The following is a 72,089-nucleotide window of genomic DNA, read 5'->3' as shown; positions in this document are numbered from 1 at the left end:
TTTAGACTCCTTAACCCACCGTGATTCTAGAAATTGAAATTTCACACGAATCTGACTAAGTATGGGTGACATATGACCTTTACAGTAAATAAATATTTGTCATACTTAAAAAGTTATTTAAAAAAAAAAAAAAAAAAAAAAAACTAGAAGGAGAATGGTTGACCTTTGGAAAAAGTCACAAACTAGGAAATAGTAGTACTACTTAAATTAGGAATTATGAGACAAAGAATGCCTAAAATAGAATCTGTATGAGAGGGCTATGATTTTTATAAAATGATAACTATAATAAAAACTTGTCGAAAAACAAAAGTCAAAACTAGCCAAAATGACTAAAAGGAAAGTATTATAGGACGAAGAGACCCACACGGATATATAATAGTCGTATAAAGTGGAGTTCATAAGCGAGAGTTACGCAATTTCAAATTTGGATTTTTACCATCATGCACGCTTGCATAGTGCGTCACGCACATTCTGAGAGTCAATCCATCTGGATATTAGATGATGTGGCACATAGAGATGATGAAACGTGGCAGCCGCTATGGCTCAGGTGCAAAATCGCAACACGCACTCCAAACTTATTATAAATAGCAAGCTTAGACATATCATTTTCCTCACCCCTCACACTCTTTCTCTCGATGTATCGATCCTCGTATCATTGCCTCAAGTGCCTCTCGAAGTGTTGACTTGCGGTTTATACCCTACATCAACATTTTTATAACTCACAGATGACCTCATAGCCCCATTTTCAAAACCTTTTCTGGGGGGGGGGGGGGGGGAGGAATGCATGTTAAAATACAATTATACGTAGTTATTATTAACTGTAGTGATAGTACACAAAAATTCCGGCCTGTGGTTGCTAGGTTCAACATGGCGGCAAGTCGAAGCAGGAATAACATTCTAAACACATTTGCGACATCTGATAAAGCGTATCAGTTTTTCAGGATCAACAATTATAGCTCGATTATAGGAACTCATCATAACTTTTTTAAACTAAAATTAACTATCTTATAATACTACTAGGAATCAACCTAAGAAAGTAGTGATAGTACACAAAAACTCAAGGAAATGAGTTTAGGATAAATAAGATAACTAAAATACCCTAACAACATTTCAAAATAATAAAACATGTATTCTCATGAGAATGAACTTGGATGAAAGATGAACATTATGTTGACCTTTCAAAACCATATGTATTCTCATGAGAATGAACTTGGATGAAAGATGAGGTAACCCCGGTGATGCAACTCAAAGTCTTTGTGATTTACTATTGTACTTTGCTTTCGGAACTTGTATGTACCTCGAACAAATGTGTAACATATTTTATTTAATGACTAAATAACAACGTTGTTTAATATATCAGTGTATTACTCAATGTATGTCTTTGGCCTAAAATCCAACATCCCAACGTCAAACAGTCTGACGTTTCCGCTGTCGACCAGGGGTGTGACAATTTCTATGGCTCGAGTTTGGATAATGAAATGGTTTGGTGTTTCTCATCAACAGTTTTCTGGGTTATACGATTTCCTTGATTGCAATGCATGATGGAGAAACTTCCCTAGGAAAGGGGAAATTTAATTCAGTATTTTACTCTTTAATATGGAGTATATGGGAGGCGAGTAATAACAAAGTCTTTAAAAAAATCATCTCCTCCCTTACTATGGTCGCCAACAATGTTATGTGATTATATTTCACTTGGTGTAAATATAGTGGTAGGGATGGGGTCATAAGTTAGGTGCAATAGTGTAGTAATCCCTTATCATCTAGCTTCTAGTATTTGTAAATATTGTACCTTGTTTTCCTATGTTGTAGTTTCTTGCTAAGCAGGATTCCTTTTATTTTATATATTCCGCCATTTCCCAAAAAAATTGAATAAAAAATTTGGTGGTCCAAAATTGTAGTTTTTAGTAGGGCTGTGCAAAAAACCGCACAAACCGTACAAACCGCCCGCACCGCACCAAACCGCACCACATAATGCGGTTTAGAATTTCGCGATGCGGTTCGCGGTTCATCATTTTATCAAACCGCACTATGCGGTGTGGTTTGCGGTTTGTATTTATAAAACTGCGGTTCAAACCGCACCGCACCGCACCGCATGTTATATATATACTCTTTTTTCTTTATTTTGTTATAACTTCAAATCACGATTTAGAAATGATGTATATAAATATATTTCTTACAATAACCAAATATCTATAACGTAACATTAAATCACTATTAGATAAAGATATCATGGTTTACAAGAATATATCAATTATACCGGCAATATAAAGCAATAACAATGATACTTACAAAACTATAGTAACATGAGTCACAATTTATTAAAAACGATTTAACTCGAAAATTTTATTTGTTTTTATAAAATGAAAGCAATCATTTTTTTTAACCCCGTCAGGTTTTTGGTTTTTTGATAGATTTAATGTTAAACAACTCATCAAACCGCACAAACCGCAACTAAATCGCATAAACCGCCCACATCAAACTGCACCGCATCATGCGGTTTTGAACATCTGTGGTGCGGTTTGCGGTTTCTAAAATATTCAAACCGCATATGTTGTGCGGTTTGCGGTTTTGACTCGAAACCGCACCAAACCGCACCGCGCACACCCCTAGTTTTTAGTGGATAAAACAATCAGAAACTACTATAATATTTTGTATGAAGCGTCAAAACTGCCACAAAAATTCACATGTCTACAAATTTAAGGTAAACTAGGAATCTATCTAATTTGATGAAGTTAACACCATCATCACTCAATCATGTGTGTTTTCGACTACCCACTAGAAATGTATGGAGATTAGATTCACAGATAAATTCATCGAAGATATTTGAGCTAGGCGAATTGAACATGTTATATGATTCACGCATCTCATTAAAGTCTACAATGAATATGCAAATACTGGTAAAGAACATTTCAATATGAGGAGATTATCTTGGAGTATTATTTTTTCATCTATGTAATAAGTTGTGTATATGTTTACCACTATGAAATCGTTATCAACCCCAACAACTAAGACTACTTTTATAACCTAAAAGCTTTTCCCTTTAATGCCTTTCATTTTTTGAAAATTTTGTTTTTCCACATGTTAATCAAACCACCAGATCTCCAATTAGTATCCATAAAATCGAAGTTATATGAACTTTGTGTTCTTAAGTCAATTTTTTAGGAAGGAAATAAATAGAAGTGGAAAATAAAGTGGAAACAGTCATGTTCCTTATTTCTAGCATCGATAAATTCGAAGTTGTATGAGTGTTGTGTTCTTAAGTCATTTTTTTAGGAAGGAAATTAATAGAAGTGGAAACAATCGTGTTCCTTATTTTTTAGAAAGAAGTGGAAACAAGAGAAATAAATATTTTTTTTAATAATATTCATTCCTATGTTTTCTCCCAGAATTGAGAATTTGAACAAAAAATAATTTGCTACAAATAGAAGATTTTGCCATTTACCTATTTTTAACCTTCAACCTAAATATAAAAAGATAACAAAGCATCCATAACCATGATTTTTTTCAACGCCTCTTATGTATGATGTGTTCTCCATCGTTAGACGACTCCAGCCTCTTTTGATTCCCTTTTTTTATCGAATGTGGGAACAAAATAATACAATATATATTTCTATTCCCATCCTTTCCTTTTCCCTCCTATTTTTCTTCGCCATCTTTTTCCTTTCATTGGTTAAACTAAGGAAAACAACAAACAAAAGACAAATGGAAGTGATTCGGACACAAAAAAACTTTCTATACTCAACAATTTTTTCCATACACAACAATTTATGCTTTAAATAATTCTATAATACAACATTTTAAAACATAAATTGTAGTGTATAAAAAAAATTGTCGTGTATTGATCAACTCCTAAAAACAAAAAAGTAGTCTCATACTTTTCAAAGATCGATTTTACTCAAGTCCGATAAAGGTTTGTCCTAAATACAAAAAAAAAGTTAATTTGGTGGAATCATTTAATTCTTTTTAGCTAATATGCATTTCTTTTCTCACCAACACCATTATGCCCCTGATATTAATACTAAAAAGAATCATTAATTATTCCTATGCATATCATCTTCAATCACTAATTTCTGAATCTTATTCGACCTATGTTAGTTGAAAACCAAGTCTTTCACCCATTTTTTATGTTTCATTAACTTCATTAGAAATTATGCCCCTTGAATCAAATTGTTCGGCGATTGAAATCTAAGTCTTTTCACCAAGGATCATTTGTTCCACGATTATTGATCAAATTGTTCAAATTGATTAAGTGTTAAGATGAATTAGAAATCAATGGTCCAGGAAAGAGAATTATATTGGGCAAATCCATTTTAAGGGCTGATGTAACCATTTAGAGGGTGTTTGGGAGTGTGTCTCAAATTAACTAATTAGCTTATTGTCTTTTGAAAAATCCAATAGGTTAAAAAAGTGTTTGGGTTGTTCAAAAGGCTTTTTCAAATGATTTTTTGGCTTGGAAAAAAAAAGGGAGTTTCAAAAAGTCATAAAATCTTGACTTTTTGGTGACTTATGGCTTTTTGAACATTTTACCACTAAAAAACTAAAACAAATATTTTTTAAAATTAACTTATTGGCTTTTTAGTTACTCTCTCTATAAAAACTAATCTACACACTTTTTAAAAACTCTTTTTCCAAGAAGCTAGATGTCCATAAGGATTTTTCTCTAGAGCACTATTGAGATTAAAAAACACTCCCTAACGCCCCATTAGTGGACCACCATCTTTACCCAATCCATTTTAATGTGAAAGACATGAGAAATTGGATGGAGAATGTGTGAAAAAAAATGAGAAAATGGAATTGTGTTTATAGGTTGCAAGATTGGGAGGCATGTTGCGTCCTTTCTTACGCGGTAAGGGTGGCTTGTGGTGCAGACACGTGTCACAAGATGGTTGGGTTAATTCGCAATTAGCAGGTAAAATTCGTAAACTTCGAAAAATCATAAATCTTGAATACGAGTTCCATTTTCAATATTCTTTATATGCTCAATTTCGTATCGACAAGTACTATAACTTTACTTTAGACCTCAACAACTAAATCAAATTTTATTTTCAATTTTACAATCCACAAAAATTACACTATAAAATAATTTGCAAAATTCATAACTTCTTCATATGACCTCCATTTTCGACCTTCTATGTACTAAAGGATTCATATTTACAAGTACTTCGATTCTTCTTTACATTGCTTTGCCTAAAAAGCGACCGATCATCATTTCACTTTTTATAACACACATTGATGTGTAGGGTATACACCAAACTTCAAGATATCATAACTAATAATAAGTAGGATTTAGGCGTTCATTATGTACACGGGTTCGTAATTATGATTACTACAACTTTTTTTTAGATTAGTTATCCTAATTACACTTATATTTTTAATTTTTTATTTAGGCCAATTTTGTTATGCTTTGGAATAAGCTTTTATACTCATACTACTCGAATCCCCGCGCGTTACGTGTGAATATAATTATTTAATTAAAATAATAAAATTTAACAAATCGTGACTTAATATTTATAAATGTAAAACCAATTCCAATAGTCAAATAAACTCTATAGTTATCATATTAGTTTTATTAATTTTAATAAATTTATATCATTAGCTATTTCCACTATTAATTCATTATTTTATAGAACTTTTTCTGTTGTGTAAATTATATATCAAATATATAATGATTTCTATGTATATCAAAAAACAAATTAGTATGAAAAAATAATATTAAAACTTTTGATGATTTTATAGAACGTTTTAAGTTGTAGAAATTATATATAAAACGTATGCCGATTAGTATATAAAACAAATAACAAATAGTACGAAAAACACTTTAGTTTTTAATAAAATAAAAACACTAAAGCATTATTAAACAATTATAAATCATTCAAAATGAATATTTAGAAATCAACATGCATTTGATATATAGAAAAATTGCTATAAATAAAATTGTGTCGAAATAACCACTGATGTGACAATATATATATATATATATATATATATATATATATATATATATATATATATATATATATATATATATATATATATATATATATATTTCAACTCTTTCATTTTGAATATTAAATCTTTTCAAATATATGTTTTTTAAATTAAAACTTACTTATATACTACTTATATAGCTACAATGTGTATAATAAATAAGTGGAGATAAAAAATAAAAATAAAAAAATAAAAAAATAATAATTAAAAAAAAAACATTACACTTTAATAACCATAAGTTAAAAAAAACTTTAAAATATAGTGGAAAATATAAAGGCGAATTACGTTAAATTTGAAATAGTAATTATATTTAAATAAAAAACTATTGAGTTGTAGTATGAGTTTTAAACTCTTGATTTGTGCCCAATAATATAATATGAATAGTAACATTTATATGTTACAAAAACAATATTATAAGTATTTATCATTGAAATAATCATTTTTATATTAAGTTGTAACTAATACTATAATACTTTGAAGTATACAATAAGAAATATATAAAAAATTATGTTTGAATCAAATTGAATGAAGTTCTTCATTTAAAATTATTTTAAACTATAGGTATTTTTAACTAATTTATAAATAATTAAATTGAATATTTTTTATTTATTTATTTATTTATATATTATTATTATTATTATTATTATTATTATTGTTTCAGATAACAATAATTTTTTAATATAATATAATATATTCTTTAGTTTTACATTGTTTTAAAAAACTATTATATTTTACTAATTAAAAACTACTTATTTGAAAATTTTCATTATTATATTTTATAAAAACTATCATACTTTTTTATTGTATTTTTTTTTCCTTAAAGGTATGAAGTATTGAAAGAGAATGAACATCCAAATAAAATGGTGATTTGAATTTCAAAACTATAATAATTGTTATGTACTGCGACCAATCTTTTATATATATATATATATATATATATATATATATATATATATATATATATATATATATATATATATATATATATATGTGTGTGTGTGTGTGTGTTAAGAGTGGGTTAGGGGAGGAGAAATATTACACTTGAGGTATATTTTTATCACTTATGTTTTCTTACAAAAATATTAGGGTGAGTTTAGTTGTAGAAAATTTTCCAGTTTTTTAGGAAAATTTTCTAATAAAAACGGAAATTTTGAAAACGCGTTTGGTTCATTTAGTTTTCCAAAATTTTCCAAGAAATTGAAAATTTTCAGTTTTCCAAATTGTATGTAAATTAGAAAAATGATTTTTACAGTTATCTAAATTTTTCCAAATTTCTAAGATGGAAAATGAAAACTCCTCCGGTTTCAACCAAACGCATTTTCTAAAATTTTCATTGAAAATTGAAATTGAAACTCAGCTCTATTTTCTGAAAACATTTTCTTAGACAATGAAAATAATTTTCCATAACCAAACGCACCCTTAATATTTTATTTATTTTACTTTTCCTTTACAATAAAGAACAAATCGAAAAAAAAGGAAATTGACAAATGTAATAAGATAATTTATTTTTATTACTATAAAAACATTTAAAATTGAGTACATCCATATAAGTTTTGGTAGAATATAAAAAAATCATTTTTATAATACACATAATTATTGTTTTCAACAATAAAGTCATATCATATTAAAAGTCATTTGTTCTGAGTCATTATCACAAACAAATTGGAATAATAATTGTAAACTCATTTCATCAAAATCAATTATAAAAAACTCCATCGATGTTATTTACAGCAAAATAAGCAATAGAAACCAACATAGTATATACATAGCATAAAATACATGTTAAATAATGTTATCTTGTATATAAAATATATTTTCTTAGCATAAAAAAGAGAGACATCATAAAGATACATACATGTTAACAAAGTTAATTGCTCTAGCTGATAAATAGTTTGATGATTGATTTATCAAAAGCTTGTGAGAAGTAATTATCAATCTCACTTCATCATTTTGCGATTATAGAAAGATGCATATATAACACATAAAATTAAAACATGAACTCAATGATACATTTACAAACATACCTAAATTTGAACATTGGTTAATATTTAAACCTTGCATACACCCAATTTGAGTTTACATGAATTTATATTTAGAAAAGTTGCAATTGCTTTCTAATATCCATGGAAACATTTACATAACTGTTCAAACCTTACAAATATAATCTATCATTTTGTGTTGACATACATGTAATATGTAATCTACAAATTTACTATATAGGCTAAGTATTTCATTTAACTCTTCAATTAAATAGCATGATTTGAAGAGTTTTAAGAGCCACAAATCATAATATTTCAATTAATCATAAAGTAATTTGTATAAGTTGAATAGTCTTGGGAGTTTCAAATGCATAAGGTTTAAGGAAAAATGCTAGCTTTATAAGATATATTGATTATATACACATAATATCTATCCAACTCGATACACATTATATATATATATATATATATATATATATATATATATATATATATATATATATATATATATATATATATATATATATATATAAACATGTATCATGTTTGAAAAATTCTTTATTCAGTTATTCATAAGAAAATTTACATTTGTCAATTGACGTAGATACATATTTTCTAAGAAGTGCCTAGAGAGAAATGCGAGTGTTATAATTATCTCCCATTTAAGATGATTTTGTCCTGGAATCATGCATTAACAAACACATTTTAATAATGACTCCTCATTTCACATTCTATTTCCTCAGTGAGGTTTGGCACTGCTGTATGTTTCCATCGTACAAATACTAATTCGACCATCTTACGTCGTAACTTTTTCATTTTAAAGTTAACAATTTCTTTAGGCTCCTCAATCCATCTATTGTTCTCATCGATTCTTAATTCCGAAAGTAGTATTATATTAGGAACTTTTCCCAAGAATTTTCTCAAGTAACAAACAAGAAAGTTGTTATGGATACCTTCTAGTTCAGCTTACAACTCCAACATGTAAGCTTGGTTCCTAATTCTATAAATCACTTTGAACAATCTAATAAACCTTGGACTCAGCTTTCTACGTTTTCCAAATCTTATAAGTCTCTTCTAATAAGAGACTTTGAACAATACCAAGTCTCTAACTTTATATCAGCATCGCTTGCACTTAGCCAATTGATTCCCAACTCTACGTCGAAACCATTTAACTGAATGGACAATAATTCCTCGTGGAACTTATTTATATTTAAGTCAATGACGATATTTCTCAGACAATCTTACCACAAGCAGTGGCGGATCCAGCCAGAAAGTTAACTGGGGTGCACACTCGACCCTTGACCGTTGACTGGTCAACCATTGACCGTAGAACTTCTAACCGATGGGATTAAACCCAAGAAACAACATCTAATATGCATACAACTTTGGAACAGGAAAGAACATAGAAGAAGATGATCTTTTGTGCACTAGTACAGTCTTCTATTAATGATACACACTGCACACAATATTAGATGTCTGTTACGTATATATACATAGTCCATTAATTTTCAATTACTCTTCCCAAACTTCACAACTATTAAGAAACACAAAGAAAAAAAGAAGAAGCTGAGAACGGAAGGATATGGATTTGAAATCTATAAGTGGGTACAACAAAACATTTATGTGGGGACCAACCATTACAAGTATAACAATAAAATTTTCTTTTGTAAATCTATTCTTGTCGTAACTCACATCCAAGTGGGGGCCATGCACCCCACTTCTTATGCATTGCCTCCGCCACTGACCATAAGTAAATTCTACTAACAAGGCATGTTCTAGTTTGCGTAAAGGCATTATAAGTTTTCTACCAAATTTATGAGAAATAAAGGAGTAGTTTTCTCCCGAGAGCAAATAAAATATTGGCCGACAAATCATTAATATACCAGAGCGACATATGCTTCGTCTTTTGCTGCCTTGAGAGTTATCTGGAAATGCTCATACCTTTAGTGTGTGTTGCATGTCTGGCTTTACAGCTCCTGTCTTCATTGGACAACCATTCTTAAAATGCCCTTCTCCTCAACACTCAAAACACACATTCTTATTGGATGTACCCTCGTTAGCATAGTGACCCGTTTTTCCACACATGAAGCAGGTCATCACCTCATCACATCTCCCAGAATGCTTCTTCTTGAACTTGTCACACCATTTCACCTCATTGTTACCCCCATACTTCTTATTGTAACAACGTGAAATTTCAAAACAATTTTTCATTTTTCAAACAACATAAACAATCATTTAATATTCTGAAATCACATGTATAACAAATGTCATCGTAACAAAATACATCCCAAGATCATAAAACAATTCTTCCGTCAGTGTGTACAGATCACGCCGGCGCTTTCCCACGTTCCTCGCTAGTAGCTGAAACACATAACACAACAAGTGTAAGCATAAATGCTTAGTGAGTTCCCCAAAATACTACGTACGCACATACGCCTTTCTAGGCCCTGACCTTCCGGTCCATGTGTCTCAGGGGACTTCCGTCTCGACTCGGTAAACCTTCCGGTCCTACCTGCGTCAACCTTATGGTCCACATCACAACGCCTTCCGACCCATAAAATATATGCCTTCCGGCCCATAACATAATGCCTTCTGTCCCATATCAAGAATAACATATATAGCACATACAACGGTAACTTATCATATACAATGCATACAACTCATAACATATCCGACCTTCCGGTCACACAATAAAACCCTTCCGGGTACAGTATAGTGAGAAAACTCACCTCGTGGAAAGTCTAGAATCTCAGGCTCACTATCTCCGAATCTCGAAACGAAGACCCAAACCCGCCTAATCATAACGAAATATCATTTTAATTAATATAGACTTCCACAACTAGGATTCACCCTTATTAATATTCCTCAGGTGGGTAAAAGACCATTTTACCCTTCCTTGACTCAAAGTCCACATGTTGACCAAAACCATAAAAGTCAACAAAAGACAACATCTCACAGTACGCGGGGCATACAGACTTGTGTACGCGAGGCGTACATCGCCAATCCACAAGCGGGGGTTTCCACCCAATACGCTGCGCGTACTGGGAGTTACGCCCATCGTAACACCCAGATCCAGCCACTCTTCATTTCTGGTCTTAAATGGTTAAGACACTTCCTCAACTTATAGATTCGACTTTCTTTAAGCCTCCTTACCCATAAAGTCGAAACCTTTAAGCCTTGGCATGGCTATAAAGGCTCCTACACTCCTTAATACATTTTCATTTCAACTCAAAAGATCTAGATCTCATGCTTGGCTAATCATTCACGTCCAAGACTATTTTTTTATGAACCTACAACTCAAATGGACCAGAAATATGATGGATCTAAGACAATGGAGGCTACTTGCTCATAAAGTCTCCATCTTTGGGACCAAAACCCTAGAAAATGGTCCATAAAGCATACCACAAGAACTACAAGGCAAGATCTGAACTTTTTACCTTAGGAAGAAGCTCCAACCTTTGCTATTCACGGATCTACACTCGAACACCAACTTCTAGCCTCCACAACAGACTTCTCTTCTCTTTTGCTACCTTGAAATGACACCACAAAGCTTAGAACACTCGCAAACAAGCTATGAACGAAGGAGCAACTCTCTTAGGGTTTCTTTCTGAAGGATGGTGGCTGAGGAACCAAGCCATCCAATTCCTTTTTTAGTCAACCAATAAATTAAGGTTTTTGGGTCTAGACCGGTTACGCCCGGTGTAACCTTGGGTACGCCCAACGTACCCGGGGGATGATGCATTTAAATGAGGCTCGCGAGTACGCGCAGCGTACTCCTTGTACGCCCAGCGTACTCGCCCAACATAAAATCCCAAATGGTAACGTAAAGAAAGATGAAGGGCTAATTAGAGGTACCTGAATTTCGGGCTATTACAATTCTCCCCCACTAGCACCAGACTTCGTCCCCGAAGTCTTATACCGAAAACAATTTCGGATATTGCTCCCGCATCTCAGACTCGGACTCCCATGTCAGCTCGGACCCCTTCCGATGCTACCACTGCACTTGCACCAAGGGTACTTCCTTGTTCCTCAGAACCTTAACCTTTTGATCCCTAATTGCCACTGGTCTCTCAACATAGTTCAGGCCTGCATCCACCTGAATATCCTCTAATGGCACCACTGCCGACTCGTCGGCAATACATTTCCTCAACTATAACACATGAAAGGTGTCGTGAATCTGACTCAACTCTGCAGGTAGATCCAACCGGTAGGCTACCCTGCCTACCCTAGCAATTACCCTGAAAGGTCCAATATATCGAGGTCCCAACTTTCTCCTCTTCCTGAATCGAATCACTCCTTTCCAAGGAGAGACCTTTAAGAGCACAAGGTCACCAACCTGAAACTCGAGCTCGGACCGACGCCTGTCCGCATAACTCTTCTGGCGACTCTGTGCGGTCAATAATCTCTGCCTGACCTACTGTATCTGCTCGGTCGTCTGAAGCACAATCTCCGTACTACCCATTACCCTCTACCCCACCTCTCCCCAGCAGATGGGGGTTCGACACCTCCTCCCATACAACAGCTTAAAGGGTGGCATACCAATGCTCGAATGATGGATGTTGTTGTACGAAAACTCTGCTAAGGGTAAATAGGTGTCCTAACTCCCTCCAAAATCCAAAACACACGCTCGAAGCATATCCTCGAGCGTTTGAATCGTCCGCTCGCTCTGTCCATCCGTCTGCAGGTGGTATACGGTACTGAAATGCAGCCTCGTACCGAACTCCTCGTGAAACTTCTTCCAAAACCTAGAAGTAAATCGTACATCCCGATCTGAAACGATCGACATCGGAACCCCGTTCCGCGATACCACCTCCCTCACATATAACTTTGCCAACCTCTCCGCAGAAGAGCTCTCACTGATAGCAAGAAAATGAGCGCTCTTCGTCAATCTATCTACAATCACCCAAATTGCATCGACCCCTCTCGTAGTCCTTGGCAATTTGGTGATAAAATCCATGGTAATTTTTTCCCACTTTCACTCGGGAATCTCCAGCGGCTGCAACTTACCATACGGATGCTGGTGCTCGGCCTTAACCTGACGACAAGTCAGGCACCTCTCGATGAACCATGCAACATCCCTCTTCATACAGGGCCACCAATACTCCTTCTTTAGGTCCAAATACATCTTAATAGCCCCGGGATGGATAGATAATTTCGATCGATGCGCTTCTTCCATCAAAATAGTACGCGTCCCGCCCACAAATGGTACCCAAATCCGACCCTGAAATGTCATAAGTCCCTGACCATCAGTAACGAATTCCGATACCTTCCCGACAACCCGCTCCCTCTTTCGGTTTTCTGGTCTCGCAGCCTCAACCTAGGCCCCTCGAATGGTGTCCAAAATCGGAGTCATCACCGTCAACCTCATACAAACGTTTCGGATCAGGGCGCTCTCCACCCTACAGCTCAACGCATCGGCTACGACATTAGCCTTGTCCGGGTGGTATAGGATCTCACAATGATAATCCTTCACCACATCCAACCATCTCCTCTGGCGCATATTCAGATTTAGATGATCCATCAAGTACTTCAGACTCTTGTTATCCGTGTATATGGTACACCGAACCCCATAAAGATAGTGTCGCCAGATCTTGAGGGCAAACACCACAACCCCCAGTTCCAGGTCGTGGGTGGGATATCTCGACTCATGAGGCTTCAGTTGCCTCGATGCATACGCTATAATGTGCCCCCTCTGCATAAGCACTGCCCCTAATCTAGATATGGATGCATCACAATATACCACAAAATCCTCCATCCCTTCCGGGAGTGCGAGCACCGAGGCCTCGCACAATTTCTGAAGAAGGGTCTCAAATGCGGACTACTGCTCGGACCCCATGAAAATGCAACACCCTTTCGGGTCATCTGTGTAAGTGGCACGGCGATCTTGGAGAAATCCTTGATAAACCTCCGATAATAGCCGGCCAATCCGAGAAAGCTCCTGATCTCAGTGGGCGATCTCGGCACTTCCCATCTCATCACTGCCTCGATCTTGGCCGGATCGACCAATATCCCCTTCAGTTTAACAAGGTGCCCTAGGAACTGGACATCTCGTAACCAGAAATCACACTTGGAGAATTTGGCATACAGCCTCTCCGATCTCAAAACTCCAAGAATCTCCCTCAAATGTTCCTCATGCTGCTCTCTAGACCTCGAATATACCAAAATATCATTAATGAATACGATCACCGACCGATCCAGCATCGGCCTGCACACCTTGTTCATAAGATCCATGAACGCAGCCGGGGCATTGGTGAGCCCAAAAGGCATCACCACAAACTCGTAATGTCCATAACGAGTTCTGAATGCAGTCTTCTGGATATCTTCATCCCGAACCCTCATTTGATGATAACCTGACCTCAAGTCTATCTTAGAGAACCAAGATGCCCCCTGCAACTGATCGAACAGATCATCGATCCTAGGTAACGGATACCAGTTCCTAACCGTCAACTTGTTCAACTCCCGGTAATCGATACACATCCGGTGTGAACCATCCTTTTTCTTGACAAAAAGAATCGGGGCTCCCCAAGGTGAGCTACTCGGTCGAATAAACCCCTTTCCCAACAGCTCCTGAAGCTGCAAGGATAACTCCTGCATTTCCGGTAGAGCGAGGCGATAAGGCGCCTTGGCGATGGGTGCCGTTCCCGGAACCAGATCGATACGAAACTCCACTTGCCTTTCCGGAGGCACGCCCGACAGTTCTTCAGGAAACACATCCGAAAACTCGCACACTACTGGAACCTCGTCAACCGAAATTGGCCTCCCCACGGCCACTCGTGTGTCCATCACATAGGCTATGAATCCACTGCAGCCCTGCTGCAAACTCTATCTCGCCCTGGCAGCCGAACAAAACGCTGACCTACACCGGGTCCCCTCACCATACACAGTAAGCACTCCCCCACTAGGGTCTCGTATGGCCACCACCTGTCTCTCGCAGTCAATGACTGCTACAAACTTACTCAACCAGTCCATGCCCACGATGACACAAACATCTCCCATCGCTATAGGAACCAGATCTATAGGGAACTTGACACCAAAAATCTTGAGCACACATCCTCGAATCACGTCGGTGGCGTATACCGCTTTCTCATCAGCTATGAAAACCCTCAGAAGTCGACTCATCACCTCCCGATCAATACCGATGTGCTGACTAAAAGCCAAAGATACAAAAGACCGACTCGCACCCGAGTCAAATAATACCAAGGCAGGTACATAATTCACAAGAAAAGTACATACGCATATCATAATATAAGCACAATATCTCAGCATAAAAGTAAATACATGAAAGAATACATACCAGCCACGACATCGGGCGTCGCGCGGACCTCCTCCACAGTCAACTGAAAAGCTCTCCCACGAGCCTTCGGAGCCTCGACCTTCGCCGGCCGAGTCTCGATAACCCTAGCAGTAGGCGCAGATCCGTGTGCTGATCCCTGGCGAAGCTGAGGACACTCGGCCTTCTGATGGCCGGTCTGGTTGCAATGGAAGCAAACCATAAATCCCTTAGGGCAATCCCTAGCGATGTGCCCCTCCTTGCCACATTTGTAGCAAGCACCTGATCGACAGGCCCCCTCATGACCCTTGCCGCTCTTTCCGTAAGTGCAGCCCTTCTGACCTCCCGTCCTCGAATCGGCGGACTTGGTCCACTTGGCTGCCATCTGGGACTGATCCGGCCGCCGATCCACCCACTGAGACTCGGCCTCCTCCCTGGCCTGAGTCTCCAACTCGATCTCCCTCTTCCGAGCATTTACTTGGAGCTCAGCAAATGTCCGGTATGTCGAGTTCGATACGAACTCTCGAATGTCCCTCCTCAGTATACCAAAGTATCGGCTCATCCGTGCCTGCTCAGTGGACACCTGCTCAGGGCAGAACATCTCCCTCTCATGAAACTTCCGGGTGACCATAGCAACCGAATTGTTACCCTGCTTGAGGGTCAAGAACTCCTGAATCAACCGTTCCCTCTCCACCGGGGGAACATACTCATATCTGAACATAGTAGTAAATCTCTCCCAAGTCACGACCAAAATCTCTGCAAGAGTGAAGTTTGCCGTCACGAACTTCCACCAATCCTTTGCTCCCAGGCGGAGCTGGTTCAAAGCGAACCGTACCCTCAGATGCTCCGGACATGAACATGTGTAGAAGCATCCCTCAATGTCAGCAATCCAACTCATCGCAGCGATCAGATCCTGCATCCCGTCAAACTCGGGTGGCTTTGTGTTGTTGAACTCCCGGAATAGCAACGAGTCACCTCCCTGAGGTCTGGCAGCAGCCACAACTGCGGTAGCTGCAGCGGCTACGGCCTCAGTCACCGCAGCATACCGCTCATCAAAAGTCTCCATCAGTGTGGTCTTGATAGACCCAAACATCTCCGGAATCTCGACCCGGATCGCCGCAGCCACCTCATCGTGGATCATCTGATGAAGCTCCTTGTCACTCACACCACTCGTCCCAGGTCTGTGGCATGGCCCAACCATAATGCCTCTGAAATACAACATAAAAATATCAGAGACTCAATCGAGCATACTTGCACTCGATAACGCAACCCTACTCGGACTCCGATACCCAAAGGATTCTTACTTGGGTTGCCCACTGATCTGGTGTCTTCAGTAGTACGGGCCCTATACTACTGACTACACCGCATCAGTATTCACCCCAAGTCCTCCGCCCTGGACCCCGGATCACGAGTACTCGATTCTTGCTATGCATTGGCTACCTACTCACTCTCAAAGCATCTCATAGCAGCAGGTTCCCCTATACTAAGGCATCACAAATCAGGCCACTCTAGTCCTAATATGAATACCTAGTCTACTCTAGCATGCATAACATATCTCATAACACATATTGTAAGGGTATTTGGGGGATTTTACCATTCGGGCACTGGCTGACCGTACACACTGCTTCTCCTTTGGTTATTACAAAATCTCTTATAAAATTTTTATGCCTTTATTAATTGAAATTTTTTCTCAAATCCTGGGTTTAAGTTCAGTTACACCCGAAGGTGCATCCGAATCCCTCAAACAAAGGCTCTGATACCAACTTGTAACAACGTGAAATTTCAAAACAATTTTTCATTTTTCAAACAACATAAACAATCATTTAATATTCTGAAATCACATGTATAACAAATGTCATCGTAACAAAATACATCCCAAGATCATAAAACAATTCTTCCGTCAGTGTGTACAGATCACACCGGCGCCTTCCCACGGTCCTCGTTAGTACCTGAAACACATAACACAACAACTATAAGCATAAATGCTTAGTGAGTTCCCCAAAATAATACTTACGCACATACGCCTTTCCAGGCCCTAACCTTCCGGTCCATGTGTCTCAGGGGACTTCCGTCCCGACTCGGTAAACCTTCCGGTCCTACCCGCATCAACCTTACGGTCCACATCACAATGCCTTCTGGCCCACAACATATATGTCTTCCGGCCCATAACATAATGCCTTCCGGCCCATATCAAGCATAACATACATAGCACATACAACGGTAACTTATCATATACAATGCATACAACTCATAACATATCCGACCTTCCGGTCACACAATAAAACCCTTCCGGGTACAATATAGTGAGAAAACTCACCTCGTGGAAAGTCTAGAATCTCACGCTCGCTATCTCCGAATCTCGAAACGAAGACCCAACCCCGCCTAATCATAACGAAATATCATTTTAATTAATATAGACTTCCACAACTAGGCTTCAACCTTATTAATATTCCTTAGAGGGGTAAAAGACCATTTTACCCTTCCTTGACTCAAAGTCCACATATTGACCAAAACCCTAAAAGTCAACAAAAGTCAACATCTCACAGTACGCGGGGCGTACATCGCTAATCCACAATTGGGGGTTTCCACCCAGTACGCTGCGCGTACTGGGAGTTACGCCCAACGTAACACCCAGATCCAGCCACTCTTCATTTCTGGTCTTAAATGGTTAAGATACTTCCTCAACTTCTAGATCCGGCTTTCTTTAAGCCTCCTTACCCATAAAGTCAAAACCTTTAAGCCTTGACATGGCTGTAAAGGCTCCTACACTCCTTAATACCTTTCCATTTCAACTCAAACTGTAACGACCCGTTCCCGGTACGTTAATTCATTGGTAATTGTTGTAAGTTTTCAAGAGGGACTCGGCGAGTTCTAGCCTGACTCGCCGAGTAGGGTCGCGACTTCGAGCACGCGTGAGCCGGGGACTCGGCGAGTCCATCCGTCTGGGTGAAACCCTAAATTCCCGGGGTTGCCCACTATTTAAACCCCCTTATAACCCCCATTCTCGCCTCCCTCACCCTGAGAACACAGTGAGAGAACCCTAATCCTCCCTTGAGAGCTTATAAGTGTTTTGGTGCCATTTTGTGAAGGTGTGAAGAAGGAGAAGAAGAAAGAAGCAAGGAGAAGAGTTGTAGTGCAAGGATCCAAGGGCAAATCTGAGTTAATTGAGGTATTTTCGGAGTTCCCTTCTTGTTATATGCTTTAAACTTCCATTAGAGCTCTCCTAAGAGCTAGTTGATGCTTGTTCCAAGCCTTATGTTTGCATGAATGTCTTAATAAGTCGAAATATCTTTGGATCTGAATGAGGGGGTGTTGTAGAGCCCAGATCTACTGTCTTTTTGGAGTTACTTTGCATATTAACCATAGATCTACCCATTTTATGCATCTTTTAGCCTTATTTCCCTTATTCATGAGGTTGTACACGTAAAGTTGGAAACTTTACGTGGTAAATCAGCTTATTGGACCCAGATCTATCAATTGTATGTGTTGGATTCAAACAAAATCGAGTAAAAAATCAGTTGCATGGTGGCAACTCGGCGAGTCGGGAAGAACGACTCGGCGAGTTGGGTCGCGAGTTCCCGATTCCTTCATTTTTACCAGTGTCGAGTGAACCCAATGAGCTAGAGAGGGGACTCAGCGAGTTGAGGGTAAACTCAGTGATGGAGGGACTCGGCGAGTTGTTCATCAACTCGGCGAGTCCAAGGCAATCTCCTTAAGATCAAGAACAACTCGTCGAGTTTGTTCATCTGGCTCGGCGAGTTGGATGAAGATTGTCTGAGTTCTTGGATCAAGAGGGTACTCGTCGAGTCGATGCCAGACTCGACGAGTAGCAGCGAGTAAGAGTGAAAAGTGAGAGTAGGACTCGGCGAGTTGGGTGGCCCAACTCGGCGAGTCAGCCCAAAAGAGAATTGACTTTGGCCGAGGGTAAAAGAGTCATTTTACCCCAAGCGCAGTGTTTAGTATTTGATTGAGTGTGTTTATGGACTTGTAGCCGAGGAGATTCAGGAGCAACCGCCGTTAGCTTCCCGAGCCACACACTCAGCAGCCAGCTTACGAGGTGAGTTTCCTTCCAGTAGGAATAGGTCCAAGGCCACAATGCCGGCCCGTTCAGTTAGCAGTAGTTTCCGGATTTAGGTCCGATGCAGTAGTTAGTATGTTCGATGCCTTCGTGGCTCGAACAGGATTTGTGTGCTATGTTTTATGCGTTAAGTATTATATGTTTCGGGCTACGGCCCGATGTAGCATGTCGTATATGTGTTATGCTAGTTGATGTGTTATGCTATTCCATGTTCAGTCAGTCAGTTCCGGACTTCGGTCCGATGCAGGGGACAAGGTCCCAGTCAGTTCCGGACTTCGATCCGATGCAGTTAGTTCCGGACTTCGGTCCGATGCAGGGGACAAGGTCCCAGTCAGTTCCGGACTTCGGTCCGATGCAGTTAGTTCCGAACTTCGGTCCGATGCAGGGGACAAGGTCCCAGTCAGTTCCGGACTTCGGTCCGATGCAGTTAGTTCCGGACTTCGGTCCGATGCAGGGGACAAGGTCCCGGTCAGTTCCGGACTTCGGTCCGATGCAGTGGGCAAGGCCCAATATGTGTTTATATGTTATTGTATGGTATGTGGTAGTTTGGGGGAGCTCACTAAGCTTCGTGCTTACAGTTTCAGTTTTGGTTTCAGGTACTTCCGCAAGCAAAGGGAAGAGCTCGGGGTGACGGCATCGCACACACCACAACTTTAGCTTTTAGCCTGGGATTGATTTAGTTTGTTTGATTTTCCGTAGTATGATACAGTTTCCGCACAGTGTTTTCTATTATGTTGGATTACGTCACATATGGTTTTATTATATGACACTCTGATTATGGTTTTGATTATATCGAAAAACGAAATTTTTTTTGGGTCGTATTTTTGGGTCGTTTCACAAACGATCTAGATCTCATGCATGGCTAATCATTTATGTCTAACATTACATTTTTATGAATCTACAACTCAAATGGACCAGAAATATGATGGATCTAAGCCAATGGAGGCTACTTGCTCATAAAGTCTCCATCTTTGGGACCAAAACCCTAGAAAATGATCCATAAAGCATACCATAAGAACTACAAGGCAAGATCTGAACTTCTTACCTTAGGAAGAAGCTCCAACCTTTGCTATTCACGGATCTACACTTGAACACCAACTTCTAGCCTCCACAATGGACTTTTTTATCAGAGTCAAACATTCGCAGGCTAACTGACTATGGTGTGTGCACTGCAATCTCCCCGAGCTCCTCTTTTGAAAACTGAGTACCTGAAACCAAAACTGAAAACCGTAAGCACGAAGCTTAGTGAGCTCCCCCAATCTAACACATACCATACAACAACATATAAACCACATACTGGGCCTTGCCCACTGCATCGGACCAATGTCCGGACTAACTGGGGCCTTGCCCCCTACATCGGACCGAAGTCCGGAAACTGACTGGGACCTTGTCCCCTGCATCGGACCGAAGTCCGGACTAACTAGGGCCTTGCCCCCTGCATCGGACCGAAGTCCGGAAACTGACTGGGACCTTGTCCCCTGCATCGGACCGAAGTCCGGGCTAACTGGGGCCTTGCCCCCTGCATCGGACCGAAGTCCGAAAACTGATTGGGACCTTGTCCCCTGCATTGGACCGAAGTCCGGGCTAACTGACTGAACATAGCATAGCATAACATATCAACTAGCATGAACACATATACTGCATACTACATCGGGCCGTAGCCCGGAACACATAACACATAACACATAAAACATAGCACATAAATCCTGTCTGAGCCACGAAGGCATCAAACATACTAACTACTGCATCGGACCGAAGTCCGGAAACTACTGCTAACTGAACGGGTCGGCACTGTGGCCTTAGACCCGTCCCTACTGGAAGTAAACTCACCTGAGACTGCTGAACTGATGCTGCTAATCCTCTTGACTGCTACTTGACCTCTGACTCCGAACTGCTGCTCCACTAACTCTTCGAGCTTCAAAAGCCAATAAAACACTTAGTCCAACTGACCTCCAAAGGTCACTAGGTCAACTCTGGTCAAGGTCAAAATCCTAGTCAATGTCAACCTTCCAGGTCAACCCTACTCGCCGAGTTTACCTACTGACTCGCCGAGTTCCTACGCTCAGGGTCTTTCTTATTCGCGACTCGACTCGCCGAGTCAGTCTATGACTCGTCGAGTCCAACTAGTTCCAAGTCCTGTCCTGTCAAACTTGCTGAGTCACCACCCGACTCACTGATTCGAGTCTGAACTCGAAGGGTTTAGGGTTTCACGATCTGACTCGCCGAGTCCAAGAACAGACTCGCTAAGTCCTAGACAATCTTCAACCAACTCGTCGAGTTGTTCATCCAACTCGCCGAGGCCATGCCTAACTTCATCCGACTCGATGAGCTACTCATCCTACTCGTCGAGTTCCTCCTCATCTTCAAGCTACTCGTCGAGTCCACTCGAAGGACTCGCCGAGTCTATCCAGTCCTCAATCCATGCAGTGGCTTTTCGATCCAAACAGAACTTCCAACTCATAGATCCATACTTCTAGGGCCTATTCCCCACGTAAAGTGGCAAACTTTACGTGTTGATTGACAGATCTATGCTCAAAACATACTAAATTAGGGTTTATGGCAACCATGCTTCTTCAGCATACCAAGGGCTGATACTTTAGGGGATTCAAGACCAAAACCAACATGGATCTGAGGTAGCAACCTCAGATCTGAACCTCCAACTCGAATTGGTTACATAACAAACCAACAATGACCAAAACTCACACATAATAACAGATCTAGATGCAAAGGGAGTCCAAGCAACAGCTTATTACCTCCAATTGTTCTGAAATGACTCCACAATCCCAGATCTACAGTCCCTTCTTGCACCTCCAAGGTCTTTCTTCCTCCTCCAAGCTTTAGTGCACTCTTCAAGGCAAGATCTAGCTCAAAAACGGATATGGCAGCTAGGGTTTGGTGTTCTGGGGTAGAGAGGCAGTAAAGGAACCCTAGAAAGGAGAATGAGACGCTTAAACAGGCTCCAAGTTCCCGGATTTAGGGTTTTCCTCGTTCAGACCCAACTCGTCGAGTCTCCTTGGCCGACTCGCCGAGTCGGTCACTTTCACTACAACCCGGATCCCGCTCGGACTCGCTGAGTCCCTCCATGGACTCGCCGAGTCTCCCCTAAACTTGAGGTTTTCTTTCTTTTCTTGGCTTTCCAAACTTTGGGGTGTTACACGTAGAATACATTAAACCATGAGCGTGCATAAAAAGAACGGCCAAATCTGACTTCGTATGAGGAAGTTATGATTTTTCGAAGTTTCGACTTAGCAGTACGCAGCCCGAATGCTCGATTTGAGACCGAGCGGTTTTTAGCCAAAACAATCTAAATGAGAATTAAAGATCTCATTAATTTTAGTAAAACGATAAAAAGATAGGCGAAAACGGACGTTGGATGAAGAAGTTATGATTTTATAACGGAGATTTCCTGTCCCGGCCTACTAAAAATAAATAATAAAAATAAAATCAAAATTAGCCGACAGAGTCTAAACGAAAGTTGTAGATCGTACTCTCACCTACGCGTGGATATAAAGAACGTCGAAAATGGAGTTCGTATGAGGAAGATATGAATTTTTGAAGTTTATTAAATATTTTTGATATTTTATTTAAGTATAAATTTTTGATATTATCCAAGGGGGGAGTCACCGGGCTTACCCAGGTTACGCCCCGCATAACCTAAGATTATGCCCCGCGTAAATCGGGCTTCCAGCCCCTATAAAAGGGTGTCGAGGGCAGCCGAGTAGTTTGCTCATTTCTTCCCGTTTTCTCGCGTTTTTGCATCGTTTTTCGTGCAAGAAATATCCCGAAGCCCCGATATCATTCCCGAGCCCCAAAGCAAGTCTCGAGGCCCTGAAGATCCCGAGAAGTGCAATTCCCAAGCCGAAGCTCTGTCAGCGAGAAGTCCGGTTTTTGTGAAGATCTTCCAAATCTACCGAAGAATACTACTTCTACAAGCCGTAGTGTTATCCGATCATCTTCTGATCAAGTGAGTGTGTAGTTACTTTCTTCTAACGCATAATTATGAAGTATTTTATACAAAATATGTGTTATGTGTATATATATTGTTGTTTATATGTATGAGTGTGTGGTTACTCTCTTCTAAACACATAAATATAAAGTATTAGCTATGAAATACGTGCTATGCGTTATATATTAATTGTCTATATGAGATGGGCTTGAAATTGATGTTTTTATATGGGTGTTAAATGATTTAAACTATATATGTAATTTATATCTACAAATATGTTGGGTAGAACATGGGTAGATGAAATAGTTGATGTGTGTTGAGAGAATGTGATAAGAGAAAGGTGAGGATATAATGGTGATGATAATTAGGTGACAATAGATAGGTGATGAATTACGAGTCCAGACGATGTTGTGGCTACATATTCATGCGATGATAGTCTATCCCTTATTATGAATTACGAGTCCAGACGATGTTGTGGCTACATATTCATGCGATGATAGTCTAACCCTTATTATGATTTACGAGTCCAGGCGATGTTGTGGCTGTGTAATCATGCGATGATACCCTAACCCTTACTAGACATATATTGAGGGAGTGATCCCCGAATTAGTATTGTCTATATGATACATGCGATGATCCTTAGGAAAAAAGTTCTTAGGAACAAGCATATAAGGATATAAGATGTAAGGAGATAAGCGGTAAATATGATATAGGAGATGACCCTTAGGATAATATCTTTAGGGAAGATTAAAAGAAGATAATGGGGATGGGTAATTGGGTTGATTGTTTGATGATTGAATATAATAATTATATTATTGTGGGTTGAAAACCCTATATGCTCACCAGGCTCCCAAGCCTGACCCACTCAGTTTAATTGTATCACAGGTATCGATACGAAGCTGCTTTGCACTAAGAGATTAAAGGAGATGTAAATAATTAGTGTAATTGAATGTAAGTTCTGTTTATGCTTATATGTCTGTATCGGAACATGACATCCTGAGGTTTTATTATTAAATGAAAATACATTCTCTTTGAGAAATGTTTTGATAAGTTATTATCATATCTTGTTTTGGGAACAAATTCCGCAACCGTTTTCTTTAAAAAATTACTCTGATTTTATAAAACAAAGCATAAACAAATCGGTCTTTTCTGGTTGTGAAAATGGGGATGTCACATTACCCCAGAACACATAACATATAACATAATCACATATACTGCATCGGGCTTGCACGACATTGGACTAAAGCCCGAAACATATAACACATAACACATAAACATGCATGAATCACAAAGAAATCAAGCATACACAACTACTTGTCGGGACTGCCCCAGCATCAGACCGAAATCCGGAAACATATAGACTGCATCAGGCTAACCCCGGCATCGGGCTCACCCCGACATACTCTACTACTTAAACGGGTCGAAATTGGTGCCTTAGACTCGTTCCTACTAGAGGAAAACTCACCTTTCAAACTGGATGCTGAAAACTTATGCGAGGGTATCTCTGTCAGCTGCTCCAACGACTCCCCGACTATTATGACCAAAAATAAACACTTAGTCAAAAACTGAGAATCCATCTAAGGGTAAAATAACTATTTTACCCCTTTGATCTAAATTAGACCATGATCGATGCCCAAACCTTTCTAGTCTTTCCAAACTCAATAAGGTCCATTAAAGTCCTCCAATGGCCTAATTTTCTAAATTGGGCCCAACTCCTCAAATGGTCTTTCCACCCAAACCCAAACTAGCCCTTGGGCCCTTAACTGTCTTCTGGTGGCCCATCACGGCCCAACATCTACTAAGCCCAAAAATTGGCCCAAACCGAGGCTCAATAACGTAAAGTCTAGAATCTGAGTGTACGTTCAGCGTACTCTACTGTACGATGTGCGTACAACTTGCATGGTGTAACGCCCGTAGATCAGGGCTAATCAATTAAGAGACGATAAGTATAAAAAATGACTTTTTGATAGAATATTATTTAGAATGAATAACCTTAACTAAGTTGTAGTATATGTCACAAGTTTTCTGTGCATATAAAGAATGCTGAGATCCGAGTTATAACGAAGAAGTTATGATCTATCGAAGTTTTGCGACAGAACCGACATTACGCTGAATGACGTAAAAAGTGAATTTACGTTTGATTGATATTTAGCCTTAGCGATCTAAACAAAAGTCTTAGAGTTTGTTAAACCATGAGCGTGCATAAAAAGAACATCCGAATCTGACTTCGTATGAGAAAGTTATGATTTTTCTAAATTTCGACTTAGCGGTATGCAGCCCGAATACTCGATTTGAGATCGAGCGGTTTTTAGCCGAAACAATCTAAACGAGAATTGAAGATCTTGTTGATAGTAGTCCAACGGTAAAAAGACAGACGAAAACGAACGTCAGATGAAGAAGTCATGAATTTATAACGGAGTTTTCCTGTCCCGGCCTACAAAAAAATAATATGATAAAAATAAAGTCCAAATTAGCCGACGGAGTCTAAATGAAAGTTGTAGAGCATAATCTCATCTACGTGTAGATATAAAGAACGTCAAAAACTGAGTTTTTATGCGAAAGTGATGAATTTTTGGAGATCGTGGCATGCATACCAAAGCTTATCCGAAGAGTACGCCCAACATACTCAAAAATTACGCCCAATGTGATCCCAGACCCAGCAGCCTATAAATAGAAACCATGATCAGACATTTGCCTTGCCATTTTTCTTCCTTTCTCTCTAAGTTTTGCATCGTTTTGTGTGCTAATTATATCCCGAAGCCCCGATATCATTCCCGAGCCCCGAAGCAAGTTCCGAAGCCCTGAGGATCCCGAGAAGTGAGATTCCCGAGCCGAATCCCTACCCGCAAGAAGCCAGGTTTTTGCGAAGATCTTCCAGATCTACCCAAGAATACTACTTCTACAAGTCGTAGTGTTGTCCGATCATCTTCTAATCAAGTGAGTGTATAGTCACTTTCTTCTTACACATAGATATGAAGTATTTTATAAAATACGTGTTATGTGTATATATATTGTTGTTTATATGTGTGAGTGTATAGTCACTTTCTTCTTACACATAGATATGAAGTATTTTATAAAATACGTGTTATGTGTATATATATATTGTTGTTTATATGTGTGAGTGTATAGTCAGTTTCTTTTTACACATAGATATGAAGTATTTTATAAAAGACATGTTATGTGTATATATATTGTTGTTTATATGTGTGGGTCTATAGTCACTTTCTTCTTACACATAGATATGAAGTATTTTATAAAATACGTGTTATGTGTATATATATTGTTGTTTATATGTGTGAGTGTATAGTTACTTTCTTCTACCGCATAGATATGAAGTATTTGCTATGAAATATGTGCTATGTGTTTATACGTTGTTTGTTTACTTCAGATGGATGTTGAACAAATGTTTTATACAGGTTTTTAAATAATTCAAATTATATATATATATATATATATATGTGTGTGTGTGTGTGTGTGTGTGATTTATATCTACAAATATGTTGGGTAGAACATGGGTAGATGAAATAGTTGGTGTCTGATGAAAGATGAGTTTGAGGATGAGACGAAAGATGATATAGATCGTGAGATGAGGGTGACAGGTGAAAAATGAGTGAAACCTTTACCCAAACGATGGCCCCCGTCATTCATCCGAGTAGGGATGACAACCACGGACTATTCTAGACAGTCCAGTGGAACACTAGCAATCTCGCAACTTGTAGGTGTTGTGGACTTGATGCTCACCAATGTACTCTAAAAACCCTGGCAACTATAGATTTAGTCGAGAATTGAAGATCTTGTTGATAGTAGTCCAACGGTAAAAAGACAGACGAAAACGGACGTCAGATGAAGAAGTTATGAATATATAACGGAGTTTTCCTGTCCCGGCCTACAAAAAAACAATATGATAAAAATAAATTCAAAATTAGCCAACGGATTCTAAATGAAAGTTGTAGAGCATTATCTCACCTACGCGTGGATATAAAGAACGTCAAAAACAGAGTTCGTATGTGAAAGTTATGAATTTTTGGAGATCGTGGCACGCATACCAAAGCTTATCCGAAGAGTACACCCAACGTATTGTATGTACGCCCAGCGTACTGATTATGCCCAGCATACTCGAAAATTACGCCCAGTATAATCCCAGACCCAGCAGCCTATAAATAGAAACCGAGATCAGCCATTTGCCTTGCCATTTTTCTTCCTTTCTCTCTAAGTTTTGCATCGTTTTGCGTGCCAATTATATCCCGAAGCCCCGGTATCATTCCTGAGCCCCGAAGCAAGTTTCGGAGACCCGAGGATCCTGAGAAGTGAGATTCCCTAGCCGAAGCTTTACCCTCGAGAAGCCCGGTTTTTGCGAAGATCTTCCAGATCTACCCAAGAATACTACTTCTACAAGTTGTAGTGTTGTCCGATCATCTTCTGATCAAGTGAGTGTATAGTCACTTTCTTCTTACACATAGATATGAAGTATTTTATAAATAACATGTTATGTGTATATATATTGTTCTTTATATGTGTGAGTATATAATCACTTTCTTCTTACACATAGATATGAAGTATTTTATAAAATACGTGTTATGTGTATATATATTGTTGTTTATATTTGTGAGTATATAGTCACTTTTTTCTTACACATAGATATGAAGTATTTTATAAAATACGTGTTATGTGTATATATATTATTGTTTATATGTGTGAGTGTATAGTCACTTTCTTCTTACACATAGATATGAAGTATTTTATAAAATACGTGTTATGTGTATATATATTGTTGTTTATATGTGTGAGTGTATAGTTACTTTCTTCTACCGCATAGATATGAAGTATTTGCTATGAAATACGTGTTATGTGTTTATTCGTTTTTTGTTTACTTGTGATGAATGTTGAATAAATGTTTTATACAGGTTTTTAAATAATTTAAATTATATAAATGTGATTTATATCTACAAATTTGTTTAGTAGAACATGGGTAGATGAAATAGTTGGTGTGTGATGAAAGATGAGTTTGAGGATGAGACGAAAGATCATATAGATCGTGAGATGTGGGTGACAGGTGAAAAATGAGTGAAACCTTTACCCAAATGATGCCCCCCGTTATTCGGCAGAGTAAGGATGACAACCACGGACTATTCTAGATAGTCCAGTGGAACACTAGGAAGCTCGCAACTTGTAGGTGTTGTGGACTTGATGTTCACCTTTGTACTCTAAAAACCCTGGCAGCTATAGATTTAGTGCTTCATAATAAAACGATGGTAGCTATGGATTTAGTACAGTGTACATGAACCATGGTAGCTATGGATTTAGTATGGTGTAATTGAACGATGGTAATTATGGATTTAGTACTATGTAGATTAACCTCAGGCAGCAATGGGCTTTGTGCCAATTCCTTAGGTCAATCCTTAGGAACGAATGAAGGAAGGATAGTCGATTCTTAGGATAAAACCGAAAAAAAATAAAGAAGAAAATGGGGATGGGTAAATAGGTTGATTATTTGATGATTGAATATAATAATTATATTATTGTGGGTTGAAAACCCTATATGCTCACCAGGCTCCCAAGCCTGACCCACTCAGTTTTCTTTGTATCACAGGTATCAATACGAAGACATATTTCACTGAGCGATTAAAGGAGATGTAAATCATTAGCGTAAATAAATGTAAGTTATGTTTATGCATATGTGTCTGTATCGGAACATGACATCCTGAGATTTTGTCATATAATGAAAATACTTTTCTTTAAGTAATGCTTTGATAAATTCTTATCATATTTTGTTTTGGGGACAAATTCCGCAACAATTTTTTTAAACGATTACTCTGATTTTAAAAACAAAGCATAAACAAATCGGTCATTTTTGGCCGTGAAATTGGGGCTGTCACACATGGCTTGTACTCTGCGTGTACTGGCGTGTACACCTAGTGTAATCCCCTGATAAGCCATATTCTTCAAAACTGCTTAATCCCTTAAGACACAATTTCTAAACTTTAGATCTAAGTCTAATAATCTTTCTTAACCTATAAACTTGATCACTTGGTGGCTTGCACCCCACCAAATGAGACCAACATGAAAAAATAACAACAATCTTCAAGGAAATGGCTAGATCTCTTGCATGGATGCAAATGGGCCTTAAAGCTTGCAACTTTACTGCTCAAGGGACTCAAATAACTTCATGGGTGGCAACCCTAAGTCTAGAAATGGATTTGCACCATAAAAATCCATTCTTGAAACCAAAAAGGGACAATATCCATGAGAAACTAGATCTATGATATAGAAGCACCAAGATGGAAACTTTATACCTTCAATAGGCTGGAAATGATGTAAAACTCTCTGGATCTAAAAACTCTCTTCAATCTCTTGCTTCTTCTCTAAACACCTTCTTCTGTAAGAACTCCAAAATACTCTTCTAATAGCCATCCAAGCTCCAAAATCACTCAAATGAGGGCTAAGGGTCGATTTCTAGGGTTTAGAGGGTGGAGGCTGAAGATATTAGGGTTAAGTTATGAGATAAGGGGGTTAAATAGGGTCCAAGACCCTAAAATAGGGTTCATGTCTAATTGGCATACACCCAGTGTTCATATGGTATGCCTAGCATACTCCAAAAGTACACCCAGCGTACTGCCTTCTTCACTAGTACGCCCGACGTACTCTTCCTGTACGCCCAACGTACTCGGCTAAGCCTGAAACCACTAACTTTCGAAGGCCATAACTTCTTTGTTATAAATCTATTTTTGACGATCCTCATATCCACGAAAAGTTAGCGGGAAGCCCTATACTTCTATCAAATAATATCTTCCTTATGACCTTCCAAACAAAAGTCCATTTTCGACAAAATCCCAAAATGACACTTTACCGAAACACCCCTAGGCTCCAAAACACAAACTAAACATCCGGAATGATTCTAATACATCACTTGTACCCAAAATGGCCTAGATCTTACCTTTTTCAAAAGCCATAATCCTTATGATGATCGGCCTTCGACCACAGCCTCAGACTAGGAGTCAATTCAGAACAGGGTGTTACATCAAAACTTTTGAAGCCCCAGATTATCATCAGACTAGGGACCCTATTGCTAGTAGCAGGTGATTGGAAGATGTCACCAATATGTTCATACCAGTCGTAGTCTTGAAAAGGGACAAGGACCGACTTGCTTCATGCCTCTTGAAGGACATGGCACGTGATTGATGAAAAGAGGTTGGTAGAAGGTCAAGTGATGATGCGGTTGATGCTATGTCATGGGATGAATTTTAGACCAGATTTTGGGCAAAGTGTGCTCGGGTGATTGAGGCACAACAGTTGGTACAGGAGTTGTTAAATCTCCACCATACGATTGAGACTGTGGCAGAGATCACTGCCAAATCTCGAGAAAGAGCTTATATAGTACTACAGTATGTAGCAGATGAGGAAATCAGGAATGTAAGGTATCAGAACATACTGTAGAATGATAGCAGGGAGATTGTGAGTATCTCGTGGTGCAAGACCCTAAGTGATATGACTTCTAGAGCTCGAGAACGCGATGTGGACTTGGACCACATAGGTAAGTGGGAATTACATTAGTTGCTTATACTGAAGGGTCTCGGGAGGAGACCCAAGATTTAGGATTAGCTTTTGAGAGACCAGCAGGACCAGATTCGGTGAAGCACTTGCGGGAAACTACACAAGGGAGCCTGTTGTTCCAAGGGTTTGAGTAAGTGTAACTCTGGGTTATCCTTTGTTTGTGTTTCAATTATATTTTCAAGAGATGTTATATGCCAATTGCATACCAAGAATTATTAACGGATAGTGATAGAACATTTCCCAAATTATGGGATTGGGAGAGTACAACGTCATCTTGGTTTATTCCAAGACTGAGGAGCAGCACGAGAAGCACCCGAAGGAGGTGCTAGAGACTTTGAGGGGGGAGATACTTTTTTCAAGGTTCTCCAAATGTGAGTTCTAGTTATGCGAGGTGAAATTCCTTGGGCACCTTGTCAACCTGAAGGGTGTACTAGTCGATCCGGCTGAGATTCAGATCATCCTGGGTCTAGCGGGTTATTACCGGGTATGTATTCGAAACTTCTCCAAGATTTCAGTTCCTTTTACCTGAATGAACAAGAAGTCGATGGCCTTTCACTAGGGGCTTGAGGAGTAGGTAGCCTTCGAGGCTCTCAGACAGCGGTTGTGCAAGGCACCAACTCTCACACTATCAGAGGGCATAAATGATTTCAGGGTTTACTGTGACGCTTCGATCATGGGCATAGGTGCAATACTAATGCAACGGGGTTACTTGATAGTAGGCCTTAGGGAATCACGTTGGGGATTCAACTCAGGACATGGGTTCGGTTTTGGATGTTAGGTCGTGTGTATGCTCGACGTTGGATGTGCTCAAATTAGTAATCAACAATTAAGACAGTGTGAAAAGTGTTGTAAGACTGCGGGATAACTGTAGCATTCACTTGCAGCCAGACAGTGTGGGAAGTGATGTAAGACCGTAGGATAAGCGTTGCATTGTTCATGTGATCAGATAGTGTTAGAAGTATTGTAAGTCTACAGGTGTAGTCGTAGCATTCACATGGTTTCCAGATAGTGTTAGAAGTGTTGTAAGTCTACGGGCGTAGCCGTAGCATTCACAAGTTCATTCAGATGAGTTAGGCCCGGGTGGCTCAGTTCGTAGGATCGTGGGAAGGCCACAACATGGTCAGAATCAGGAAAGGGTAGGTCGAGCACTCAGATATGCTCGACAATGCTCGATTGGGTTAGATCGAAAGGGGTAGGTCGAGCACCCAAATATGCTCGGCATTAGCCGGTTGAATTAGACCGAAAGGGAGGCCACCACATAGATATGCTTGGTAGTACTAGTGTCTTAGGATGTTATACGATGGTGATTTAGTTTGGGTGGGACCCGAGGGCGAGGTCGTTATGATTATAGCTATGCAGGTGGGACCTGGCAGAGACTGTTGGATCAAGGCATCAGATCGGGGATCCCAGGATTTATAAAGCCACATTGGCAAGATAACTAGTAGCAATTATTGTTAGACAAGGACTTTGTTCAGAATTTGTGTAGAGTGACTACATGGGAGTCCTCTAAACTCCGCAACAGGGCTAAAACCCGGTATTTCAGATGACTGCTGAACGAATTGAGACTAGGGAAGTCTCGGTAGATTTTGGAAGGCAGCCAGGGCGTAACATACTGTTTCAGACAGTTCAGTATTTCAGGAAGTTCGGTGCTTCGGATAGTTTCAGTGTCTCAAGCAGTAATGGTATTTTGGGATTTCATGTATGGTTAGAGTCACAAATGGCTTGGGTTATGCTAAGTTACTCACAGTGGGATTATCTGAGCCTTGGCCAAGTATAAGTGATTTGCAAGGATAATTGGGTCAGTGATTCTATATTCTAGTGTGAACCTTGTGACTAGAGATTTCAGACGGAGCAAATGCGATCTTGTTGAAAGGAACTCGCTCGTTTGTGGATTTTAGGGCCTTGCGAAGGTTGGTCACGGTTACCCTGGGGAAGGCTAGGGTGTGCCCAAGATTGTGGCCATGTTACCGGAGTGGTTTAGCATGTAAGGAATGGTAAGGAATGATTTCAAGGATGAAATCTAATTTAAGTGGGGGAGATTTGTAATGCCCCGTTTAATAAATAAATAAATATATAAAAATTTATTAATGAATAGTGGCCCTAAATGCGGAATAATTTAGCAAGGTGTTGTTGTTGGGGGTTAAAATGTAATTCCCAGATTAATTTTGTGAAGAATTTTGATGGTTGAAGGCTGTTAGTAAATTACATATTTAATTTGAGAAGGATTTCAGATGTGGGGGTATGTTTGGTAATTATTAGGACTTATTATGAAAGGGAATTCATAAGTCAAGGTATAAATGGTAAATGATGGACTTATATTGAATAGATTCTTGGGTGCGGGGTGCTAAAAGGTAAATTTTGGGGCTTAATTTGAAGAAGAACTGATAAGGAGGGGCTATATGTGACAAAGTGATTGAAAGTTTGTATGGGAGCGGGATATCCCGGTGACCTTCCTTCCCATCACCTTATTACTCCCAAACCCTAACCCTAGTTTAATGGTCAGCCACCACCGTGGAATGGAAGCCATCCAGCCGCAGATGCGTTGCTGAGCCCGTTGTCGCCACTCCTTCGCCATCGAAGCGCCACAACATCGATACTAGAGAAGCTGAAGATTGAAGGTCCGAAGAGCCGATTTATGGATGTCGGGACAAAAAGGGGCTGAAGGAAGGACCACGATGTCACTATCATCATTCCACAGTTGGAAATTGTACGCATTTCTCGCCTCCATTCGTTGCTGCCAAAGAGTTTCCATCGCCACCACTCCGAGCGGCTGAAGAGTGTCGCCGCTGCTCCGACCACCACTACTACCTCAAGGGCAGCCATGGCGAGTGTGTTTTCTGTGTTTTTCTATGTATTAGTGTCGTGTATTTCTGCTACTAGTCTATCGATTGTGTTTGTGTGTGTGTGTTTTATTTGGTCGGAAAACCCACCGCCACTAACTTAAGGTGGTGACTGCCGACACTGCCATCGTTTCTACCGCCACCAGCCACCGTGAAAGGTAGCCATGTGTGTTATTGTGTGTGAGAGAATGTGTTTTATGGTTGTGAAGTTGTATATGCGATTTTTTGCAGGAACCACCATCACCACCATTAGAAATGGCGGTTGTCGCCGCCTGCCGCCGTGAGCCGCCTCTGACCACCATTGCCCGAGGTGAAAGTGGGTGGTGCCCGGCCTAGTGGAACCCTAATTGGCCCATTTGCTTAACTTTGGATTGGGTTGGTTCGTTATTGGGCTTTAAAACCCTAATTAGGGTTTAGAAAGCCTAATTTTAGAAAATATTTGTTTGGACCTATCGGGACCGCATGTGGACTAGTGGACTAAAGCTATGACTTGTATTGATCCCATTATATGATGGCTTAATGGAATAATGGACTTAATGGGTTAAGTGAGAACACTTAACCCTAAACATCATTTCATATGAAAAACCTAATTGTGTTGGGTTTAGAGTTTGGCCTCCTGTTGGGCCTAGATGGCTGGACTCTTGATTTGCCAACTTTTAACAAGCATATGGACTGGAATAATTGGATTGGACTTTAGGATAAGGCCCATTGGACATGCTTGGGCCCAAATGAGAAAATTGGGCCATAAATGGGCCATAACTAGACCTCGATGATAATGAGATATTATACCATTGGATTGCCAATTGTTTGGACCAGAATAAATATTTGGGCCTTAAGGTAAGGCTATGTAAGGGTTTGGGGGCAATTTAGAAAATTGGGCCATAGTTGGGCCTTGGTTGACTATTGGTATTTTGGGCCTTCAGAGTATGAGTTAGGCCTTGGTCTTGGACCAAGCTATGTTAGGGGTAAATGGTCCTCTCACCCCAAGTGTGTATTTTAGAGTTATGCATTGGAAACCTAAATGGATAACTGGGTTTTATTTTGATGTTGACAGTCTAGGGATATGTCAGCCAGCAGCCCAAGAATTATCCGCGGGACTTCAGCAGTGCGAGGTGAGTACTCTTCCAGTAGCAACGGGTCTAAGGCACCAAGGCCGACCCGTATATGTGATATGTTAGTAGTTGAGTGTGGGCGGGGAGTGTATCTCATTATTATCCGAGTATAGATATCAGTCAGATTATTGGATTGCTATACTTGTTGTTTGTGTGATACATGTATGTGTTGTTAGGAACGTGAGTGTGGGCGAGGCCCGTATCTCATGGCAGCTGAGTGTGGGCGGGACCCGTATCTCATTATAGCTTTGTGTGGGCGGGTCCTGTATCTCAGACATAGATGCTATGGTAAAAATTTATATGCTTAGTGATACATGTTGTTTGTGTAGTACTTGTATGTACTTTTATAACTAGCTGAGTGTAGGCGGGGCCCGTATCTCATGATTGGTTGAGTGTGGGCGGGACCCGTATCTCCTAGTCAGCGGAGTGTTGGAGGGGCCCATATCTCCTAGTCAATGGAGTGTGGGCGGGGCCCGTATCTCTCAGTAGCAGGATTATGTGTAGGGTATGTGGTAGTTTGGGGAGACTCACTAAGCTTCGTACTTAAGGTTTTCAGTTTTGGTTTCAGGTACTTCAGTTTTCAAAAGTGGGAGCTCGGGATGATTGCAGTGCACACACCATTTGTTCAGCCTGGGATGTTTATAATCTAATATTTTTTACAGTTGTTATGATATTTAGAGAAGTAATGTTTATGATTTTTATATGATGTTCGTTTATTATGATTTTATTATTAAATTATAATGAACATTTTAGATTGTAAGTATTCGAGATGTTACACTCTTTTGGGAATAGGAAACCTATTCTTCCTGGTTTGTCAATGTATGATTTCATTTTTAGAACATGCACACACAGAGTGTTCATATTTGTGTTATAAGGCTTGAGTAGTTTCATATCTTTCAAATTGAGGAAAACGTGATGATAGGAGAGTCACAGGAGGAGGAGGTGGAAGAGTTGATGAACGATGATGTCTAATTCCACCATTACCTAGAGAAGAGAAAAGATTTTCACCTTTAACCAAAATGTGGAAGATCATCTCCAAAAGAATGAGGTAAAACATTTCCAAAAGAATGAGGAAGACTATTTCTATCTTGACTAAAAATCTAAAATGGAAAAAGAGAGAGAGTTCAAGTTAGTTGATTTTAATCCTTAATTATTAACCTATATTTAAATTAAAGCTAGGATCCATATTTTCATTTTGTAATATTAAGAGGGATGTCATAGTCCTATTACGAAACTATTTTAGGTAAGTAGAAACATCTCACCAATTTTAATCACATGAAACTCATAGAACTCTTGAGAATTTTCTATGAAACATCAATGACATGTTTAATCTTGGATTATCCTCATACCAGTTATGATTGGGATGCATATGATCACAATTAAGATGTTAATAATCATGCAAACCCGCTTAAATACCCTCGATCGATTTATAATCTCTCATGATGTGTCAGTTAACCACACACACCCCATCATCAATTCTAAACACATGTTTTGTCATCATTTCATCTTTATAGTCCCATATTAGTGTATCGGTTAACCACGTACGCTCCACTAATGCCTCATAAATAAATGATGTGTGTTTTCATGGATTAGCATACATTTCATATATTCCTAAAGTAACTAGAGTGAGATTTTGAAAAAATGTTGTAGTACTTTATAGCATTATACTTTAATCAGATTATGTCCTATTAAACTCGTTCGGCTAACGACCCTCCACAACACAATGAAACGGCTGGTGAAAAGGACACACTCATTCATTGATCATTTTATAGGTTTTTTTCCTTATACCTCTCTTTTAGTGTGGCTTCCTAAGTGAAGTTTACTATTAATTCGATTGACTTTTGTTATATGTAGTATTTAAACATTTTATATATGTATAGGGTGTATTTTAAATATTTTAAAATCTTCAATGTTTAAAATTAACTTTAAATTAACTATTAATTAACTAATCTTGATTTTTCTTTATCTTTTAATTAAACTATTAATTAAATAAATTAAATCGTTTAAACAAATTATGGGTTTAATATTTATCTTTTGAATAACATTAATTAAATTAAATATTAAAATCCATAAGGATAAATTATCCTGGATAAATCATTCAATTATCTTATAACTAGCCCTGTCAAAAATACCCGATACCCAAATTACCCGTTTGATTTTTTCTGTGATCGGGTAAACCGGGTATCGGGTTAATTTTTCTGAGAATTCGGGTAACCAATTTTTTTTTCAGATCGGGTATAGGGTACATTTGTTGGATTTCGGGTATACCCGAATTACCTGAATTATTAATTTTTTTTTCTTTCGTAGAGCTTATACTATGTATCAGCTATTTGATCACGCTTAAACTAACTATCATTATTATAAAACCTGAACCTTTTTTATTATGGCAGTATGAGACCAATAATACTAAAAGCAATTGTTTAAACATCACAATGTTCTTTAAAACTTAACTGTTTTCTAGATTATAGTTTTTATTACAACTAACAAACTCATTATCTTGACGAAACTTAAGAAAATGGAAAAAGTTATGGCTACAATTATCTTAAACATTTTAAACTTTAAAACTAAGATATTTAAGTATTTGTTTTTTAACATCTTATTATATTAGCTTAAGCTGTTAATGATTACTTGATATCTCAAGTATTATTGACTAAAAAATATCAACGTTTAAAGTTTAAATAACTTCGTTTATGCTTCGTTTGTTTATATAACCAAACTAAAAGAGCACGATATATTTATTTCATTAAATTTATTTTCAGGTGTCATTCAATATATATATATATATATATATATATATATATATATATATATATATATATATATATATATATATATATATATATATATATATATATATATATATATATATATATATATATATGGTAATACCTGAATTACCCAAACCCAACCCACTACCCGAATTACTCAAATTTAATTTGGGTCGGGTAACATGTATTTTTTTAAACATGAAAAACCCGAATTACCTGAACCCCGAAAAAATTACCCGATCAACTCCCCCTACTTATAACTAGATTTTAGGGTTTTTTATATTTATCTTCACAAAATGCAAAATAGGGTTTTAGGCTATCTAGTACAATAAAAATCGGATTTTAACAATTCAAATACCAGATAATCACTAAAATACTACCTAGATTCGGATTTATTAGATAAAAGGCACAAAAACCGAAAAACAAAAAAGCACAGCGCGTCATTTTTTATTTTTTGATTTTTTGTTGATTTTTTTATTCATCTCATGCACAATCAATTTGTGAGACTTTGCTCTGATACCACTGATGGAATTTTAAGGTTACAACTTCAATGTACTTGTGAAATTTCTCTTAACACTTAAGGATACATGTTTAAACTAACTATCATTATTGTAAAACCTGAACCTTTTTATTATGGCAGTATGACACCAACAATATTAAAAGCAATTGTTTATATATCACCATATTCTTTAAAACTTAACTGTTTTCTAGATTATAGCTTTTATTACAACTAACAAACTCATTATCTTGACGAAACTTAAGAAAATGGCAAAAGTTATGGCTACAATTATCTTAAACATTTTAAACTTTAAAACTAAGATATTTAAGTATTTGTTTTTTAACATCTTATTAGATTAGCTTAAGCTGTTAATGATTACTTGATATATCAAGTATTATTGACTAAAAAATATCAATGTTTAAAGTTTAAGTAACTTCGTTTATGCCTCGTTTGTTTATATAACCAAAACTAAAAGAGCACGATATATTTATTTCATTAAATTTATTTTCAGATGTCATTTAATATATATATATATATATATATATATATATATATACACACACACACACACATATATATATATATATATATATATATATATATATATATATATATATATATATATATATATATATATATGGTAATACCTGAATTACCTAAACCCGACCCACTACCCGAATTACTCGAATTTAATTTGGGTCGGGTAACATGTATTTTTTTAACATGGAAAACACGAATTACCCGAACCCGAAAAAATTACCCGATCAACTCCCCCTACTCATAACTAGATTTTAGGGTTTTTCTATTTATCTTCACAAAATGCAAAATAGGGTTTTAGGCTATCTAGTACAATAAAAATCAGAATTTAACAATTCAAATACTAGATAATCACTAAAATACTGCCTAGATTCGGATTTATTAGATAAAAGGCACAAAAACCGAAAAACAAAAAAGCACAGTGCGTCATTTTTTATTTTTTGATTTTTTTTGTTGATTTTTGTTTTGATTCATCTCATGCACAATCAATCTGTGAGACTTTGCTCTGATACCACTGATGGAATTTTAAGGTTACAACTTCAATGTACTTGCGAAATTTCTCTTTAACACTTAAGGATACATGCTACCTAAGTATCTATGTCTTTACAATCAATAACAACATACTATAAAACTTCTAAAACCTAGGTTATAATCAAGATTCATAAGATTAGGGTTACATAGATTTGTATTGTTATAGTAAAAAATACATTTGAATCCTTTCTTGAACTTCAGAAAGCAAGCACCAAAAGTAGGATGCATTTAATGGCTCACACCCAAACCGTAGAAACCCTTTAAAGAGAGGAGGGAGAAAGAAATTCCAGCTCTATAAACGAAATTTCTAGCATCCGAAGTCCTATTTATAGTGTGGATGACATAAGGGAAACCTTAAATTTGAATAATAAAATAATATTATTTTATCTATTAAAATATGATATCTTTATCAGCTTTAGGGATATTCAAGAAACCCTAAAATCCTTTATAAAATCGTCTACCACCCTGTGGGTTCTAAAATTTTCATTCATTGCTCAATTATGTACAATACAACCCTAAACCTATAATTAATTCTAATTAATCCAAAAATTAATTACAATTAAAGCTCATTAATTCTAAATTAATTCTTATATATTTATATTAATTATTAATCATATAAATTAACAAATCAATTATTTAAACATTGATCTCATATTAATTTATTTATCACATCATAAATTAACAAATTGGTTATCTATTTCTGATTAACATATTAATCATATAATATGTCACACCCCAAAACCACGAACGGCGGAAACGTTCAGGGGTGGAGGACGTCATGTACAGTATCACAACAGTGTAATATAATAAACAAGCAACAACATCATCCATTGCATTATAAGTAAAGTTTTAATACATGTGTGTTTCTTTCATTGTAGTAAGACACCAAAAATATACAATCAAAATAAAAGACGAGACTTGTCTGCTCCGTCTTCTCAAAAACCTGGCCTTCGTACCTGTCTACTGATGACCTGAGAATACAAGTTATTTTGAAAGCGAGTATCAGCTTTAAATCTGGTGAATTCATAAGTATATAAGTGTCATTGCCTTGTTTGTGAAAATCTGTTATAAAGACCATGTAAATCGTTGAATGAGAATGTTGATGTACGTATGAAAACCCTAGAAAAACCCTTATTTTCTATAAGTATGAAATGTAGTCTTCTACCAAGACCCGAATGTTTTATAAGTAAAATGATAGTTTTCCCTTTAATTGTTTAGTACTAAAGTACTTAGTCTAACTCAACGTTTATGTGAAAGATCACAAAATAAAGTAAACAGGAAAATGTACTACTGTAAGTGTTGTCACTAGGTACTAGGACTAACACATCTTATGTCACTGTTATCCCAAGGTACTAGGGTTAACACGACCTATATAACCTAATGAACATCCGAAGATTGTCCACTCACCCTCTGTAGCTGCAGCAGGGTGGAAGGGGGGTTAATCCCATAACAGCGTTAACCTAATGATCATCCGAAGATTTTCATCTCATCCCCTGTTGTAACAGGAAATGGGGGAATGGTTAGTTCCGTAACTAACTCCTAATATAAGTAATAACCGTAGGCATCCGTAGATGTTCATCACCCATTGTTGCTAACAGATGGGTTCCGGAATGGTTAGTCCCGTACGTATATCCCGAGGTACTGTGGGATAGAGGCCCATCTAGGTATCCCGAGGTACTAGGGATAGGGTCTTGTTTAGATATCCCGAGGTACTAGGGATATGCAGGAAGATTTAAACATAAGGTACTAATAAATCATCCTCGCAATTCGAGATACAAGTATTCAGGTTAATGTACATAATTAAGTGTATCTACGTAAAGGTACTCATGTAATGCGTTCATGTACGCGTATTCATGTATCATGTAAGTATATGTAAACGTACTCATGTATCATGTAATCAATTGTAAAGGTACTCATGTATTAGGTAATGTACTGGTATAGACTCATGAATAAACTGACTCTTGTGTGATTCCTTGTAATAGGAATTATGTTTGATATCTCCAAATTATCCCTATGATAGTTTGCTAGAAGGTAATTGGTTGTTCAAGTAGGTTTATACACTCTTACTACTCAAGGGTGTGAGAAACTAAATGAAAACTGTAAACTATTACATTCATACATATATAAGAATATAAGTGTACATGCATAGTTTAGTTCAATAATGTAAAATGGTTTTATAAGACATCTTATGGGTTTTTGAACAATAATTAACAATGACTTGATGACATTTTAATATACATTTCAAAGGTAAAACAATAGATAACAATGCATTTTTAAGATTTAAAACCATTTCATGTATCACATTTTGTAGTATGTGAAATCTGTTTAAACGACAAACACAGTTATAAAATACATAACAATGATTTAATAACATGTTTGTTTCTACTTGTATTCCCCCCCCCCCCTTTAAAGCATTTAAAAATCATTTAAAACATTGTTTAGGGGTATGAACTCACCTATAGTTGGTGATTGGAATGAACTGAACGGTATCGGATTGCTAGGTGTCAAACGAGGACTTGTGAACACACTACGATCCTAATGAACATATAATCACACATATATGCACTCAGTTAGACTCAAATGACTAATTGATAATGTTTAAGACATCCTAGACATAATAAACACTTTATATAAGTGTTTTAAGCCATAAGGATTGCATCTAAGCTATTGTGGGACAGGGTATTTGTGTTTAGGGTTTCCAAAGGACCCTATATGAGAGTTTACTCTCTATAAACCATCACACATGGAGTTTACAATTGTAAACTCTTGATTTTACGGCCGTAAACTCCCAAACATGTGTGTTTGGTGTGTTTTGAAGTCCCAAATGCTTTCTAGAATTGTTCTAACTTAGTGGTTAAGTCCTTGGAAGGGTTTAGGGTCTAGAAGTACTCCAATTAGGAGTTTACGGCCTGAAGGCCATTACCCTTAGAGTTTACGGCCGTAAACTCTAAGTAATGTGGGTTTTTGTTGTTTAAAAGCCTCTTGCACTTGTGGGTTATGTTCTAGACTTTTATTCCTAACATATGAAGGCATTAGGCACACCTTTGTGCCCTTTTTAGGAGTTTACGGCCCAAGAACCATGTCTTGGCCGTAAACTCACTTGTTTAAGTGATTTTGATGTGGTTTGGTCCTTCCATTAAGTGTGTAACGATTTCTTGTAAAGGCCTAGGGTTTTAGGTGTCATGAAAACACACTTTTGTCCATTTAAATGGAGTTTATGGCCTAAGCTTCTCTTGGGCCGTAAACTCACTTTTGTTTGTGTCATTTGATGTGTTTAAGACCTTGTGCTACTTGGGGAAATAGCCTAGATACAAGCCTTAAAGTCCTAGTGTCCTCAAAACACCATTTAGTGTTAGAATATGGAGTTTACGGCCTAAGAGAGTTCTGGGCCGTAAACTCCTAATCTTGGGTGGATTTTGTCTTGCTTTCTTGTCTCTAACATGCATACATAAACATCTAAGGCCTTATTATAACACAAGTGTCGGTTTTGGCTTCATTTCGGGAGTTTACCGCTTAAGAACACCTTGGGGTGTAAACTCCTAGATTGCATGTTTTAGCCTTCTAAATCATGTTATAGACACGTATAAAGCTTTCTAACATTACTATAAAGAGTTACTCACGTTTTGGTATAAAAACCCGAAGATCCGTTAGAGAGAAAATGGCTTTTCTCTAGTCGGAAATGTGAATAATGAATGATTTTGGTTTAGAAATCTATTTATAGTCCTGAGATATTTTGGCAGAAAATATTTTTATTCCTGAAATGATCCCTAATAAAATAGAGTGTTGGAATAACAGTGTTGCACAAAACCCTAGTGCACCCACTCTCCTGATATTTCCTGAAGTGTAAACCCTGAATTTCTCAAACTTACGCGAAGAGTCTGAAAATTAATTGTGACTGCTACAACTTCTATTGAAGTCATATAGTTTGTACAGAATGGAAATTTCGGGTTGTCACATAATATATTAACAAATCATTTTCTTTCTCTCCTAATATCATTTTTAGTTATTTTTGGTTATGATGACAGCCTAAAATGGCTTTGCTTCTAATTATAAAAATATACTAATTTAGTTATGACCTTAGACACTTTAATTCAACAGTGACAACATTTAAAACGGACTCAATCTTGTTAAAACAACCTTGGGGCGAGAGGTAAATAAATGAGCTTTATCCTTACAATAACATAATTATATTTCAACAATTTTTACTAAGTTTATGTTTGTGACTTGAAAAAGAAGTCTTTCATAAAACAAAATATAGTGTACAACAACAAGAGGAAGAAAAATAAACGAGTCCTAATGGTTTAATATTGGTTACACATAAAAGTGATTGATTCTTAAAATGTGAGAGAGGCAAATATAGGGTAACCTATTGGTAGTTACTCTGTTAATGAAATAACAATGAATAAGTTAAAGTTAAATTTAATTTGAAACTAAAATTAGTCTAAAACGAAAAAAATACAAAATATGTTAAAAAAAATACTCAGGTTACCTATTGGTAACCCGTCGGAGGCTAAAATAAGAAGTTATGAGTGAAAGTTTGGTTATATATATATATATATATATATATATATATATATATATATATATATATATATATATATATATATATATATATATATATATATATGTGTGTGTGTGTGTGTGTGTGTGTGTGCGCGTTTGTGTGTGTGTTAGGATCAAATGTGAATCGTAACTATTGTGTGAATGCGTGACAGAATTCTGACAATTAGATTAAAAAGAATGAATGAAAGTGATGTTAGAATACATTTTACTAATATGGACTGGTGTTTATTATATAATTCTACTTAATTAATTATAAGAGTAGATGTGTAATTTATTAAGAGAGAAATAAAATTAACTATATCCTAAGAAAATAAATCAAATCACATAATAAAAAAAATAAAACAATTAAACGTATTGATTTCTCAAAATTTCAAGTCAATGGTTGTTAGAAGTATTCTTAAAAAATTTTAAATATCAACTTTTTGATAATGATTATTAATTGATTTTGTAGTTAAATAAACATTTTTTAGAATGATTGAGAATAATTTTTATTACGTAACGATTCATACTAGTTGCCTGAGAATAGTTAAGAATGTAATGCTGGTTAGACATTCTTGAACAATTAGAATTCATTCTTTAGGAATCAAAGTTAATTCTTCAAGAATAAAAGTTGATCATTTAAGAATGCACTAATTGGTAAAAGTATATTACCATTAAATTATTATATTCAAGAGAAAAATAAATCAATATGCAACTAGACATGTTCGTTTCGTATTTTGAAAGACCAAAACATTATATGCATTCTATAAAAATAATTAATCGGTTGTCAAAAACAACAAAACTGAAAAACAAAACAATAACACATTATAATGCATTCTCAAAGAATAGTACTGCAATTATTTTTGAAGAATAATATTCTTAAACATGAACAATAGATATTCTTAAATAATTTGGAAAGTATAAAATTTGCCAATTATTCCCCATTAGATATTACTAATAAAGTTATTAAATTATCCATATCAAATGATTGGATGTACTAATCGTCACACGTGATTAAGGAAACAAATGGCGGTGAAAAGGGTGGAGAATGGTAGAAAGGTTTGTCGTTGTTAGGCTACAGGAAAATATAATTTTAGGCCATCACAACTTACTTACCATAATTCTAGGAAGGTTATATATATTAATAGTAAATAGTAATTAATATTAATATAATTAATAAAGTTATTAAATTACCCATATCAAATGATTGGTGGAGAGTGAGTTATATATTCACACAATAGTTAAAGGTTATATATATATATATGAACCTAACTCTCTCTTCCTCCCTCTCTCTCTCTCTCTCTCTCTCTCTCTCTCTATATATATATATATATATATATATATATATATATATATATATATATATATATATATATGTTAAAAATGTTTTTATATATTGCTAAAGTTTGATAATAATAATAATAATATAAATAAAAACTTTATATGTATTAGTAAAGTTTGGTCATTTTGAAAAGATTAACAATAAAAAAACAATGTTTTCTATGAAAAACTTTTTGTATAAATATATGAAAAAAGACTTGTGTTCTAAATCAGCATAAACAGAAAAAATTAAAAACATTTTACTTTTTAAAATACAATCAACGTGTTTGTGGCAAGTTTAGTGTTTGCTTGTTTTGAACTATGAACAAAAAGCCGCTCAACGCGTAAAGTAAATAAGAAGAAGACGATTGCACCAATAAGACATACTATATACCAATAGTTTTACATTTTATTTCACATTACATTTATTTGATTCAATAAACTAGAATTCCACAAATAAAATATATGTATCCAATCCAGTAATCCTATACAACATATGCAATCACACGTAATCATGAAAATAGTGGATCATTTGATCAGTGTCAAGAAAACTCAAAAGGCATCGATCGCGCCTTCCTCCTAAAATGCAACAATCGGAGAATTTATACTTTCTGTTCAATGAAGCTTAGTCGACCTTGTTGTGTAGACGACAGTGGGATGAAAGAAATTATCCAAAAAAACATTGTATAAAATGTCCATAAATATATATATGGAAGCATATGTGGATACGGAATCTATACGTATAAATATATAAATGGGAAAAAAGAAAATGGGTCTTTAATTACCAAATGGATCGACGGCTGAGATTGCCTATTAACACTGGCCGCCTCTGCGGCAGTTAAGAGCTCCGGCACCGGAGGTGATGGTTGCGACCATGGAAGATGACTTGGCACCCAAACTTGACGCCCGGGCGTAGCTTGCGGAGGCTCCGGCCCCGGATGGGACGAAATAGGCGCCGTTAAGAAGTAGGTCGCCCTCCGATCTCCAATTCCATCCGTGCCAATGTCTTGGGTCTGTTTCCACCCTCTTCGTAACCTAAAATTGTACCCATTTTCATGTCGAATCAAATACTAAATTACAACTTTAGTCCTTGTATTTTACAAAAAGTAATGGATTCAGTTTGTATGAGTAATTTTGTTTATAAATTGGTTCTTAGGTTATCAGGATTGTTGTTGAAGTTTCGAAAAATTGCCCCCTTTCTAGAACCGATTTTTTTTTTTTTTCTCATACTTCATGAAAATTCATAGTAACCGAATATGAACGATTAAGAATAACGCATCAAAAAATTCAACATAAAGGATGTTAATTTAATCTGAATAAAAATGTTAGGAAGCTACAATTTAAGAACTAAAAAAAATTCTAGGCTTAAATCATAGTAGGATAGAGCAAAAGTTTATGGATAACATGGGGGAAAGTTATTCCTGTTGTTGTATTTAGATGAAAAAAACGAACGCGTTAATTAATTAAGTAAAGTGTACAATCCTTTTTTGAAAAAAAATATAGGATTGTTTTTACAACTTTTTTTGATAATCTTCTTTAAACCTTTTTAAGAGTTCATTTACAATTCTTTTACAATGATTTTTTTTTATTTAATATTTGAACACAACAATACTTTCATTACTGTTTTACTTATCTTTTTATAATTTTTTTGAGCGAAAGTATGTGTAAAAGTTGTAAAACAAATATGAAAAATTTATAAAAAAATATAAAAAGTTTTAAAAAAAAGTTATAAAACACTTTAACTCCCAAAGCATGAACCAAAATAAATCTGAATCTTCAAATATAGCGATTGTGTAGGTGCTTTTGAAAAAAAAAAGTTATAGAACATTATATAAAAGTTGTAAAAATCCTTAATTTAAAAAAATACATAAATAAATCCATAAAATAACACTTTTTTGACAAATAAGTAAAAAAAAAAAAAGGTTTGTACTATATTTGTAAAAAAAAAATTATAGTTCTTTTTAAAGTTTGTATTAATCCGTAAGAAAAATTAAAACATATGCCAAAAATATAAAATTGAAATAACCTGTGTATATATAGCATGTTGAGAAAAAGAAAATCAGAATTATATATTATATATTATCTATTTTATAATATTTTTAAGGTTTGCTGGCAACATAAAAATAAATTAAAAAGCATTTGTTTCAAAAAACAGTTTTAACGCTCAAATGAAAGTTTAATGAGCTATTTTTCATGCTTTCCACCTTCTACACCAAATACAACATGTCAACTTTCATTTTTATAATTTTCGACAAAGTTTTAAAATTTGTTATGAATGGTTCATTTTTTTTTTTTTTACAAACTTATCAAAAAATTAGTTCTTTTCAAATTTTACAGCTCTTTTTAAAGTTTTATTTAATATCTTTAACAACTTTTTTAAACATTTTTACATACTTTTTAATAAAATTTGAAAATAGAGTAAATTACATGAATGGTCCCTATGGTTTGGAACAATTTACATATTTGGTCCCTAACTTATTTGTATAATTCAGAAGGTCCCTATGGTTTGGAACAATTTACATATTTGGTCCCTAACTTATTTGTATAATTCAGAAGGTCCATAATCATTGTTTTTGTTGCGCATTTGATCTCTATCTTATCTAAAAAGGCTATTTTACCCTTGATTTTTTTTAATTTATTTAAACAAAACACCAAACCCCACTTCCACATCATCTTATCTTATCTTACCTTACCTTATCTACCCACCCACCTTATTTAAATAAATTAAAACATAAATGGTAAAATAATATTTTTAGGTAAGACAAACCAAATGTGCAACAAAAATAAACTGTAGGGACCTTTCGAGTTTAAAAAATAAGTTAGAGACGAAACATGCAAATTACCCTAAACCATAGGGACCATTCATGTAATTTACTCTTGAAAATATTTGTTGAACAAAGTTTTTTTTTTTTTTTTTAAGTTGTAAATTAAGTTTTAGAAAAATATTAAAAACTTTTAAAAATAATTCAAAATATGTAAATTTGAATAAAATAAGTTTTTGAATAAACTTGAAAAAAAAATTAAAATGGAAGCCAAAATTATAAAAATAAAAAATGACCTGTTGGGTGTATCTATCAAAAGCTTGAAAAAATAATCCAGCACCCTCTTTGTAGGATGAAATACTCTTATTCATCAGTTTATTTCACAAAAACACACATATTAAAATAAACTAATTTATAGTTACATTTGTTATGATATACCATTATTAATATTATTACCTCCTTTGCAAAAGGATTTGCAGGGGCCATGAATCTATTCCCTTGGCTATTGATGGTAGGGTCGGCACTTCCACCGATGGCATACATCTCCCAATGGGTATAGTCATTGTTCACCACATGGAAATACCCATGTCTACATCTGTATTTTATTTATAAAAAAATTAGTATAAAATTATAAATCACACAAAAATCGATTTTTATTATCATTTTCTACATTTCATCCTTCTTTTGTGTATTTGGTACCTTGGCATTCTTTGAATAAGACCTTCTCCAAAATGATTGTAGGCAATAGTCACTTGCATTAGCTTGTCTCTATAATACGAGTCACTATGTCCCAACAATATCACCTATTTAATTGTAAAATAAAAAAAATGTATATGCATTAGATTTTCCACGTTGAAATTGAAACTCTCACACTGCAGCTGTTGAAACTGTTGTATTTCTTTATTGTGATATAACGAACCTCGTTATGATGAGTGAAGTAATTATTCGAAATCGTGATAGCAGTAGAACCCATAACCGCATCCACAAGTCCATCCGCACAGTTCGACAACGAATTATGATCAATCCAAATATGACTCGAACCAAATATCGATATCGCATCACCATCTGCCATGGTCCGCCATCCATAATGCTCAGGCGAGCTTCTCACCAACGCGTTACCAGTCGGTCGACAGTCGTGTATATGCAACCCATGAACGATAATATTCGTAACAAATTGTATCGTAAGACAAGCTCCATTCGCAATATGCACGTTAACTCCACGAGCATCAATCGTCTTAAAACTATTCATGATTAGTTCTTGTTTCAACTTAATCACCATGTCACGTTTGAAAACGATCCAAAGTGGCGCGTCTTGGATGACAGCGTGGCGCAGGGTGCCAGGTCGTGGGTTGATTGGGTCATTGTCACTGGAGTCTGTTACTACGTAGTAGCGGCCGTCACGGCCGCCGATTGCGTTACGGCCGAAACCGATACCGCAGTCTGCGAGTCGCTTGCGGTTACGTTGCCAGTTACGGTCACACCGCCAGCAGTCGTCGATGGGGTTACCGGTTCCGCATGAAAAGTAACCTAGTTTTCTTCTATTTGTGCTGTTTTTCATGCTCCTGTTTGTGAATTATTATGGTAAAAAAAATGTTAGGTTTTGGTATTATTTTTGTGATAATGTGGAGGTTGTGTTATTGTGCAATAATTGTGAATAGTTATGGGTTGTGCACCACAGAAGTAAAAAGATTTGAGCTATTTATATTTATGTAGTCTGTCGGTGGCCTTTACTTTGTGTCCCACGTACCCTTGGCTATATATATTAATGGCCAACAACCAAATATGTATCCTTTGGACTGTGTATTTGACGTATCTGGATTCGTCTCGATAGAACAAAGGATCGTTTTTTTTTTTTTTTTTTTTTTTTTTCGTTAAGCTGTATATGGATAAAGTGGTGGATAATGATGTTATATAAGATCTGATTTTAATGAATTATTTGAACGAGACTACACGACTTAATGTTTACTTGTTTGAGGGAAAAAAGGACAAATAGGCAAGTTGATTAGTGTCTTAATACATTAAGACATGTTTTTTGATTTAACCCATTGAATCAATTTATCCAAAGTAAATATCAAGAAAACAAACATGAATAGTTATACAAATGAAATCCTTAACCCATTATGTCAAAAATAAACAACCCCTTAGTCATTGAGTTTGAGTAAGCAAATTATTGAGATGGTCTTAATTTTCAATAATCAGCCAATGAAGACAACAAGTGTATTGACATCAATTTAAGTCACAATACAATATACACCATATGCAATACTTACAATTTGAGCATTTCGTGTGTAACCATGAGGCTTAGAGGTTGAGAAAAGGAAACTATTGATATGACTTTAATTCTCAATAACTAGCCTAGGTTAGGGATTAATGGTGCCACATGTGAAAAATAGATTGAGTTAAAGAAAACCTAATTTTTTGCTTCTTGATTGCACATGAACAGATATCCAAATTAGAATTAAAATTTGGGAGACATGGTCACATTAGAACTTATGATAATAATGCAAATAAAAGTAGAGCTATATGGTAGACCACCATTGACAGAAACACTAATTTAACTCTTCCAATAATGGTTTCTAAATACAATCCAACATTGACATTTATTGAGGCTCTTATAGTAAAGGCTCTTGTTTTTAAGGGGCCCTAAAGATGTTTTAACATTATGGTTGCCCCCAAAAGATCCAAGCTTATTTAATACCCAAATTTTTAGATTGAGTAAATTATAATTTTAGTCCTTGATTATCGTTCAAATTTCCAATTCTTTTCTTTAAATTTTTGTCATTATCTAAGATTTTTTATAATGTTTTTTATTCATATTCCAAGTAAATGCAAAATTCAACTACATTCAACGTGACCAAAATAGCCTAATTATTTCGAACAAGGACCAAAAGCGTTACAGAACCTATAAAGACTAAAAATGTAATTTACACTTTTATATTTTGTAACATGAACGAATTATGAGAAATATCTCTTTTTTTCATTTGGTGGTATGAATGCAAGACCCATGTGGGAGGACACAGTGTATGAACTAATTAGGGTCCTGTTACTGTAAATAGCAGGAGCACATGGTGTTTGATTTATTAAATTTCAACAATAAAGGAAATTTCCAAAATAAATCATATATATGAAAGCAAATTGTCTCAAAGGATTATTAAATGCGAGACAATGAGTAGTGAATATCACGAAAACAAAGAGAAAAAAAAAAAAGGTTTTACGGGTTAGATATGTGATGTCCACAACAACCATAATTTTGAACAAACACAATTAATGCCATTACCAAAACCTTTCAATTCCAATAATTAATAGTAGTAATACTTCAAAAAAACATATAAATTTTGAAGAAAGGGAGATAGAGATACGTACATTTCAACCATGGCGACTACCTCCTCCGGATCTTGAACTGCCTTTTCGTTCAAAGTTTCGATTTTCTTGATTCTGCATCAAGAGATATCAATTGATTACCAAATTTAGAACCCTAAAAGGCTAAAATGATTGAATCAAAATTAACGTATAACACCAAGATAAAAGGAGTTATGCAAAATCATTGTAGAAGAATGTAGATAGCGAACAACCGACATGCATCAATTAATAGCACGCAAGCGAATTGAATACGAAAAAAGGAACGGAGACACAAGTACAATGCACACTCAGTAGCCGTTTAAACTTTAAACGCCGTTAATTAACGAGTGAATGTGCAATGTGTGTTTGTGCGTTAGAGAGAAAGACGACGTCGTTTGTTACGTTTAAAACCGTCACTCCAAACGCCTTCGTGTAACAGAAAAAATATTCCTAGAATGTGTGTGAAATGACGGAACTGCCCTGTATTGAATGTGTAAGGAAGGGGTACGAACAACCGTAAATAAACGGTAAGATAAGAACAAAGTTGGTATCTCAACGGCTGAGATTTAGTTATGTAAAAGGATTGTGGATCTCCCTAAAAGATGAAGATCAACGGTTGCGATAAAAAGAAAAGAGGTACTAGTAAACTGTAAAGTTCGGTAACCGAGTCGACTCAGTGATGTGTGTTATTTACCTAGCAGCCATTGATGAGTCGTTGAAGCTCGGCAACTCTTTTATCTCGATATTCCTGTAACATAAACAACGAATTTAAGCCTGCTTCCTCTAATTTCAAGTTAGCAATGTCACTTTTCGTAGACAATTCAACCGTTGAAGAAATTCGAAGTCGGGAATATGTAATGTAGATTAAGAAAACAGAAGAAAACACAGAAATAAGCATAATTGAGCTGAAATTTTGCATAAGCTTTTCTGAAATGCTTTAAAATAGAACAAATAATGATCATTCAGAAATAGAGACCTAGGTTTTGAGGTGTTGTCAAGAGCTACAACGACTCCAACAAGCAACAGCATTGGTAACAGAAAGGACCACAGAGAGATCGGGGTTTTAGGCGCCTCCATTGCCGATACACACAGTGTCCTTCCTCCGTTCTGAGTTGAATTATGAAATCTTCACACAGTCTGTGTGTGTGTTTTTGGATCTGAAAGTGGAGGAAGAAGGTGGAATGTGTGTAGGAGATGGGAGAGAAAGAGACGAAGTGGGAGTATCAAAGGCGCAGACACAATGTAACGGCTTCATTTATAGACATCTCCCTGCAAATGCAATACGTGAGAAAGAAAGTTAAAAAGTTAACGGCCGTCTGATTTTGATGGAACATGGAAAATGGCAAAAATGAAAAAAACAATCGACGCATTGTGATTTTTAAATGACAGATCAAAATCACTGACTTTTTTACTTTTAGCGAATTAATTTGTCTTTTATTAAATTTTATAAAATAATATTAGATATAATTATTAAAAATTGTAGTAATATTATACCTTATATCTTTTAGTAAAAGAAGTTAAAATGATTTTTGATTATATAATGAATTTTTTCTCACCTCATTTAAATACCACAAAAACCACTAAGTTTACATGAAAATTCGATTTTGATAATACGTAATTTTTCATCACAAATTAGACATGTTGTTTTCAATTTTTTACAATTCTGACAATTTAATCAATCAACCCGGTTGTTTGATGACGTGACATGTTAACATGTCAATTTTTTATAACGTGATATTTTGTAATGACATGTAATGTGTCAAAATTGAAAAACAAAATTTTAAAAAGACATTAAATTTTCACTTTTTCAATTTCTAACACTAAACTTCTTATCTTTTTTAATTTTAACACTTTATTTTTTTGTTCTTAATTGAATATCATTTTTTTCAATTTTATTCAATATTTATAATTCTCCATTTGAAACTATATAAATATTTTATTTATATCTGAAACCGTAAAAATATTTTTTTCAACATTTTTGGTACAAATATAATGTTTTTTATATTTAATCCATAATGTTACGTATAAATATGTATTACTTATATTATAACCATATTTTTCAATAAATATATGTAACTTTAAAATGAGTTTGGAGGTGTAAAATACATAGTCAAATAAAGCTAGTGCGATATCGGGAAAATGAAAGTACGAGACTCACTTTAATTACCAATGAACGGTTCGTTACATATATTCATGATTTTTGGTTCTTACCGATATAGTTTTTGATTTTTTGGAAAAAATGATAACATCGTGATAATCCATGAAAAGTAGGGTTATAACATAATGATGTTATAATATAATTAATACATATTTGGTTTGTTATCGATAAAGTTGGTATATCTTAATTGGATTATATATAAGGCTATGGGGTCTCATTATTTTTTTACCGTTGGTATGCCTATGTAGCACCTTTTACCGGTGGTGAACACTGCCTCTATATGGCACACTTTATCGGTGGTGAACACTGCTCCCTTCCTTTTGTTTTACCGGTGATAAAGTGTCGGTGGTGGATATTCACCGATGGCAAAATCAATTTTGTGTGGGGTTTTTGTGGGTTTTACCGACGGCACCTTAATTTACCACACCCTCACATTTTTTAGAAATAGCAAAAATTGCAAAAACATCCCTGTCAACTGACGTGTCCATCGGTAAAAGAAATTACGCTAACCATCTTTTTTATGCATTTTTAGGATATTATAATTTTTCCAACAAATCAAGAAGTAACCGCTAGGAAAAATCATGAATATATTCAACGAACGGGCCCTTAGTAATTAAAGCAACCATCAAATATTTGTGTTCCCGAGACCACATTAGCTTATCTGACTGTGCATTCCATAGATCAAAACTCATTTTAAAGTTGTGTATTTAATGAAAAATATCTTTATAGTATAACCGATACATATTTATACATAATATTATGGTTTGAATGTAAAAAACTTTGTATTTATATAAAAAACAAAATACAGTTTTTAAATGTAAGACAATATATTTATACGGGTTCAAACGTAGTATATATATATATATATATATATATATATATATATATATATATATATATATATATATATATATATATATAGACAAAATGGAAAAAAAATTATGTTTGATTTGGAACAAAAAAAGAAATCAAAATTGATAAAAAAAAAAATTGTAACGTCTGCATTTCCTGCTAGACAATTAATTATATTATATAATATTTAGGGTCAACAATTGTAGCCTATTCGATATAATAAAAGAAATTTTTATGAAGATTACGTGTTCTATGTGTAAATATTTGTATAGTATACGTACTTATAACGAAATAATAAAATAAGAATAAAATACACATCTAAATAGAATAATAATTATGATGCACATCCTTGAAAAAAGTTGAAGTAATCGTGACAAGGATTCCGAATATATAAGGAATGCTTAAATCCGACTTACAATGAAGGAGTTATGATTCGTTAAATTTTTGCGTTCGACCGGCTACAGATATCGTAAATAGTGATTCAGAGATAGATCGTTTTTTAGTCTTAGTGATCTAAACGAAAGTTGTTGATGTGCACGAAAGTACCCACTGATTTTAATATTTATAACCTAACAAACTTAGACTATTTATGCACTTATAGGCAGTGTACCTAGTCAAATTACAATATAGTTTAGGTGAGTCAGGTGTCGATCATAGGGAACGGTGGTGAATTAATTTAAAATATTTGATTATAGGTTACATGACACATGAAAGGAATAAAGAGATAGTTATTAAATCTCAAACAAACAATTAATTAACAAATCTCGATAAACTAATAGGAAAACAAATCTCTTCAGGTACTTTGATTTAGATAAATTACACCTTAAAAGCATAGACAATTACATACACAAATTCATTTATTCATGTTCACCGATTCCTAAAATGATTAGATTCGCGTTCACTATAACTAATCCTTTAGCAAACAAGTCAATTCAAACAGTGATCGGTTGATTAAAACTAACATGCTTCCTAGTGTTCAGTTCGTATCGAGTAAGACTTGTAATAATAGTTAATCAAATTGGTCGTTCAATTAACCTCTTGTTGATGGTCATCAAACAAGGCTCACACGTTAACTTATTTATTCCCAAGTTAATCCTAGTTTCGCATTCGCTATTTCTAGACTTATAATCTTGATGGTCATCAAAGTCATAAGATACAAGCAATCAAGCAGATGTTCATACAACTTAATTTACTTGACAATTAACAGCAAATAATTATCATTAACGCATAATGATCTTTTAACAAGCTTGACAAGATAAATTAAACATAAACAAATAATTCAATATAGCAATTAGTCCAATAATCAAGGTTTCATTTAATCATAAACAAAACTAAAAGGTTTTTATACCTAAATCAAAAACTAAACACATAATAGTATCATGATGGAATGCTAAACATGGTCACGTTAACAACCCATATGTTTACCGACATGTATCCGCTCTCCAATCCTTCCGATCTTCGCTCCCGTTAACTTAACGGCCTTCCGGCCACCTTCTACACCCTCAAAACGGCTTAACAGAAGTTAATTATCAACTAAATTAGGTTAGAAGTCGACCCCCCCCCCCCTCTGGTTAGCTGATAATCGATTTTTATAGCCCTTGGAACAGACTTACGTACGCTGGGCGTACTCAGAAACTTATTGCGAAGAGGTTATCCGGATGCAGCAGTTACGCTGGGCGTACTTATAGATTACGCTGGGCGTAACCCTTGTTTTGCCGTTACGCTAAGCGTTCTAGTCAATTACGCTGGGCGTAATCGGCTCCTCCAACATTTTTCTTTCTTTTAGCTTCGAAGTCCTAATTCCGCTCTAGTCTTTTCTTTTGGTGATCTATCGACAACGAATACCTGCAAATCATAATTCAAAGCATTATAAGTACTTTTTAGTTCTAAAAGAGAATAATAAAGGCTAAAATATTAAGATATAATGTGTGTGTGTGTGTGTATATATATATATATATACACATATCAAATATCCCACACTTAACCTTTGCTTGCCCCCAAGCAAATTTACTTTTATTTTACCAATATCGCACTAAACAATCCATTTTAAACTCATCCATTATGTCAAGACTGCAACACATGCATTTGTGTCTAAATTTTTTTTCCTAAAGAACCCCCATACCCTAAATACTCACAATCCTCATAAACACTCGCCCACTCACCACGAACTATGCTCGTTTTATGCATTCCTCCGAATCCATCCTCAGAAAACCTCTTAACCTCAAGGTATTTTTGGTTGAGCAACCCAAGCATACATAATCTAGACAATTACAATTTATGATACCACTATGGAGATCTTTTGAAATTCTTCACTACTTTGACATTTGATCTTTAATTTCTTTGAATTCACCACCTTGTTTGATTTGATTTCTGGTATCTTCAACTTTTTGAATTTCTTCGAATTTTGATCTTTTGATCTTCACTTTAGTTGCTCCAAAATTCTTCAAACGTTTCTTGCAATTCTCTCTCTTTTTTTAACATGTAACTCACTTTTTTTTCACTTAAAACCCTACATGCTTAAGTAGGGGCGCTCGACTTCAACCTTTACTGGTTAACGATAATAATTTTCCTGGATACATTTATGGTACACGATGCTAAACATATTGCATCCCTCGGGCTAAGCGAGGTCGTGTTTTTGTCCCATGATTTCACTAGAATAAGGAGGCCACAAATGCACTAGAACATATATAGGCTCAACTAAACATTTGAGTTCTCATCGGATCATCTCATACAATATTAGCAAATCTTTTAAATTATCACTAGATTTTTCTAAATTAAACTATTATTTCAAGTTTTTAAATTTTTAAATTTTCCTAAATCTAGCAATTTTCAAACTATTATTTCCTTTTGTTTTTAATTTTAATTTACTACTTTTACCGACCCCCTACCCCACACTTATTTCATACAATGCCCTCATTGTATGCATAAGACTAATTAAGTACATAAAGAGGGAGAAAAAGGAACAGACTCCCCTGAGTAGTTGTGGCGAGATCGAATGGGGATGCTACAAGTTGCTCTAAACATTGCTGCAAGACTGAAAACTGGAACGGCTGCTTCTAAATTTGCCAAAAAATACAATCAAGAATGCCGACTTCGAAAATGTGGTGCAAAAGATTGCAAACAAATGCAATGTATAGTAACCATGACGTGGGAAAGTGTTGACCACGTCGTCGTCAAGAATGACAACCTCTTCTTGCGATGAAAACTCCCCCACAACATAGGAAAGTGTCAACCATGTCGTGGCAACCCGGATGATACTTCTACCTCGCGTCGAAATAAAACTCTATGGTGTGGAAACAGCTCATCCATAACATAAGAGTCAAAATATAGTAAAAATGCCACTCTTCTAAATAATCGCTCATGAAATCAATATGCACCCCACACTTATGACAAATCGTGGGTCTTCACTATAATCTTCGATCTCTTACACGGCTCTCTCTAGCAACAGTCGGACCTAGCTACTGAACTTACTGCCAGCTTTCTAATGGCGAAAATTCTACAAAGATCTAAACAACCAAAGAGCATCAACATGGAAAACAAAAGTAAAACACCCTAAATTAAACTTAATTACATACCAAATAAAAAATACTAATACTAAGTAACACAAAAATAAACTAAAAATAACACAAAAAAAAAGGATAACTAAATCACTCGTCATCCCCGTCATCATGCTGCTGTGTCCCAGAAGTACCGGCTCCATCAGGTCGTGACTGAAATGGTGGAGGGAAAGGAACCGAGTACTGAAACCCCTGGTGGGCAAAGAATGCGGTCAACGCATCCCCATACCATTGTTGTTGTCTCTCCATCTGTGCAACGTGCTCCCCAGGCTCTGAAATCCCTCGTCCATGCGCTGAGCCAGATAACGCATATCAATCTCCGACTCAGGTCCCTGCTGTGCTCCTCGAGGAGCAGGTCTACGCCGATGGGCTCGTCATGGTAATGGCTCGACTGCACCCTCCTCGTCCGCCACGACATCTGGTCGTACCCGCAAGACACCATCCTCGGCCCGCTCAAGTAAACACATCAACTCTAATAACTGAAGGCTCATCGGCCTCATATCATGAAACACCATCGATCTCGTAATCTCACGCGTCAACAACTGATATGATTGAGCTTATCGCGTGATAAAATCCCCCCCCCCCCCAAATCGGGCTATCCTCCGGAAGCCCCCTGACCCTCCTACCCAAATACGCGGCTAAAGCAACTGGAAGGTTCAGGTTCCGCCCTGGAGTAACAAGTACCCATAAGAAATACAAGTCTGTCGAAAGCACTCTCTCACTGTTCTTATGGTGCGTGAGAGATATGGAAATCAAACGGTGCAGCAGTCTATATGTGGTAGACCGAATCATCCTCCCCCGTGCAGTAGATGGCATGTACACTCCCCCAGTAATCTCGGCCCAAAAAGTGTTTTCATTATAGTCATATGGTCGGCCCGTGAGACAATCAGCAAGGAATGTCGGGAAGTGGACACTCCTCGTCTCGTCTACTGTGTATATACCAACTCGAGTGGCAAGCTCTATCACACTGCACTCCTGGCTCACACCACCTAGTCTGAAGGAAAATGTTGTCCTATCATCGGGTGTCTTCCTAGGGTCATAGGAATCTGTAGCATAAAACTCCAGCAAAAAATTCCTGATACACAGGCTCCTGGATCCTAAACAATCTTGCCCATCCCTGACATATGAACAAATGCACTCCACTCGCGTCCGAATGCGTGTATTGCAAAAAATCCTGGATCAGCGCAGCAAGTCCAGCCTGGGTCGCCAATTCCCAGTCAAATGAAGGTGCTATGTTGATCTCCTTAGTGAGCAGCAGACTCAGATTATTGACATATCGGGCCCGGGTTGCATTGTTTAGAGTTTGCATAAATTGTAACAAACGGTGATCGGTCACGTCCTCGGGTGGGTTGGTCCTTTGAGTTCTTCAGGCCATAATCTGCACAAATAAATACCAATACAAAAACAAACAAAATATTCACAACATTAACAGATTTACAATGAAAAATAATGGTGCTGGTCATGGACTGTACGCTGGGCGTACATCCAGCATACACCCCCCGTACGTCCAGATTCTCGAAACTGTCTTGGTGTCCCCTGCTTGTTCTAAGGTCATAATAAACAGTCAACATAAATTCACAAGAGAATCATGAAGGGTAGTCAAAATATCAACAAACTACTTAAGCATACGTCCAACGAAATCGTATTTGAACCTATTCGTCACTGCCCTAAGCCATATCACTCTCTCAACAGCATTATACCAAGAAATGTGCAGGGCAGTCCATCAATCGAAGGTCTTCGTCTAGCGAACGCTAGGCGTAAACCCATAAAGACAAATCGATGGCTATTGCTTGGGATTAAGGCCAAATTAAGTCCTAGGGTTTAGTCTATTGACCGAAATCGGCCTTATTTACGCCATAATCAAACATACAACTGTGAAATCGGCCCCCATTCAAGAAATAGACGAACCCTAGAATTCGACAAATGCAATATGCAGCAAATTTCACTGATTTAAACACAAATCAAAGACATAGAGTATCCGAAGAACATACCTTTGTGTCGATTCTACAAGAAAAGAAGAAAAATCGGAGATCTTGTGAAGAACTTGGCCATCACAGCGTATGCGAAGGAAGAGGAGTTTGAAAGAATAACAAAAAGTCAAAGGGTAAAAAGATATAACCTGTCGTCGATTTACGCTGGGCGTAAATTCACATGTACGCGGGGCGTACCTCTAATGTCGAGAAAGAGTCATTCGCAATCAATGTTGAGTACGCTTGGCGTAAATTCCATTATGCTAAGCATAATTTAGATGGAATATTTTCCTTTTCCTTATTTGAAATTCCTTTTTCCATTTAATAAATTTGGGAACCTCTATAATTGTTTTTTTAAATTGCTTCAACAACAACCATGACTTTCCAACGAGTGACATATTTAAAAAATGTGACATCATGATCACTTGTTTTTGTCGAGATCAAACAACAATGGTTGATTAAAACCCTTGCACGCAAGAATTGGTTTGCAAAAACAACCACTTTCGGGACATGTTAGAATATTTCCTTTGTTTTCTTCGCACCTTTAACTAGAAGTAGAACAAGAAGTGACCTAACTAGTCAAGAACAACAAGAGCTCGGTCTTCCACTTAACCACCACAATACGCCTTGTTGTACTACGCCTCATGGATTGAGTTGGACAAATCAACAAAGTAGTAGGCTAAGTAGGTCAAAAATTCCCGAATCGCTTGCATTCTCGAAACCCATGAAAAAGGTAAAGTCAAGCAATGTGTATGATCCCAAATTCCTACACTTAACAACAAGAATCTTCCCGACAAGTGAAATGATATCATCGAAAATAAACCTAAACATAAAAACTAACTAAACTAAAAACAAATAACGAATAATCAATTAAACTAAATTAATTACAAGCTATTCCCCACAACGGCGTCAAAAACTTGATGTACATGAAAGTACCCACTAATTTTAATATTTATAACCTAACAAACTTAGACTATTTATGCACTTATAGGCAGTGTACCTAGTCAGATTACAATATAGCTTAGGTGAGTCAGGTGTCGATTACAGGGAACGGTGGTGAATTAATTTAAAATATTTGATTATAGGTTACATGACACATGAAAGGAATAAAGAGATGGTTATTAAATCTCAAACGAAAAATTAATTAACAAATCTCGATAAACTAACCAGAAAACAAATCTCTTCAGGTACTTTGGTTTAGATAAATTACACCTTAAAAGCATAGAAAATTGCACACACAAATTCATTTATTCATGTTCACCGATTCCTAAAATGATTAGATTCGCGTTCATTATAACTAATCTTTTAGCAAACAAGTCAATTCAAATAGTGATCAGTTGATTAAACTAACATGCTTCCTAGTGTTCAGTTCGTATCGAGCAAGACTTGTAATGATAGTTAATCAAATTCGTCGTTCAATTAACCTCTTGTTGATGGTCATCAAACAAGGCTCACACGTTAACTTATTTATTCCTAAGTTAATCCTAGTTTCGCATTCGCTATTTCTAGACTTATAATCTTGATGGTCATCAAAGTCATAAGATACAAGCAATCAAGAAGATGTTCATACAACTTAATCTACTTGACAATTAACAGCAAATAATTTTCATTAACGCATAATGATCTTTTAACAAGCTTGGCAAGATAAATTAAACATAAACAAATAATTCAATATAGCAATTAGTCCAATAATCAAGGTTTCATTCAATCATAAAAAAAGTAAAAGGTTTTTACACCTAAATCAGAAACTCAACACATAATAGTATCACGATGGAATGCTAAACATGGTCACGTTAACAACCCATATGATTACCGACATGTATCTGCTCTCTAATCCTTCCGGTCTCCGCTCCCGTTAGCTTAACGACCTTCCCACCGTCTTCTAGACCCTCAAAACGGCTTAACAGAAGTTAATTATCGACTAAATTAGGTTAGAAGTCGAATCCCCCCTCTGGTTAGCTGATAATCTCTTTTTATAGCCCTTGGAACCGACTGGCGTACGTTATGCGTAAGTTGGATTACGCTGGGCGTACTCAGAAACTTATCGCTAAGAGGTTATCCGAATGCAGCAGTTACGCTGGGCGTAACCCTTGTTTTGCTATTACGCTAAGCGTTCTAGTCAATTACGCTGGGCGTAATCGGCTCCTCCATCCTTTTTCTTTCTTTTAGCTTCGAAGTCCTAATTCCGCTCCAGTCTTTTCTTTTGTAATCTATCGACAACGAATAGCTGCAAATCATAATTCAAAGCATTATAAGTACTTTTTAGTTCTATAAGAGAATAATAAAGGCTAAAATATTAAGATATAATATATATATATATATATATATACACACACACACACACACATATCAATAAATAACATCTATAAATAACATCTAAATCTTAGATCATCAAAGGAAATTATGATTTTTCTAAGATTTAACATAGCAGTATACATCTCGGAAATCGAATTTTAAATTGGTTGATTTTTAGCCGAAACAATTTAAATGAGAATCGTAGATCTCGTTAATAAGATTCCGTCGATATAAATACAGTCGAGAACGGACTTCAGACGAAAAAGTTATGAATTTTTAACGGACTTTAATAGTCTAAGCCTATTGAAAATATAAGTTTAAAAATAAAGTCAAAATTAGCCGACAGAGTCTAAATGAAAGTTTTAGAAGTTATGAGCTTTCTAAGATCTTATAAAAATTCATGGACAGTCGCACGCACATACAAGATGTGTGGTGTACATCGACAACCCCCGAGATTGCAACACGTATCATCACTAGATGAACATCATGTCACCAGCCCCAACAGGATGTGCGGCACACACCGATGGATATGATGAATAGGCTTTGTATATTCAAAAAGCCAGCAGGAGGATGGCAAGCACTTAAGTGAAATGTTAGAAGTCCTTAAGAAGGAGAAGTTATATGCAAAGTTCTCCAAATGTGATTTTTGGATCTGACCCAAAGCCACAACCCAGAGTTCAAGAAACGGAAACGTCAAGCCCAAGTAGAACGCAAGCGATTTCAAAGGCTTGCCATGCGACAACAACCAGTGATGATCCCCGCCACCTCCATACCGGCCAAGCGTTATGAGGGAACACTCTCGAAGTGTAACAAGTGTAGCTATCATCATAACGGAGCCTGCCGGGTATTGCAATGTACCAATTGCAATATGCTGGGGCACATTGCCCATTTCTGTAGAACCACCTCCACCACCGGAGCCAGCCAGGCTTGCTATAGTTATGTAGAGAGAGGACACTATCACAGGAATTGCCCAAAAGTAAAGACCAACGAAAGCATCCACGTCAATATAACTCCAACCCAACAGATCGCTTCCACCACCAATGCTAGTACTAGCCAATCATGTCACCAATGTGGTAAGATAGGTCACTTCAAGAAGGGATGTCCAATAACAAAGAACTCCGACGCAGACGGGAAAATACTAAGGATCACTGCTGCAGGAGAGACTACTCCGGACCCACGTTAATGTAATTAAGGCGTTTCGTTGTAACAGACCCATAAAACATGTTTAAAACTAGTGCAAATCGAGTCTTACCTTTTACGAGATCCCGTCAGTTAAGGGACCCTCGTGCTGCATATAGTTGCCTTTTATAGTATACCTTATTTGCAGCAGCATTCCTGTAGTACTCTAATGTACTGAAACTCTGTCAAAAGTTGCACTGTTGTGTTTTGTCTGTAACGCCTTTATGTTCAAATCTAATCTCTTTTACTTCTAAGTGAGTCCGATATTATCATACAACTTGAGTCAATTCAATTCGCACAATACCAGTTTCACGCGCACATCTCTTTCTCCGAAATCGCCTTTCTAGCGAAGCCATCATTCCAGAACACCGAAGTACTCATGCATAGAGTACCTCATATTTCTTACCCTTTCTGAAGAAACCTCAGCAAACCTCCCCGAAGTACCCCTTGTACAGTACATCAAGTTCAAACCAAGGACCTTTACGGTTGATCTATCATTGAAGAATATATACACAGGGGTGGCATACAATTAAGGTTCTATAGGTTTAGAATTGATGATTCCACTTTAACTCCTTTCCTCATTGGGATGTGAGGTTAAAGAAGAATCATTTATTTGACTACCTTTTCAATCTTAATTATATACGACTCGTATACACGAGACTGCGATTGATGAACCATGTATGACTTCTAATATGAACTTCAGGATAGAGATTGCCTAAGATTACGAGTGCTCGCTGTTGGATTAGTGTCTAAGTCCATAACTATTTTGGTATGTACTTGACCCGATGGTGCATGGTCCTTTTGGGTTGCCTTCACCAAAGCAACTTGATTGGAGAAATAAATAGAGAGAGAGAGGTTATTATGATTTATTAATATGTTATAAGAATAATATATTAAAGGAGAAATCATATTTGTTTAATTAATATTGGTCAATAATTAATTAGGAATTAATTTTGTGATCAAGTGTAATTAATTAAACTTGAGGGGCTGAATTGTAATTATGTGATAGTTACAAAGTAAGGTAAGGATTATCTTATTAATGGGTTGGACGAATATAAGGTGATAAGGCCTTAGAATTCGACTAGGATAAGGGTTTCTAAGACTTATCTTATGGTTACTTGGTGGGCAAGCAACTAGATAAGGATAAGGACTAAAACCCTAATCTTTACACCTATATAAACCCCCTAAGGCTCATGAATTCGTGTATCCCTTCCCAAGAGGTCCTAGAGATGAATTCTTATACCTCTCCTCTCTCTTTATAACTTCTCCATTTGCTCTTGGTGTTTGTAAGCCATTAGAGGAGTGACACTTGTGACTCTAAGACTTCCAAAGTCAATTCAAGGAGGAATTAGGATTGTTATTGCTACATAACCATCAAGGTAATATCTTAAACCTAATTATATGTTAATATCGATTTCCATATGCTAGAATTAGGGTTTATAGTCTTGGATTCAAAGCATGTACAATAGAGAAACCTAGATCCAAGCTTTAGGGTTTGTATGAGCACATAGGATGTCTTATGACCAAAACCCATCAGTGGTATCAGAGCCTGGACTGGTTTCAATTGTGTTGATGCATTACATGTTCAAAAAATTCGATTTTTGGTGTTTTGGAGACTGGACTCGCCGAGTCCATAGCTGAACTCGCCGAGTCCATGCAGACTTGACGAGTCCAAGCCTGACTCGATGAGTCAACTCGTCAGATGGAGGCTATCTCGAGTTTTCTTGCTGTTTTTGCTTATGGATAGTTACCTTATCATGTTAGATCAATATTAATCCGATTATATAATATATTTGAATCTAATTTTGATATAATTGAAGATATTTATCAATTAATAAGATAATTGTTTCCTTATGTGATAATTGATTAATTATTTTGAGTAAATTGATAAATTGTTTTGCAAGAAATCATTAAATAAATCAAATATGGATAATTATGTGATTAAATGTTAATTTGAATTATTTGTTATTTGATCCTTGTTGTTATGAAAAGCTTCATATTTTTCCCTTTAGGTTTTATAGTTTAAATTTGAACCCAAAAGTTTTGAAGTTTTGAAATTAAAATAGTTAAAACCCTAATGTTTTGAAAAAGGTTTCAAAACTTGCCCTCAAGTTTTGGAATTTAAATTTTGATTAATTGTTTAATTGTGATATATATTTAAATTCTAAACCCTAATGTTTTGAAATGTTTCAACACTTGCCCTCAAGTTTTGGAATTTTAAAGTTGGTTAAAAGTTTAATTAGGAATGTTAAATTCTAAAACCCTAGTAATGTTTTGAAAAGTTCAATTCACACCCTTATGGTTTTATTAATTAATTAAGGTGTATAATTAAAAGAAGTTTAATAAATCCATAAAAAGTTTAGGTTTACAATTTAATTGAATTAAAAGTATAATTGTTAAATTAGACCACCTAGTATTTTTAAAGTGTAAAATACACCCTATACTATATATAACATTAAAAGTCTAACATTATATATATATATATATATATATATATATATATATATATATATATATATATATATATATATATATGTATGAGTAAAAGTCAGTCTTACCGTTAGTAGGCCTCATTCACGAAGCTAGTCTATAAGGGGTGTTTAAGGAAATTGCCTATAGAATGGCGATTGAATGGGTATCCACTCTTACCCACCGCACTCTTGACTAGTGGAGGGTCGTTAGCCGAACGGGTAGGATAGGACGAAACCTTCCATTATAAGTATAATGAAATACAAAGTAACTAAATGTTTTTCAAATTCCCAATATTAGTTACTTAGGCAAAAGTGAATTGAGGCAATTCCATGAAATTACACTTTGTACCCTTGCGAAGACGTTAGTGGAGCTTGTGTGGTTTACCGGCACACTAAATGGTTCTAAGCAAAGGTAGCAAAGGGTGACTCAATGTTTGTCATAGTTCGGTGGAGCATGTGTGGTTTACCGGCACATCAAATAGGTGATTGTAACATGTGAGGGCACCATGTAAGTTTGCATGGTTATTCACATCCGCTTTGTGATCCTCGGCATCCCAGTCACAAACAAGAGGGGCATATAGAGATTTAAACATGCCATTGAAATGTTCAATGAATCTCAAAGGTTCTAGGAGTTCTCATATATTTAAAACTTAAATTTGTTTTTTCGTTTTTCATGGTGGAAATTAGTGAATCGTCATTCACTTACCTTCAAATATTCTGCAACTAGATTACGGCATCCCTTTTCTAGGTTGTAGCGTATTGTGTTGGGTCCTAGCCTTAGTATCTCATTTGGGTGATTTACTAAGGACTCAATCGATCAACTAAGTTGAATTTGTTTTCTCCCGTTTTGTAGATGTCAAAGTTCGACAACCATGGTCTTCCCAAATCCCGTGGAACAAGCATTCGACATGAAGGTGATTATTCCACGATTCGATCGAGGAACAAGATATCATGCTTCACTTCCTCCACCTCCTCCAATTATTCTACCTAACCCACAAGATCGAAGAATTGAAAGGTTCAACATCACTAAGGCCCTATTGGAAATGAAACATGAAGATGGTAAATCCGTGTGTGCCCACATTCTAGGAATGAACTCACACATCGATAGGTTGATTATGTTGGGTGTGTCATTCCCGAATGAGTTGGCTGTAAATTGGGTTTTGAAGTCACTTCCTGAATCATATAATGAGTTCAAAAGAAAGTATTATATGATGGATCATGACGATAACCTCATTGACCTAACTTACATGCTCATTGCCGCTGAATCGGAAATGATTTGGCGAAGCAATGGAGCATATTTGTTGGGAAAATCAACCGACCATGCTTCCAAGGATGTTCTAGGAGAACCGACCTGCGTTTGCTGCCAAGAGAAAGGGCGTTGGATAGAATTCTGCCCCAAGAGCCTGAAAATTCCAAAGATGGGAGAGTCAAGGAGTATGATTGCGCTTCAGGTAAAATCCACTATCTAACTTCGTTAAGTTCCTATTCATTGATTCAAATACATGATGTGATAAGATTGCATTTGAATGTTTTGCAGGATCGGTGAAAAGAAAGGAAGCTTGGTGAAAGAGCAAGATGAATCTAATCACAAGAAATGGATCTTGATCGCATGGACTTGAAGATTAGATTTTGAGCTTAGATAGTTATGATAGAGTTGTTAGAAATTTTCATTTTGAAATACACAATTTTCAATGGATTTTGCATTGTAAGGACAAATGTTTTCCGCTGCTTTTATAAATAAAATGAATTTTGTTTGACTTATTTATTTGTTCACTTCCTTGCAATGAAATCGTTATGAAAATTGATGTTTGCATATTTCTACAACAAATGGATATTATTCTTATTTATGGTGATTATGGAAATGTCGAGAATTTACCAAATAGGTAGAGTTTCTCATCGCCCAAATTTCAATTGGATAGAAATTTGGAACCACGCAACTTGGTTGCATGATGAATGAGAAATTTTATATTTGGAAATTAGACTAATTCGTTGACAAAGTGTCAAGTGAAAGGACTAGGAGATCGAGCACACAAAGTTGTGTGTTGATCAAGTCCACCATAAAAGAAACAAAGATATTCGTCATGATTAACTAAAGGTTTAGTAAATCTGATTATACTTATAAGATTAAGTATAATTCGGAATTGATTAAAAAGGTTTAAATCAATAGCAAAACGAATAAGAATCAAGTAGGCAGAAAGATAAAAGTTTCTCCATTCTAAGAAGAAAGGAGAGTACCTTTTATGCTTTATGATAGGTCTTTATGATTAAGAACCATATCTCAACTGATCCTCTAAGTGAGTCTTAGTACAATTGTATGTTTAAGAAGAGGACTCAAGAATTGAAGAAATGGTTAAATCAAAAGGTCAATCATACTTCGTTCCAGTAACAAGTCTTAAAGTGAAGATTGTGACAATGAGTGAAAAGTATTAAGAAGGTTTATAACATTCATCAAATGTGGAAAGTTGTGATGTCTTGGATAAGACAAAGGCCAACTAGGACCAATTTATGAAGTGTTTTGATGAAAGCTACACTAACTCTTGAATATTTGTTTTGTCAAGAAATGGTTATTGACAAGATAATCTTATATGCCAAGGAGTCAGTGTGAGTCTTAATGATCTTGAAAGGTTTCAAGAACAAATCAAATAAACCTTATCGATCATCACTAGCACACGAGTTGAGGTTTACAACCTATCGTGTTGACAATATTTTGATTCTATGTTGTTCCAATTGAGTTAATTATGCATGTGAGTCCTATGAGTTCTCATTTTGAACGCATAAAAGGCAAACCACCTTAATCAATGGAAGGTACATTGATAGGAAAAGGTGAGCTGCTTAACTACTTGGAAGACGTGATGGGCAGCTGTGCTACCATAAGGCAAGAAATCAAGATTAAGAGAGTTTGGTCCATATGAGTTTGAATTTGTCGTAAACTCTGGTTTTGACAAATTCACATGCATAAGAACAAATACACCATTTAAATCTAAGTGTCATAAGATTTCCTCATTCATGGAAATGATTGTGAGAAAATGCTTTCACTAAGAAAGATTTTAATAAGATAGTGATTGTAAAGTTGCATTCTCGAATTCAATTATGGTTACGGTATCCCTTTCATTGATTTGAATTGTTAAGTTTGGAAATTAGTCTTAACTGTTTAGACACACATATGAACTATCTAAGGCAAAGGTGTATAAGCTTAAGAGGCCTTGATAAAAGATTATCAGAGCATTAAGTGTTAGAAACATGGACTTAAGAAATTCAATAGGTATTGTTTTTCTGGAAGTTAAGATGTTTTGAATACATGTTGAAGCTAGTGGGAGCATAAGTGTTATGTTTTTTTATAGTAATCATCATGATAGTGGGAGCATAAAAGTTATGATTGTATGGTTATTATGGAAAGTTTTGCAAGTTGGCAATATTAATTATAGAAAACAAGAGTTATACCTTGCAAAGTCGTAAGGGTTGTAAAGTTGTTTTGCTATAATTAAGGGAGAGAATATTTTGCTTCATTTCAAATCTAAAGGATTAGGTTGAGAAATGTTAATAAATTTAGTCAAAGGTAGATGGTGTGTTCTTAAAATTTTTGATTATGATTACGGCATTCCTCTTCATAATTCGAATTTTGAGAACATAGAAAATAAAACATTATGCATCGTGTCCCATACGCTTCGGGTAAAGGATCGATTGCAAGTGCTTTAATATTTGACCATTCTAAAATTTTCCAAATGTCTAGCACATTTATAGGAAAAAGGGACTAGAATTGGTTTTGACTAAAATAATTAAACAACTATCAAAGGACAGTCCAAAGTTCGACGAGGATTGGTTGCTTATGAGTAGTTGGAAGCATGGTATTGAATGAACCATATTGACATTATTATGAATATATAAGATTCTATTAAGAATGAGTTGTCATATGGAAAATGTGGAAACGTGTCCATATTGGGAATTGAATATTGAAAATCTTGTTGGGTTATGAGCATTCTAACACTCCTAAGTGTACATGCAACCCTAAATACCTTGGATCTATGTTTTCTCTATTATACATGCAAATATGAACATCCAAGGTATTATCCTAATCTAGCATACAAAACTATCAATATAACAAGATAGAATACATACCTCTTTAATGGTGCTTGTCTTCATGAAGCTTGAGTGCTTAGTGCCCCGAGTGTGACACCTCAAATGGTTCACACAACACCAAATACACTTGGAATAACTTGAGAGAAATTAGAACACTACATGAAATCATCTAGCCCTCATACACACACATTGTCACGATTTCTTGAGCCATGGGTTTCTTTTATATGGTGGCTATTAGGGTTACACCATGTAACTCATGACTTTACCCATTCCTTATGCTCCATGGATTTTAACCTCCATGGAGTATCCATGGGTCACCCCATGGACTTAGTCCAACATAAGGAATCTTGGATCACAAGCCCACATATATAAGAATGAATGATTTACACAATCAACCCATATATTTAATTAGTCTCCTTTTGATCACTTAATTAATTCCAAATTAATTCTTGATCAATACTAATTAAATAACCTTATTAATATATTAGAACTTATAATATATTAACAAACCTTAAGTGTTATTTCTCTCATTTTAGTCTATCCAAGTGCATGATGCCATGCAACCCAAATGGACCATGCCGGGTCGGGTCAAGTTTTACCAATTATAGTTATGGACTTAGACATTAATCCAACAAATCTATGTCTAGATTAGAAACTTTTATGCAAAAGGATGTTCAAAGGAATGTACTTTGAGTGAGAGACATCATATCTAAGGAATTGTCTTGTAACAATCTCCGATAGAAGATTTTGTAATATCATTGGCAATAGTCTTTGTGACTTTGGTGCAATGATATTACGAAAGGATTGTTGCATAGAATGTTAGAATCTAGCACATTCTATAAGTAGCAAGAATTTGATATTCTTTCACTTATGAAAAAAGGATTTGGAGTTTTGAAATGAGAATGATTGGAAATGTGTTCAGTTTGATCTATTTCACAAAGTAAGAACCATAGGTGAACATTGTGCGCATGCTAGGAGCATGGGATAAGTGTTGTAATTCAAGTAAGAAGTTAATTACCCAAAACGTCAAATAATGAGTAATCGATATGGTGATAAATAAAAGGAGTTTTATTTATACTCAAAGGGTTGAGGCCATATGGGATTAGTATTATTCTTGTGTTTCACTTTGCATGTTTTGACTTCCAGAATAATTGAGTTTGTTAAGAATAATCAAATTATTCAAACGGGCCACAGTCGTTCATATGTTGGAACTAGATATGAATGAAGACTGTCGTGAATTGGTGTGTGGATTGTCTAAAAGAGTATTAGACATAAGCAAATGTTTGCTGCAACGTTCATGAGTGCTTATGAATATGAATTTGAGCATTGGATTAAACCCACACTCACTTGGATCACTCCATGAATTGTATCACGAGTGATTGGTGAGACGATAACATCTTATATTCTTGAAACCGAGATGTGTGAGTTGTATCTTGCTAATCGGTTGCATGTTGATAATATGAAAACGCACTAGTAACTTGGTGCTATAAAACATATTATTGTGTGTGATTCGGTGAGTAAGTGCAAGCAAACATTGTATCAAAGTTTATCCGTTCCTTTTATCCAAAAAGAATAAAAGCGATATCTTTGGGCCCCTCGATGATTTAGTGATGACAAACGTAAATGCTCGGCCGGGCTAGGGCTAATTTGATTTGTTCAATTAGTCAGTTGTCAAAATCGGAAGATTGAGAAATAGTACAAAGAGAATGATTAGAAATCATGTCTTACGATATCTAGAAGGGAGGAATATATGATCCCTTATCTAAGGACACGCGTATCTGATAGGATCAGAGTTGACAGCGGCTTTGGAAAGCTACGATTGCAGATCAGGATTTGAAGTCATACGCAGAATAGTTATTAGACTTATCCAAGTGGGAGACTGTTGGATTAGTGTCTAAGTCCATAACTATTTTGGAGAAATAAATAGAGAGAGAGGTTATATGATTTATTAATATGTTATAAGAATAATATATTAAAGGAGAAATCATATTTGTTTAATTAATATTGGTCAATAATTAATTAGGAATTAATTTTGTGATCAAGTGTAATTAATTAAACTAGAGGGGCTGAATTGTAATTATGTGATAGTTACAAAGTAAGGTAAGGATTATCTTATTAATGGGTTGGATGAATCTAAGGTGATAAGGCCTTAGAATTCGACTAGGATAAGGGTTTCTAAGACTTATCTTATGGTTACTTGGTGGGCAAGCAACTATATAAGGATAAGGACTAAAACCCTAATCTTTACACCTATATAAACCCCCTATGGCTCATGAATTCGTGTATCCCTTCCCAAGAGGTCCTAGAGACGAATTCTTATACCTCTCCTCTCTCTTTATAACTTCTCCATTTGCTCTTGGTGTTTGTAAGCCATTAGAGGAGTGACACTTGTGACTCTAAGCCTTCCAAAGTCAATTCAAGGAAGAATTAGGATTGTTATTGCTACATAACAATCAAGGTAATATCTT

At 36.2% G+C, this 72,089-nt stretch overlaps 1 protein-coding gene across 4 annotated transcripts; it reads right to left on the bottom strand.

The window, feature by feature from the left end:
• Nucleotides 1-45,329: 45,329 nt before the first annotated feature.
• On the bottom strand, nucleotides 45,330-52,306 carry LOC145000959 (putative pectate lyase 8). Of its 4 annotated transcripts, none has more exons than XM_078960268.1 (8): nucleotides 52,039-52,306; nucleotides 51,757-51,810; nucleotides 51,087-51,158; nucleotides 48,643-49,285; nucleotides 48,423-48,526; nucleotides 48,180-48,318; nucleotides 45,747-45,996; nucleotides 45,330-45,595 (listed from the first exon to the last, which is right to left on the bottom strand). In XM_078960268.1, the coding sequence occupies exons 1-7, from the start codon at nucleotides 52,137-52,139 to the stop codon at nucleotides 45,775-45,777; spliced, it is 1,335 nt and encodes a 444-aa protein (XP_078816394.1). In that variant the 5' UTR covers nucleotides 52,140-52,306; the 3' UTR covers nucleotides 45,330-45,595; nucleotides 45,747-45,774. The 4 variants fall into 4 exon arrangements, with proteins under 4 accessions (XP_078816394.1, XP_078816395.1, XP_078816393.1 ...); XM_078960269.1 differs by having other exon boundaries at nucleotides 45,330-45,540; XM_078960267.1 differs by having other exon boundaries at nucleotides 45,330-45,996; nucleotides 52,039-52,305.
• Between the last annotated feature and the right edge of the window lie 19,783 nt (nucleotides 52,307-72,089).

This window comes from Lactuca saligna, chromosome 6, assembly GCF_052625555.1.
Source record: "Lactuca saligna cultivar CGN05327 chromosome 6, ASM5262555v1, whole genome shotgun sequence".
In the NCBI taxonomy this organism is placed as follows: Eukaryota; Viridiplantae; Streptophyta; class Magnoliopsida; order Asterales; family Asteraceae; genus Lactuca; species Lactuca saligna.
Note: the sequence above shows the minus strand (reverse complement) of the source record. Positions and strands in the feature narration are given on the sequence as shown.

Excerpts from the sequence above, each read along its gene's own strand:
- LOC145000959 (XM_078960268.1), bottom strand. The coding sequence starts at position 52,139 with ATGGAGGCGCCTAAAACCCCGATCTCTCTGTGGTCCTTTCTGTTACCA. Across the intron at positions 48,527-48,642 it reads ACTTCACTCATCATAACGAG|GTGATATTGTTGGGACATAG; the intron begins GTTCGTTATATC and ends ACAATTAAATAG. Across the intron at positions 45,997-48,179 it reads CAAATCCTTTTGCAAAGGAG|GTTACGAAGAGGGTGGAAAC; the intron begins GTAATAATATTA and ends GTACAATTTTAG.